Source organism: Apodemus sylvaticus, chromosome 3 (assembly GCF_947179515.1).
Source record: "Apodemus sylvaticus chromosome 3, mApoSyl1.1, whole genome shotgun sequence".
Taxonomy (NCBI): Eukaryota; Metazoa; Chordata; class Mammalia; order Rodentia; family Muridae; genus Apodemus; species Apodemus sylvaticus.
The window spans coordinates 136,729,926-136,800,864 of NC_067474.1; the positions used below are offsets into that span (position 1 = coordinate 136,729,926).

The 70,939-nt window shown below is 45.2% G+C and overlaps 2 protein-coding genes and 1 pseudogene across 6 annotated transcripts in view; 2 read left to right on the top strand and 1 right to left on the bottom strand.

Moving 5' to 3' along the window:
• Nucleotides 1-838, top strand: part of Mycl (MYCL proto-oncogene, bHLH transcription factor) — a 5,537-nt gene extending 4,699 nt beyond the window's left edge. For both annotated transcript variants that reach the window (XM_052177255.1, XM_052177256.1), the window contains exon 3: nt 1-838. This exon is cut by the window's left edge and continues 443 nt beyond it. In XM_052177255.1, coding sequence (XP_052033215.1) covers nt 1-171 — 171 coding nt within the window. In that variant the 3' untranslated portion in view covers nt 172-838.
• A 14,004-nt stretch (nt 839-14,842) lies between these two features.
• On the top strand, nt 14,843-59,496 carry Trit1 (tRNA isopentenyltransferase 1). Of its 4 annotated transcripts, XM_052177258.1 has the most exons (12): nt 14,843-15,040; nt 43,012-43,152; nt 47,848-47,946; nt 48,634-48,779; nt 51,144-51,286; nt 53,029-53,140; nt 53,456-53,568; nt 53,777-53,854; nt 56,347-56,456; nt 56,764-56,881; nt 58,673-58,759; nt 59,205-59,496. In XM_052177258.1, exons 1-12 carry the CDS (start codon nt 14,867-14,869, stop codon nt 59,222-59,224), a joined length of 1,341 nt encoding a protein of 446 aa, XP_052033218.1. In that variant the 5' UTR covers nt 14,843-14,866; the 3' UTR covers nt 59,225-59,496. The 4 variants fall into 4 exon arrangements, 3 of the variants coding, with proteins under 3 accessions (XP_052033218.1, XP_052033217.1, XP_052033220.1); XM_052177257.1 differs by having other exon boundaries at nt 58,673-59,496; XM_052177260.1 differs by lacking the exon at nt 14,843-15,040 and adding an exon at nt 27,919-28,103 and having other exon boundaries at nt 58,673-59,496.
• LOC127679732 (60S ribosomal protein L22-like 1) lies at nt 24,146-25,970 on the bottom strand (annotated as a pseudogene).
• Nucleotides 59,497-70,939: the final 11,443 nt, after the last annotated feature.

The following is a 70,939-nucleotide window of genomic DNA, read 5'->3' on the forward strand; positions in this document are numbered from 1 at the left end:
CCCACCCTGGCCAGCTGCTCTAAGGCCCCCAAAGTCGTGATCCTAAGCAAGGCGTTAGAATATTTGCAGGCTTTGGTGGGGGCCGAAAAGAAAATGGCTATGGAGAAAAGGCAGCTCCGGTGTCGGCAACAGCAACTGCAAAAAAGAATTGCGTACCTCAGTGGCTACTAACCGACCAAAAAGCCTGACTTCTCTGTCTTAACAGACGCAAGCTTAGTTTTTAACCTCTCTCTCCCTTTTAGTAATTTGCACATTTTGATTACAGCGGAGCAGTCTGGATAGTAGATCCCAGAATGCATTGCAGCCAGTGCGCACACAATAAGGGCTTGCATTCTTGGTAACCTCGAAACCCAATTCTCCCTCTTCCCTGACTCATGGGAATGCTGTCCTTCTCTGGCGCCTTTGGCTTCTCAGCAGGCAGCTACTGAGGAGATTTGGGGTCTGCTTAGCTCACTAGCTCCTGACGAAAGGCTGACAGATGCTATGCAACAGGTGGTGGACGATGTCGGGGCTGCAGCCTACGTGAAATCTCACACTGTGCTGGAGCTTTAGGCTAGGAAAGGATGCTGCTCTCACTGCTGTCTCTGGGGATGATCTGAGGACAGCTGGGCCTGGATACTGTCCCCTGGGGCTCTGTTTTCCAGGAGACAAGCGAGCTGTCCTGGGCGGAGACAAGCAAGCAGACTTGATCAGCGTAGAGCATTACCTCACTGTCAGACACTTTACAGTAGCTGAGGAGTGGAGACCTTTAAGATAGATTAGGATGGTAGGCCACACCCTTCCCTCCACTCTCAATGCTATGACTTTGAGAAAGGGCTTGGCCTGTAGAGTCTTTGTCTCAGAGAGGGACCTTTCTATCCTCACAAGGGACCTTTTTGTTTCTTCCTGCCTTTGTTATGCAATGGCCACCACAGCACCCTTTCACACAGACCAGAAATATTTCCCCAGGACATAGGGAAATGGGTCTCAGCCCAGGACCTGGGGAAGGCTTGGCATTCTGACTCATTAACAATGTTCCCTGCCCAGGTTTTTCTGCAGGGCTATTTGAAGCCCAGCTTGGAACCTTTTCTCAAGGCAGATATAAGGTGCCTCAGAAGGACGAGGCCTATCACCCTCTGTTTCCCACCTGCCTCTCTTTTGTCAGATCTTGACTCTGTCTACATTCTGCTGGACCAGTGCAAGCCTGTCCTTCTCAACTTCAGTGAGTGTGCTGGCCCTGCAGCCACCAGCCTGGTTCTCTGCCAGCCTGAGGCCCATCCTTTCCCTGGAATCTGGGCCTTATGGAGAGATTCAGAGGGGAGCCATGCGGATTCACCTGATGCCCCAGAAGGTGCACTTACTTCCTGGCGGGTTGTCGGGGTGCCTCTAGGAGCACTACTCAGCCATCTAGGAGCACTTGCTCCAGCTGTGTTCTGCAGCTCCAGGTGGAATGTAAGGACAGCCCTCAATCTAGGAAAGTCACCCAAGCTAGCAGCAATCGTGTGAGCATTCTCAGGAGACCCTAAGCTTTGCCTGAAAGAAGAATCAGCCTTTCCAGAACTCTACCAGGGAGGCAGATCTCTTCCTGTTGGCCCTGGGCTTGGAAGTAGGGGAACAGTGTGGGGGACAGTAAGTAACAACTTGTGACTCTCAAAAGAACAGATACCACTTCCAAATCTGCTCTGAACCATGATGGCCTCCAATTGCTTCCTGGCCTCAAGTCCTAGAGGAAGCTTTGGAAGAAGCTGTGGTCCCTGTTGGGGCAGGACTTCTAGGTACCAAGGGACTCCTGGAACTGTCTTGGGAGGACAAGTGGTGAACAGGCTAAAGTCTCATCTGAATGGCTTGTGTTTTATAAGCTGCTGCTGGGTTATATGCTGTGGGCATCTTTTGTTTGTTTTTTTTTTTAATACTGTATTTTTGTATGCTTTTTTGCAAAGTGGTGTTAACTGTTTTTGTATAAGAAAAAACAAAACAAAAAACCTCCTGTTGCAAGGGTCTGGTTTATTTTGAAAGGCAAGTTTACCTGAAATTTTGTATTTAGTTGTAATCATTAATTGCTTGATTTTAAACTGTTGCCTTCTGGGACATCTTCTAATAAAAGATTTCTCAAAAATGTCAGAGTTGGGGTAGCATGTGCCATCTGAGTCTTCCTGAACCAGAGAAAACTTATCTTGGAGTCACCACAAGCAATCTGGGTGGCTGCATTTTTCTACCACGCTGCTAACCTGGTCATTCCACTCCAGGTCCCTGAATGCCCTTTCAGACATGTCTAAACAATGTCCTGTCGGCTCAGGACTCTGTGAGAACAAAATTCTCTAGTGAATTGCAGAGTGCTGAATTGTAAGTTACAAGGCTTGAAACCCCAGCTCTACCACTTCTGTGACCTTTTATCTTTGCCTTTCTGAATCCTCGAAGCTTTATCTGTGAGATGAGGGTAGCTATTTCACTGGGGGAGGGGAGTATTGTTTGTTTGTATATTTGTTTTAGGTTTCAAGTAAAGTTGTAGACCTTGAATTACTTTCTAAAACATACAGCCCCTTAATATGGGGACTGTTCTTACAAAGTTCTTGTTTTGTTTGATTTTGGCCTTTTGTGTGTGTTGGTGGGGGGGGGGGTTGTTTTGAGACAGGATCTCCCTACATAGCCTGTACTGGAACTCATTGACCAAGGTAGCCTCGAACTCACAGAGATCTTGCTTCCCATGTGCTGGGATTAAAGGCATGATCCAGCTTGTTTTTGGACTTTTTGAGACCAAAAGTTTTATTAGATAGCCTTTGTTGGCCTGCAAGACCAGCCTGTTCTTGAACTCAGAAATAGTCTGGCTGCTTCTGCCTTTAGTATTAGTACCACATAACAGCCAGCTTCTTTTTTTTGTTTTGTGTTTGTTTGTTTGTTTGTTTGTTTTTCGAGACAGGGTTTCTCTGTGTAGCCCTGGCTATCCTGGAACTCACTCTGTAGACCAGGCTGGCCTCGAACTCAGAAATCCTCCTGCCTCTGCCTCTCAAGTGCTGGGATTACAGGCGTGTGCCACTACTGTCCGGCTGACAGACAGCCTCTTAAGACCATTTGTAGGATGATTTTTAAAACAATTCTCTGAGGATTTTCAGTGTAATGATTTTTGGGTTGTTTTGTTTTCCTCCCTCAATTAGTGGAAGGAAAAATCTGGCACTCTGTGGTTCTCTGATTAATTTGGTGTAAATGCAAGGTGAGAGTATGTGTCGGTGACTTCCTCACACAGAGCATTGCTCAATGCCTCACAGTGGATCAAGCCACATCCCCTTTGCCAGGGCTACAAATGAAGATGGTGAGGTTGTGACCCCTTTGGGGGTTGAAGGACCCTCTCACAGGGGTCACATGTCCAATATCTTGCATATTGGGCATTTACATGATCATTTATAACAGTAGCAAAGTTACTAAGTAGCCTGGGAAAAAAATGGAACAAATGTTTCATGATCAGGCTGCCACACTGCAACATATGTTCACCGGGTTGGATAGTTTCACTCCAAACATGCCCTCTGGGGAAAAGAAACAGTTGCTGTTCAAAAGGCCATGAACACCAGGGTTAGAGAAAGCTGCTTGGGTCTCCACTAATTCTGACACTTGGGATCTTACTGCCTGCCTGGTGTCTAGATGCCTGCCCAGCCTGAATAGGGTCAAGAAGTTTCTGGAAGCTTCTCTTGGGGCTTGGGTTATAGCCCAGTAGCGGAGTACTTGCCATAAATGTGCAAATCTCTGAGTTCAATCCCAAGCACCATCAAAAACAAATAAAAAAGCTCTTAACTCCTCAGCTTGCCAAGGTGATCTTTACCAAAGCCTGGTAAGTGTTTTCTTGCCCAAAGTCATATAGTAAAGTCACATCTACAAGCCTGATCTTTTATCAAGTAAACTTTCCCTCTGGCTGCCTCTCTCTGGACCAGCTGCCTCCATGCCACACACCCAAAAACCTAAGAAAGTATCTCAGAAAACTTTTCTTTCTTTTTAATGTTTAAGGATGTACTTATTGTTATTTTATATGTATGAATATTTGCCTGCATGTATAAGCTATACCACATGTGTGACTGGGCCCACAGAAGCCACAGAGAGCTTTAGACACCCAGGCACTGGAGTCACAGACAGTTGTGAGCAGCCAAGTGGTACTGGAAACTGATTGCAGGTCCTCTGGAAAGAGAGCAGCCACTGCTCTTAACCATTGAGCCATCTCTCCAGACCCAAGATGGGTTATGAGACAGACTAGGATTGCTGGAACATTTTCTTTCCTTTTTTTTTTCTTTCTTTCCTGGATTTTTTTGGGGGGGGGGTGGTTTGCTTTTGTTATTGTTATTGTTTTTGTTTTTCGAGACAGGATTTCTCTGTGTAGCCTGGCACTCACTCTGTAGACCAGGCTGGCCTCGAACTCAGAAATCCACCTGCTTCTGCCACCCAAGTGCTGGGATTAAAGGCGTGTGCCACCACTGCCCAGCCTTTCCTGCATTGTTTTTATTTTTTATTTTTTTTATTTTTTTGGGTTTTTGAGACAGGGTTTCTCTGAGTAGTCCTGGCTGTCCTGGAACTCACTCTGTAGACCAGGCTGGCCTCGAACTCAGAAATTCACCTGCCTCTATCTCCCAAGTGCTGGGATTAAAGGTATGCGCCACCACTGCCTGGCATATTGTTGTTTTGAAACAGGATCTCTATAGCCTATGCTGGCCTTAGGTTATTGTGTAGTTAAGTATGACCTTGAATTCCTGACACATACCCCCTCCACCTCTAGAGTGCTGGGGTTACAGGCATATGCCCTCACACCTGGCAAAGACTGCTTTTCTTAAAACTCTGGGACTGGAGAGATGACTCAAATGGTCCCAGCACCAGTGTGGCAACTCACAGCTGTCCAGTTCCTGGGGACCTGACATCCTCTCAAGATATACATGCAGGCAAAACAACCAGTGCACACAAGAAAAGATAAGACTCCCAATGACTTCTTTATTTATTTTGATGTATTTAATAGTGCTAGGAATAGAACCTAAGAGCTGATACCTTTGAGTTATATACTGTTTTAAAGCCATTTGTCAAGAGACTGGTTTGTAGGATGACACCACCACCGCCACACTGTGACATCCCTAGAGTGATAAGGACCCAAGGGAAAGTTGCTAGCTTCTTTGCAGATTGTCATCTTTACAGTAACCTGGAGAGCAGAGGGCAGTGGTGGCCTGGCCCCCTTTCCCAGATAAGTGGAGAGTTCTGAGGCAGCAAAGTCATTATCTAAACTCACACACAGTACCAGCTGCTAGCTCTGAGTCAAGTTGGCTGAGAAAGGAGTGGAAATAAAGCCTCCTCCTTGGGGGGAAGGGAGGGAGTTTCTGGAATGTGAAGTATTTTAAGCTCCTTCCTAGCTCATTTCTACAAACTCCTACCTCTGCCTTTGTCTGAAAATAAACAAGAGTTTATTCCTGGATTTCAGAGAGTGGTTCCTACAAATCAGGTTTGCCTCTGAACTGAATATCTACAGGGCTGCACACTCACCTTGGTGTGCGCCATCAAGGAGCGGTGGAAAAGCTATGCTCAACCCAGGAAGTGGGTCATCCTCTTTAGACAGCAATACCAGGTGAAGGGGAGTGTTTAACTCCTGCTCCAATTGGCAGTGATGGAGGTGGGGTGGGGACTGAGATGAGATAGACTATCTTATTTGATCCGAATTGGCCAGAGTTGTTCCTGAGATCCCTGTGTTCCAGAATGTTCGAGTTAGAAGAGGAAAGGGATCAAGAATGCAGGAGATGTTTCCTTCTAGGGATAAGATAACCAGAAAACACTGAGGTTTGGGTGACTAGGTAGGCTAGAGCAAAGTATCTAAATGTGTCAAAGTTCCCTTACCATGGACCTTGCTATTGCAAACCCAGTGGGCGGCCTTTTGTTAATGTCTGTTTATTTAGAACTACTCTGCCAAAGGGATCAACTATATTAATGTTACCATTCTCTTGGCAAGGAAATGTAAATATGTTCTTAAAGTCTTTAATCAGGTATGCTATTAGATGATTAGGCGCAGCGCCAGGTGTCTAGTAGGAGCCTGGCAAATACTGGCTTGTCTGCAAACTTGAGGAAAAGAAGTATAGCGAAGAGGCCACTCAGTTCCTATAGATCTCAATTCCAAACCTTGGCTCTGCATTTTTCTAGCTGTATGACTTTTGGCAAGTTACTAACGTTGCCTGGCTCCAATTCTAACTATTGAACTTTGAGAAAGGTAAAAATAATGGCATCTTTCTAATTAGGTTGTTGTGAACAAGGATAGCTATTCAGTAAATAGTTGGTATTGTGGAAGCCATATAAGTGAGCCTGCCTCATCAGGCCTGCCTCAAAAAAAAAAAAAAAGTTCTCAAACCTCTGTGTGTCTCCCCACCCCCAAGACTGTCTCAGAAGGTTGGTGTTGGATTCTGAGTTTGTACTGCAAACAGGCAAGCAAGCTGGTGGAGATGACACATAGAAGCGCATTGTGCAGGTGCTTAGACTCTCCTCTGCCATGTGGTAATAGCGATGTGTGCAGCAGGACCTGCAGCTCTGTTTTCTCCCTTCTGGAAGTTTGTCTCGGTTAGGGTTACTATTGCTGTGATGAAGCACCATGACCAAAAACAGCCTGGGGAGGAAAGGGTACATTTGGCTTATGTATCCAGAGTCACAATCCAGACAGGAACTCAAACCCAGCAGCAACCTGGAGGCAGAAGCTGTTGCAGAGACCACAGAGGAGCGCTGCTTACTGGCTTCCTCATCATGGCTTGCTCAGCCTGTTTTCTTATAGAGCCCAGGACTGCAAGCCCAGGGGTCCACCCACCGTGGGCTGGGCCCTTCCTCGATAATCACTTTTGTTTGTTTGTTTGTTTGTTTGTTTGTTTGTTTGAGACAGGGTTTCTCTGTGTAGCCCTGGCTGTCCTGGAACTCACTCTGTAGACCAGGCTGGCCTCGAACTCAGAAATCCATCTGCCTCTGCCTCCCAGAGTGCTGGGATTCCAGGCGTGCGCCACCATCGCCCAGCGCTAATCACTAAATAAGAAAATGCTCTACTTGCATGCCTACAGCCCAGACCTACTTATAGAAGCATTTTCTCAATTGAGGTTCCTTCCTCTCAGGCGTCAAGTTGACATAAAACTAGCCAGACACATTGTTCAAGAACCTATTTACAGGGTCACAGACAAGGCCTGCAGACTCAGAAGGAGAAAAGAATGCCAGTAGTTATCCCACCCATAAAGTCCTTGCACAGGTACTGTATTTAAATGTACTTGGAGAGGAGCACGTTCTGGGATAGGGGAGGATGAAGAAGCAGTGGGGAAGTTTGTACTAGATCTAGGTTGGGGAGAGCAATCTGGTACTATTTACCAGCTCAGCCCGCTCATTTTGACAAATTAGAGTCGCATTAGGTCTCTGAAGGGATCCTGTTGGAAGGAAACATCCACTTGAAAGTCTTTGAAAGGGAAGTCGAAGCTGGGGACAGAGCTCAATAGTAGGTTAGGACAGCTGAGAACATGATGCTCATTAGGCAAATGCTCAGCAGGAGGGGTAGGGTGGGGAAGGGAGAGGAAAGGAGAGGAGAGGAGAGGAGAGGAGAGGGGAGGGAAGGGGAGGGGAGAGGAGGGAAGAGGAGAGGAGAGAAACAGAGACAGAGAGAGAGAGACAGAGAGAGAGAGAGAGAAAAGAATGTATATACACACACTGAGCTCTGGCCTAAGCAACACACACACACACACACACACACACACACAGAGAGAGAGAGAGAGAGAGAGAGAGAGAGAGAGAGAGAGAGAGAGAGAAAGAGCAAAGTCAAGGGAAGAAAACTGATTGTGGTTTGGAGCACAGTAAGACTGAATTGATGGGTCACCTGAAATGAAGTTCCCAGCAGAAAGCTGAAAATACAATTTTTGGAAACATTTGGCCTAATATTTGGCAGGCTGAGTCAGTTAGGTTGTCATGAGTTTGAGACCAGCCAGGGCTACAGAGAAAGACCAAGTTTCAAAAGATATCGCCACCCCCCAAAAAAAGATTTTAATGGTGAAGTGGCTCAGCTGCTAAAGGCTGAGTTCAGTCCCTTGGGCCAACATGGTAGGAAATAACCAACTTTTCCTGAAAGCTGTCCTGAGCCTTTCTCACATACACCATAGCACATACCCACATGCATGCACACACAATGAAAAAAATAAGACATAATACAAAATTTTAAAGAATTTCAATAGAAGACACAAGCTTGAAACTCACAAGGATATAAAGATGTGTGTGGCTCAGGATGTCACCCAAGAGACAGAGAAAGGGTGACAGAAAGAGGAGTGACAGAGAGAGAAAGAGAGAAAGAGAGAGAAGAGTTTGTAACACCTATGAGCTTAGGAAGGGAAAGTCTTTCTGATGGTCTGTACTTTCTGACTCTCCACCACCCTGATTGTACAAATTTCCTATAGGGCTGAACAGGTTGTCTCTGAGAATATTCTAGTATGCTCTGGAACAAACTCTAAGACACCACTTGGTAGAACACAAACTCAAGAACAGAGGGAGTACTACTCTTTTCTTCCTTTTGCTTATTTTGAGCAATTATGATGTCCCAAATTTCAACAGGCCTGACTCAGAAGACAATGTAACAACTGTGATTACTCCACCCATCTGGACCAGACAGAACCTGTGAGTGTTACCTTCTTTAGAGATAGAGTCTTTGCAAACATGAATGGTTGCTGGCAGCTACCTAAAACAATAAAAGGCAAACTATATATTCTTCTCCATTGAGAACACAGGGGCAGAGCCTTCAGATAGCTTGACCATAAGAAAATGAAATTCTCTCATTTTAAGCCACCCAGTTTATGGTAATTTGTTACTTGGAGCTTTAGAAATTAAATGTAAATTTAGGCACTAAGTTTATTATGAAATATTTCCCACAGGAAATATTTTCCTTTGGGATATGAAAGACTGAATTAGGTTGAAGGCTATCTTAGATTGTACTAAAAAGCTAAAAGCTAATATTCCTGTTTCTCTCCACCTTTTTTATTTTTTTAAAGATTTATTTATTATTATATCTAAGTACACTGTAGCTGTCTTGAGACAAACCAGAAGAGGGCATCAAATCTCTTTACGGATGGTTGTAAGCCACCATGTGGTTGCTGGGATTTGAACTCAGGACCTTCAGAAGAGCAGACAGTGTTCTTAACCTCTGAGCCATCTCTCCAGCCCCCCCCCCCCTTTTTTTTTTTTGAGACAGAGTCTCTGTGGTGATTTGAATACATTTGGCCCAGGACATGGCACTGTTAAGAGGTGTAGCCTTGTGGGAGTAGGTGTGGCTTTGTTGGAGGAAGTGTGTCACTATGGGGCTGGACAATGAGACCCTCCTCCTAACAATAGGTGAACCAGTCTTATCCTAGTGGCCTTCAGATGAAGATGTAGAACTCTCAGCTCCTCCTGCACTATTCCTGCCTGGACGATGACAGGCTCCCACCTTGATAATAATGAACTGAGCCTCTGAACCTGTAAGCCAGCCCCAATTGAATATTGTCATTATAAGAGTTGTTTTGGTCATGGTGTCTGTTCACAGTAGTAAAACCTTAACTAAGATAGTCTTCTATCTATTCCTGGCTAGCCTGAAGTCACCCTGTAGACCAGACTGGCATTGAATTCACAGAGATATGCCTGCCTCTGCCTCTGTCTTTGCATTCCAAATGCCACCATGCCCAGTGTGTTTGCTTTTGAGCCTAATTTCTCACCTTGAAGACCATCAATTCAGGCTTCCCATGCCTGTTTATTTTTCTATTCTGAACACCATGGTGTCTTCCAGAATTCATCTTAAATGTTTGTCATCTACATGATCTGCTTTAGACAAACCGTCTATTCTAATGGCTTCATCTTTTGCCTTCTTATATCTCCCTCCACACACACACACACACACACAAAAAAAAGTAAAAAATAGATTATTTGGGGGCTGGGGAGATGGCTCAGTAGGAAGGTATTTGAATTCAGGTTCCCAACATCCACATAAAAAGTTGGGCATGGTGGCATGCACCTGTAATCTCAACAGAAACACGAGGATTCCTGGGGTTTGTGGCCAGCTAGTCTAGCCAAACTGGTGAGCCTCAGGTTCAGTGAGAGACTATGTCTCAAAAAAACAAAAAAACGTTTGAGGGTAACTGAGGAAGACACCTTATATCAATCTCTAGCCTTCACACATATTCATGTATACCTGCACACACATGTGTGTGCATGCAACACACACACACACACACACACACACACACATCTAATTTATAAGAGAACTGGAGATAATGAGCACGCATGGATCATCATTTTCTTTCTAAACCTCATTTTTCTTCTATGCCATTTCTGCATTCCCGCTCTATCCCGGGTACTATTCTTTGCTTTTTGTTGTTGTTGTTGTTGTTGTTAGATTTTTTTTGTTTTTTTTGTTTTGTTTTGTTTTTGAGACAGGGTTTCTCTGTATAGCCCTAGCCATCCTGGAACTTACTCTGTAGACCAGGCTGGCCTCGAACTCAGAAATCCTTTTGCCTCTGCCTCCCAAGTGCTGGGATTAAAGGTGTACGCCACCATTGCCTGGCTATTCTTTGCTTTTTAAAGATGTGAGAAAGGTACACAGAGAGCCAGATTTAATATGCTTTCTCCCAGGGAAACAAACACATGTGAAAATTAGGTGGCTATCCTTGGGATTTTGGAAGGATATGAGGGAATCAATACCTTCTAAGTAACCTGGGTGTTCCTAGGACCTAATTCATATATGGTTAATGTACTCTCCTGAATTCAACCTATCTTGGCATTTTTGCCTTGGAAACTAAGATTTCTTTTTTAGGGGAAGATAGGGATCGGTGCTCAGACCAAGTCTTTCTATGCAGACCTGACTAGCTTGGTATCTGCTATGTAGTCCAGACTGGCCTCAAAGTAGTGATTATCCTCCTGTCTCAGACTACTGAATGCTGGGGACTATAGGCATTTGCCTATTTAAAACTAAAATGCCTGAAAGCCTATCTGGGTGCTCATGCTTCTAATGCCAGCGTTTGGGAGGCAGAGCTACGAGTTCAGGACCATCCTGGGCCAAATAGGGAGACTCTGCTTCAGAAATAAACAAAAATAGGAGTTCCCGGCAGAGGGTTTAGTTTGTCAGTAGAGTACCTTCCTAGAAAACATGGGTCCCTCCTGTGTTTTCTTCTCCAGCACCACACAAACAAACCAGCAAACAAAACCCTCCGGGATTTCTTTGTTTGCAATAGTCTGGGAATGATACATGAAGTATGTTAGAGGTATGCTTCTGCGACAGCCTTCTTCCTGGGGCATGCGCATACACTTTAAGTGACATACACAGTCTTTTCTCTTGAACATCTTTTCAGAATAGAGTGAGTTTCTTCCCACCCGGTCTCAAGAAAGAGAGGGGTCACGCTCGATACCTGGGAGTGAGTACAAGGGGCTCTCCTGACTCGCCTGTGCTTTCTTTTCATTTCCTCAGTACCCTGCAGTGCTCCTGTCAGAAGGCTTTCTGCTGTTGTTGTTTCGGAAGTACTTATCTCCTGGTCATACGCTTCCATTCCCTAGTTTTCCCTCCAACACATTGCCTCTGATTAGAATTTCAAAATTACAGGATATCTTTAGGGAACTGTTTTTAGTATCATTCAGAGTTTAGAAGACCACTGTAGTAGAACTACAGATGAAGTAGGGGGCGGTTGGTTTAAGATGCCCTTATCTTCCTTCGGTAGGACCAGTAGGAATGCGATGAATGGAACCGGCGGGATGTTTTTTCTTCCTTCTCCTCATTTGTTTTGGACCACAGGCTCCATTCTGATTTAGGAGTCTTTGCTGCTCAGCATTTCAGTGATAATTCTCCCCTTGGTCTACAGGATCCCTGTTCTCCTTGTTACTATAGCAACAGACCTGTGTTGCTTGGCTAGAAGCAATTTTCTGCTGCTGTGGTGAAGCCCTATTTTTTTCATTCCTTTCTCTCCAGTTGCCTTGGTAACGAGCCTCTTCCTCTTCTGGTCTCTTGGCGGTAAATTCCTCCCTCCTGTTTCTCTCTTTCTCTAGTAACAGTCACCTGGTCATGACTTGGACAGTGCAAGCCTATCTGTGAGTGAACATAGTCTGTCATCGTCAGACTGTCATCATGAAATCAGCCTCCCCTTTCTCTTTATACACATCATTCCACCGGCCTGCCATCTTTCTGGTGGTTGTCATGGTAACCATACCCTCTGAAAGTCTCCAGGCAAAGGCTCTACAGTTAACAACCATCCTGTGAGAGTGTCTGCCGGATATGTGGCCACACATCTCCATTTTAAACTCAGCCCCAGGCGGGTACCACAAATTAGAGAGAACAAGGCTTTCCATCAAAACAGCCGGGATTGAGTAAAGGAGATCTTAGGGACCAAGGACTAGGAATGGGAGTTTTCCTCGCTACGTGGTTTAGGCTAGGACGGGAGAGTGGCCATTTTGCCTAAGGAGATTGAAGTGATGAAAAATATAATGGCGGTCATTCTAGGTAGGCCAGTGATATACTCTGTCTTTCTGGGTCTGTGGGGGACTATGTTAGCTTTTCTCCTGGGCTCTGCCCCAACAGTTACCTAGCAACAGCCAGGTACTAGTCTGGCTCACTTATAAAAAGACTGTTCTGTTCAGGCTTTCTCTCTCTCTCTCTCTCTCTCTCTCTCTCTCTCTCTCTCTCTCCCTCTCTTTCTCTCTCTCTCTCTGCCATCCCCCGCCCCGTTTTCCCAGCCAGCCTCTTCCCTCTCTTTCTCTGCCTCCACTCCCTTCTCATCCCCACTTTCCACGCCCCCAAATAAACTTCATTGTAGACTAGATCCATAGTATGACTGGTACCTGGGGGAAAGGGGTGCCTCAGCGGGCCCATGCCTCAGCGGGCACCCCCTCCCGTTGCATCATGCTACCACATTACAAAACATATCAGACTATGCCTGGCTTTACCTGGGAGCTAGACAGAAGCAGTCTCAGAGAAAAAAAAAAAAAAAAAAACCCGCTTATGCCCCACCCCCACCCCAAGTGCTGACTGAAGCCAGAGCCTCATGCTTACTAAGCAAACGCTCTACCACTAAACCTGCGTCCTCAGACCCGTTAAACTGCCCAACTAGATAGGGGTTAGCAGAAGGGGTATTTAAGTATCTTTATACGTTATTGAAAGATTCTCTGCCCTTAGGCTTTTGCTCCTACTTATTTAGGGAGGCAGATGGGACTGTACAATTATAATAACACAAACTGTTCAACAAATGGTGGTTGTTATGTGCCAGTGCATTTGAAGCAAGCACTTTCCAGACATTATTTCACCTTTTCCTTATGGCAATCCTCAGAAGAATTGAAAGATCAAATCGCTGAGGTTAAGAGGTGAAGTAAGGGTCTGAGGTATGCTCAGTGCTAGAGTGTATATTCAGCACCCAGGGGGCCCTGGGTTCAATCTTCAGACAAAGAGAAAAAAAATGATGTTAATGGAATTAATTCTGATGAGAATTAATCAGCTCTCAGTTGGTAAGTCTGAGAGCTGGAATTTGAATCTAGGTTCATCTGGTTCCATGACCGTTCTTCCTTAAACGTCAGTGTGTGTGTGTGTGTGTGTGTGTGTGTGTGTACAGAGGTCAGCATCAGCTCTCTCCTTCCACCGTGAGGATCCTAGGGCTTGAACTCAGGCCATCAGATAAGGCAGCTGACCTGCTGGGCCATCTCTCTGGACCCCTAAAGGCATTTCCTAAAGTGACGTGTGCAATCTTGACTTTTGGTCATCTTTGATTCTGACTTTTCTTTTCCTCACTTGTATCTGCTTTATCCTTTTTTGCTTTTCTTCTACTTCCTCTTCTAATTTTTGGATTTGTTGTCCACTTGCCTGTTCTTTTGCTTTGTCTTATTTCTTGATTGCTTTATGCCAAAGGAGAGCTTTATCCTACCTTCTGATTGTCTAAATTGATGTGTTTATAAACAGATAAAGGGAAATAAGATATATCCTATGGGAGTTTGGTGAGGTGTGGGGGAAGAGGGTGTCTCAGCAGGCCCATGCTGAGGCATCCTTTCCCCCTGAGGGACCAGCCACAGAACAGTATAGTATAGAATAGAGTTTATTCAGGGCATGGGGAGGGGAGTTAAATGGGTAGCAGAGGCAGAGAAAGGCAGAGAGAGGGAAAGAGTAGAGAAGTAGAGGCCATGACCACGTGGAGGGGGGGAGGGAAGGGGGAAGGGAAGAGCCCAAGGGGCAAGAGAGAAACAAACTGGAAGCAGGAGTAAGAGAGTAAGGGGGTGGGGTGGGGAAGAAACCCCTTTATTGTGGGCCAGGGCTATGTGGGGAGGGGCATATCTGGCTGTTGCCAGGTAAGTGTGGGGTGGAGCTTAGAATCGTAACATAAATGACTGTGGACTTAAAACATTAGAGCCATACCCTTGACTGAGAATTGGACAGATCTGGTTTTGAAGAATGCCACTCTCTGAGCTTATTAGATCCAACGCTAAGTTGGCAAGTTGTTTTTCTGTCCATTTAACCATTTTTTGGGTGCCTGTGCTAGGCACAGAAGATTCAGCAATGACCTAGCAAGAATGTGCCTCTTGTCTTTGTGAAACTAACAGCCTGTATAGAACTCAGACAATAAACCAGAGGCCAGTTATACAGATTTATCCTTGAATTAATGCTATGAGGAAAACGAACTGGGTGCCTGGATGCAATGTAGACAGAAATATTTTAGATGGGCTGCCATCTCTCCTTTGGGAAAGCAAGTCGTTGGGCTAATCTCAGCTAGTCGAAAGTAGTTACGTCATGGACCTTCCAAGCTTGGTACCTTTGTCCCGCAGTTTCCTCCTGCTTTGCACCCTCCCCCGCGTTTTGAGCTGAGCTGGAGATCGGCGCCGGCGCACTGACTGTTGCCATGGGGACAGCTGCTTCGGCGCATGCTCAGATGCCTTCAAGATGGCGGCTGCGGCTGCTGCACGAGCGGTTCCTGTGAGCTCTGGATTCCGAGGCCTGCAGCGAACACTGCCACTTGTAGTGATTCTCGGGGCTACTGGCACTGGCAAGTCTACCCTGGCTCTGCAGTTAGGCCAGCGGCTCGGCGGCGAGATCGTCAGCGCCGACTCCATGCAGGTATGGCAGTGCGCTTGGCCCCGGGGCCTGGGAACCCTGGAGGTCGCGTGCAGGCTTCTGGACTCGTGGACGCCCAGTCGCGTGGCTGTAGTGAGTGAACCCCGAGGCTTATGGTGATCCAGATGAAAGGAACCCACACCTGCTAGGTACCCATGCAATGGCAGACAGTGTCCATTGTGTCCTGTGATCGCCTTCTTCAGGCCATTACCTCGTAGATAGTACCAACGGTTTCATTTATGTATAAAAATGTTGGGGGTTGGGGAGGTGAAGCGACTTTGTGCGTGGCACCTTGCAAATAAATGGAGGAGAGATATTGTAACATAAGGTTGACATCCGGTGAGTTTCAATAAATGTAAATTATTCCGAAAATTTACCATAATTTGAATTCTAGCCCAGCGAGACCAAGGTAAGTCAGATGCCACCTGTGTCTTGGGTACTAGAACAGTCAGAGGCAGCCATTGCCGCGTGATTTCAGATCAACAGTGCCCTTTATTTGAACATTTTATTTGTAAAGTGGAGGAAATGTCATTTGTCCCACAATCACAAGGCTGAAGTGTTTAATGAGTGAGACATTGAAGTGTGAGAATGGAGGAGAGCAGGGAGGCCCGATCTGAAGGTCAGACATTGGGCTACATATTGGGGGGTTTTGTTGGTTTGTTGGTTTGAGTCCTTTTATCTTCTTTGAGATGGGACTCTCAGAAGGGATGTAGGAGCATTTGTGCTAGAGAGTAGGCGACATTTTGGGTGAATGCGAGGATTACAACAGCTGTTAGGCACATTCAAAGGTGTTGAGCATACACAACCAGTCACTGAACCTTAAACTCATGGGCAGTAACCTAAAAGAGTAATTAGTTCTTTACCCCACTTTACCTCATAAGGCTTCTGACTTGGTTTCTACCCTCGTAATTTATTTTTCCACGATAAGGCCATCAACATATACTAAAAGGTAAGATAATGCAACAGATAGTTGTTTGCAGCCTGCTTTGTGCCGCCTTAGGGGAGATAAAGAGTTTAGCTTGAATCTTAGCCGGAATTTTCTCCCCAACTTTATGCTACTTGAACAAAGGTACCTTTGTTTCTTTGGTAAAATAGGAATATAAAAAACAACCTTGTGATCGTTAAATGAAATATGATATGTGAAGCACTTAATACAACTTATAACAAGTGTTAAAAAAAAATCTGGTAACAATGAAAACTATGGTGACTCTGTGTGTGTGTGTGTAGTGTGGTGTGTGTGTGTGTGTGTGTATGTGTATAAAAGACCATACTCCTTATATTGGGAATGTTAGTCTGGCTAAATATAGTGTAAGGCAGAGCTATTAAGTGAACAGAGCTATTTATAGAGCATTTTCAGGTGGGCGGGTTCAGAAGAGACTACAAGTGCTGGATTTCCTTCCAGGACAGCCGGGGCTATACAGAAAAACCCTGTTTTGAAAAACCAAAAAAAAAAAAAGATAAACTATTAAATGCTGTAGGATTCTTAAGAAGGGAGAAATCAGTGAAGGTCACGGAAAGTCTCTAAAGAGGTGCCTGTGCCTAGGCTGGGGAAACCCTGACATTGACCTCTCTGGCCTCTAAATGTATGTCTGTACACACACACACACACACACATACATACAAACACAAATTGAAAAAAACAATTAGGTCAATATGAATTTTAAAAGAGAAGAGCTTGAAGTTGGGCAAAGTGGCACATGCTATGGTCTTTTCTCTCTTTGGAAACCCAGGCAAGAGCACTGCCATATCCTGGAGGACAGCCTGGGCTATATAGGAAGTTTCAGGCCAGCCTGGGCTACATAGCGAGACCTGGTCTCCGAAAACCAAAATAAAATAAAGTGAAGGTTTGAAAGACAAGAACAAAAAGGCGTGTCATAGGAAGACTTAGAATGGTGAAGAGTGTATGTAGGACAGTCAGGAGACTGCAGTAGGGAAGGCTCAAATTCGGGAGAAGAGCAGTGTGCTAGGAATGTTGATTTGTAAGCAGTGTGCATAGTGGATGGGAGGAGCAAATGATGCAATTCCAGTGTGGTGAGATTAGCCGCTTGCCCTGAGACTTTGGAGAGCGCTTGCCCAGGGCCTCCGTAAGGTGTTGCTGCACTAACAGTCTCCATTCCAGTCCTTGAGTGCTATAATTCTGGGCTGGTGAAGCATCAATGGAGATGTTGTGGTGGAGATGTTCTGAGTGTGATGCAGGGTTCAGAGTTGGGGGCCTGGGAGGACGACCAAGCTCCAAATCAGGAGGATCTCGCAGGGCCTCCAGGAGACGGCTGTAGATATCCTGGGAGTGCTGTAGATGTGATCATATTCCAGAACTCTTGGATTGATCCTCCAGCCCTTACTTAAACTCAACTTGCTTCGTGTCTCAGATATCATTCCTCATGTATCAAACCTAGACCCTGTCAGACACACGTTTGAAGTAATCTTTCTTGTTTGTTTTGTTTTGTTATTTTCTTGAGATAGAATCCTACTGTATAGCCCAGACAGGCTTCAGACGTGTAGCAGTCTACCTGCCTCAGCCTCTGGAGTGCTGTAATTATAGGCACGAGTCACTATGCTTGGCAAATCATTTTAACCTACATGATTTTTTAAGTAATTGAATGGGTTCTGGTAACTAGGGTTGTCTGTTGTCTGTAGTGGGTACTGTATTCCCAGGAAAGGTTATTTCCTCATAGCTATGTCTATAAGGTAAGTTAGTATTCTTTGTCACTCTGACTTGTATAGTGCTGAAGCTCTCATATTTTACAAAATAGTTCATTAAAATGATACTCTTTGTTTTGTTTTTTCTCTTGGTGCTAAGAATCAAACCTAGGGCATGCTAGGGCAGTTGTGCAACTCCAGCCACACTGGGGGGGGGGAGGGGGCAAGTAGCACATCTTGCCTTTGTGTGCTTGTGTATGCGCAGGTGCCTATGAACTTGTGCACATTTGGGTAGAGGCCAGAGGATAACCTTGGGTGTCATTACTTAGGTACTGCTCATCATTTTGCCTGTTTTGGAGAATCAGAATCTGTTTTGAGAAGGACAGAACCTGGTCCTTCCAGCACTGACCTCCCACATCCACATCCACTGAGTCCAGTTAGCACTGCCTGTGTCAGGGTGGGGAGCTTAGCAGTGGCCACAACCCAAGTCACTCCCCTCCCCCAGCAACCATTGCTGCTGATCTCACCTCAGCTAGGGTTGGAGCCTCAGGAATTTCTCCTCCATCCACAACAGAATTTTGACTGTACTGATCTTGTGCAGGTACTCTGAGTCCATGTCGTGTTCAGAAGACAGCATCAAAGCATTTGTCTCCATACTCCAGTTCCTTTGTCCCTCCTTCCCTCCCTCCCTCCCTCCCTCCCTCACTCACTCACTCACTCCCTCTCTTCCATCTTTTATGTGTGTGAGTGTTTTGCCTGCATGCATGTCTGCACACCACAAGCATGCAGTGACTGTGGAAGCTAGAAGAGGGAATCAGATGCCCTGGGACTGAAGTTACAGATAGCTGTGAGCCACCGCGTGGGTTCTGGGAATTGAACCTGGATCTTCTGAAAGAGCAGCCAGTGCTCTTAACCACTGGGCCATGTCATGTCTCTTCAGCCCCATCCTTCAGCTCTTAACTGTCTTTCTGCCCCACCCCCACCCCTATGTTCCCTGAGCCTTGTGGGGGTTGATACAGATGTCTTGTTTAGAGCCGAGCAGTTAACAGTCAGTTATTCTCAGCTCTTTGACCAGTTACTCATGAGTTCCTGCATTGACTGGTTCCCACTGCAAGAACAAGCGTCTCTGACCAAGCTTAAAGACTGCATTAGTTTGTGGAGTGAATTGGCTGGCACAGCTGCCAGCTGAAAAAGTTCTTAGAACCCTCTGGCCCTAGCAGGCTCTGTTTGGTACTTCGAAGAGGAGGGGCAAGTGGGAGCTGTTGGTTTCTGCAGCCCCAGTGTTTTCTGGGATTTCGCCTGTGGGGAAGGGGAGGTTCTAAGTCCTCTTCAGTGGTTCTCTCAGACCGTGCGCTCCACTAGGGTTTCTTCGGGTTCTTGGGTCTATGCAGGCACATTCAGAATTGTACATTTATGACTAGATTTAAGGATTAAATTTCTTTTGTCCTTGATGATTATTTTTTTTCTTTTTTTTTTTTTTTTCTTTCGAGACAGGATTTCTCTGTATAGCCCTGGCTGTCCTGGAACTCACTCTGTAGACCAGGCTGGTCTCGAACTCAGAAATCCGCCTGCCTCTGCCTCCCAAGTGCTGGGATTAAAGACGTGCGCCACCACCGCCCGGCGATGATTATTAATATATGAAAAACATAGAAGATTTTTGAGCTTTCTGAACTGTGTTTCGATTGTGTTTAATTTTGGATGTTTATAACATTTTCTCTTGCTCCCAATTAGAAATCTTTGATCTTTGATTTTTTTTTTAAACTTTTGAGTGCAAATATGCAATAAAATATCCATGTCCTGTTGCCTGAATACTCAGGTACACCCACTGTGCACTGTTACAACTAGAGCTCATTTTTTAACCAGTAGAAGGAGGAGAAGCTTTTGTTGTTATTACTTTATTTTTTGAAACAGAGTCTCCTCTGTAGCCCAGGCTGTTCCTGAACTCAAAGTCTTGCCTGCTTTAGCTTCTCAAGCGGAGATACTACTTTAAAAAAAAAAATTATTTATTTATTATATGTAAGTACACTGTAACTCTCCTCAGACACACCAGAAGAGGGCATCAGATTTCATTACAGATGGTTGCGAGCCACCATGTGGTTGCTGGGATTTGAACTCAGGACCTTCGGAAGAGCAGTCAGTGCTCTTAACTGCTGAGCTTTCTCTCCAGCTTGAGATACTACTTTTTGTTTTGTTTTGTTTTTTGAGACAGAGTTTCTCTGGCTGTCCTGGAACTCACTCTGTAGACCAGGCTGCCCTTGAACTCAGAAATCCGCTTGCCTCTGCCTCCCAAGTGCTGGGATTAAAGGCATACGCCGCCACCACCACCCAGCAGTTTTATACTCTTTTAAAAATTAAATTATTACAATTTTAGGTGTATGAGTGTTTTGGCTACCTGTATTTTATTTTTATTATTATTATTTTTTGATGGTTGTTGTGTTATTTTGTTTTTTGAGACAGGGTTTCCTTATATAGCCCTGGCTGTCTTAGAACTCACTTTATAGACCAGGCTGGCCTTGGACTTAGGTAAATCTGCCTGCCTCTCAGTCCTGAGTGCTGGGATTAGCCTGCATGTATGTTTATGCACCACTTGCAGTCTGCTGTTTGTGGAGAACAGAAGAGGACATTGGATCCCTTAGGACTGGAGTAACAGTTGTTTATGAGCCAACAGGTAGGTTCTGGGAATCGAGGTCAGGTCCTCTGGAACAGCAGCCACTGCACCTAACCACTGAGACACCGCTTCAGTTCCTAGGCTTTATTTAAATTAAAAACAATTTTGTTTAATTTATGTGTTATAATTGTGTGTATGCTTGTTTCATGTGTGGGATGCCCGCGGAAGGAAGAGAGGGCTTCAGACTCCCCAGAGCTGCAGTTGTAAGTGGTTGTGAGCTGCCACGTGGGTGCTGAGGACTGAATGCTCATCTTCTGCTAGAGCTCTTAAGTGATGCACCGTCTTGAGTCCCGTAATACTCCTTTCAAGGCTTCACACTAAGTTGCATAAAGTAGATATTACTTAACAGGTCAGGACCTATGCTGAAGATCTGTCCATCTGTTTTGAGCACTGAGCATACTTCTTTATTTTATTTGGATGAGGGAAGAGCCGTAGGATCCAGTAACAGAATGGCTCTTAACCTGAGGTCCACTCCTCCCTCGTGGGAATGCTCTGCATTTTGATCAGGATCAAAAATGTATCTTTAAAGATTCAAAAGATGAAACCTGGTTAAGCCGTATACAACTGTAACAACACTTGGGCAGTAGAGGCAGAAGGACCACAACTTCAAGCTGTTCCCAGCTGAATAGTGAGTTTGAGGCCAGGGCTACATGAGTTTCTGTCTCAGAGAACAAAATAACAGGGCCATTGAGATGGGTCAGTAGTAACAGTGTCTGACGCTGAGCCTGAGGGCCTGAGTTAGATCCCTGGCACCAGCATGGTGGTGGGAGCCACCTGCCTTCCGAAAGTTGTGCTGTGACCTATATACACATTCTGTGGCATATTTGAACATCCTTTCCTATAAATATGGTTTTTAAAAAGTCACCAAGAATGAGATGCATAGTGTCATGGTGTGTCAGATGGAGGTCTGAGCAGACTAGTGGCCACAGGATGTGGTATTAGAGGCTAAAACTCGATATAGCTAAGAAATAGAATTTAGCATCAAGTTGATGCTCAAGATGGATGTTTATTGAGACAAAAGAGGAACTCAGTCTTGTGGGGAGCCCAGACTGCTGGAAACTTCCTTGTTAACTGCCACAGATGAAAGGGAGATGAGTGGAGAGTGGTAATTAGAAGGGCTTTTCAAGTTTCCAAGATGAGTGTTAATTTATTTTTATTGGTTTATATTTTGAGATGGGGTCTGGTTGTATTATGAGGCTAATTTTAAATACATGGGCACAAGTGATCCTCCACCTCAGCCTCCCAAGTAGCTAGACTCTGTGACTATTATTTTACATTTTAATACTCCATTTAGAGGTGCTCCTTGGATGTTTATATTCAGAAATGTGCCAGTAACTCAACAAAATTATAAAATTGTCTTTCACAATTTTAAGCATAGATTAGATTGTGTGGGGTGGGGACTAGTTTGGCCTGAAAGTTGCAGAGATCCTCCTGTCTCTTGTCTCCTGAGTGCTGGAATTAATAGCATGTGCCTTCCACTTAATTATTAATTATTATAGTAAGGATTTGTTTGTTTTGAGACAAGGTTTCTTTATAACAGTCCTGGCTATCCTGGAACTTGCTCTGTAGACCAGGTTGGCTTGAAACTCAGAGATCCTTTTGCTTCTGCCTCCCTGGTGCTGGGACTAAAGGTGAGGGCTGCCACCCAGCTAGCTGCTTCCTTCCTTCCTTCCTTCCTTCCTTCCTTCCTTCCTTCCTTCCTTCCTTCCTTCCTTCCTTCCTTCCTTCCTTCCTTCCTTCTGTGTGCAAGCATTTTGTCTGCTTATATTTAAGTGCACCATGTGCATGCAGTGCCTGTAGAGGTCAGAAGAGGACACTGGATTCCCCTCTAGGGGATCCTAGAACTGGAGTTGCTGACTGTTGTGAACCACCTTGTGGGTGCTGGGAACCAAACTTAAGTTCTCTGTAAAAGCATCAAATGTTTGTTACCACCAAGCCAAATCTCTGGACCCCTTGATTTTTGACAGTTTTCACTGAACCTGCAGCTTGCTGATATTTGCTAGACTGACTAGCCCATGACCCCACCTGATCCAGCCCACACAGTATTGGGGTTATAGAAGTGTACTGTTCCGTTGGCCTTTACATGGGTGTCAGGGACCTGGACTCAGGTCCTCATGATTGCATAGCAAGCACTTGTACTCACTGAGCCATTTCCCCATCCCTTGTAAAATGCTGTCTTGGGCTGGAGAGATGGCTCAGTGCACTCTGAGAGCACTGACTGTACTTCCAGAGGTCCTGAGTTCAATTCTCAGCAGCTGCATGGTGCCTCACAACCATCTGTAATGACATCTGATGCACTCTTCTGGTGTGGGTCTGAAGACAGCTACAGTGTACTCATATTACATATAATATGTGTATATTGTGTATGTATATATTATACACACACACACACACACGTATGTTTGTGTGTGTGTGTGTGTGTGTGTGTGTGTGTGTGTGTGTGTGTGTGTGTATGTGTCTTAGGCCAACCTTCCTTCCATCCTCTTTCCTTCCACAGGGTCTCATAACCCCAACTGTCTTCATTCCCTTAATCTTTCTTCCTTGAACTGTGCTGCTAAATCTTGCTAGATGTTTCCTTTTTTCCTTTGTTCGTTCGTTCGTTTGTTTGTTCGTTCCTTTTCTTGATGGTGGTAAGGACTGAGCTCAGCCTGTACACACAAGGCAAGAGCTCTGTTCTGGGCTGGCCTCAGCCAGCCCTTTGTCTTCAGCTGTCTTGCCTGTTGTACTTCTGCTATTCTTTGTTGTAACTTAACCATAGGGTCTATCCTAGGTAATTTTTTGTCAGTTTGATATAAGCTAAAATCATTTGAGGTGAGTGAGCCTCTATTCACAAAAGTATTCCCACCAGATTAGCCTGAGGTGCATTTTCTTGATTGATGAGAGAGAGCCCAACTCACTGTGGGCAGTGCTGTCTTAGGGCTTAGGTGGTATAAGAGAGCAGGCTGAGCAAGCAACAGGGGGATGCTAATAAGCAGCATTCCTCCATGGCCTCTGCACCAGTCCCTGCCTCTAAGGTCCTGTTTTTACTTCCCTCAGTGGTGGAGTTGGACATGAAAGTTACAAGATGCAGTAAACCCTCTCCTCTCCAAGTTGCTTTTAGTCATGGTGCTTTATCACAGCAGTAGAAACCCTAACTAGGACAGAGTGATTCCATGGCAACCTTTACAAGGTACTAACTTTTCTAGGAAATACTTTTTTGATAAACATTGAATAACTATTTTAGTGGCACGGCTCATGCCTGTAATCCTTGCGCTTGAGCTGAGGTAGGAGGATTCCTATGAGTATGAGGCTACTCTGGCAGAAAAAGGAAGGGGATTTTGGGAAGAAGTGAGTGCTAAATATAAGCACTGAGGTAAAATGACATACACGAGTCTGGTGTGGTGATTTTTGTCTTGGGAGCCGAATAAACAATGGCTTGAGCATCTAGCATTTTAAGGTCCTGCTTTGCTTCTGGTGTGGGCATGTGATTTGTAAAGTGGAGCAGCAGAGCAACACTTTGAGGGCTTCCTGTCCTGGAGATTACTTCTGGGTTCTCTTATGCATTTCTGTGTGGCTCTGATAGAAGTGACCCCTTGTATTGATACTCTGGTTTTTCCAAACCCCAACTGTTTCTCAATGTATAGAGAGAGGCATAATATTCTCATTCAGCAGTGAGAGTCAGAATTGAAGGGGAGGCCAGCAGTAACACAATCCCTGCTTTCCAGGATGGAAAAACTGAGGTAGAGAAAGATTAAAGAGCTGCCTAGAGATCATACTGCAGGACACCTGCACACCTGGAAATCGGATCTGGATCTTCAAACTCATTTGCAGAGTCTGATCCAGTGCAGGAAGATGATACTGAAGGTCTTCCTTTCAGTCTGAGTCGTCATCCTGGCATGCAGATCCAAGGCAGAGTGCACCACCTTCAGTGCCTGTGAGGCATGAAGGCGCTTGCTGAACACGTAGACTGCCTGCCTGAGAATAGACTGCCAAGGGTAGGCTGAGAGGAGCTGAAACATTCTGTCAGGGTTTGTACAGAGAAATATCTCTGCTGTCTCGAGTCCTGAGGAGAAGCAATATCAGACAGAGAAGCATAGTTCCTGCTCTGTTTTCTCACTGCTATAGGAGAGGAGAAAATGGCTTTTGGCAGACTGACTAGTCAGCAGGCTCTGCGTCAGCTAACAGATGTGGAACTCCGTGTTCTTTTCGTCTGCTTTTGGGACATAATTTAGGAATGGTGTTTTGTACTAAAGGACTGTCTGTCTGATAGTGCTCAAGGGAGACCCAAGGCACAGGAAGGATGAAAGGAGAGCTGGGATGCTGCCTCATAGTGGCTTCATAGGGCTCAGATAAAGGGCACAAAGACGTGGTAACCAGGAGTGGGGCAGGGCTATCCCGGGGCTCTTTATCACAGCTGGCAGACAATCTTTAAAATGACTGAACATAACAAGAGGCCAAGAAGGAAAGTTCAGATGTTTTTGACTCATGGTGTGTGTGTGATGGTTTCTAGCTCACTTGGTTTCCTTCCATGTTAAATATAGTTTTACTTTGTGTAGGTTCTGCATACATGGTACCTTTTGGCTGCTGCAGGGGACCCCTCCATGTTGAAAAGCAGAAGTGACTACTAGCTAAATAGGAAGCCACTGTCAAGCACAGAGGGGGCTGGAAATTCAGGCTGGCGAGCTGAGGTGCTCCCTGATGGTCCAGTGACAGTTAAGGGTCAGAGATGGCTTACCACAGTCTCTAATTCCAGTTCCAGAGGCTTTGATGCCCTCTTCTGACCTCTTCATGCACCAGCACACACGTGCACATACATATATACACACATACATACATACATACATACATACATACATACATACATGCAAAACACTCATAACATAGAATTAAAAAAAAACAAGAAGTTATTTTTTGAGAGGAAAATACCATGATGAAGGCCTTTGCACTGTCTGCTCTTTCCTAAAGGCACATGTCCTTTTATACCTTCAGGAATGGCTGATGACCATCCGTCACAAAGGATTCTTGAGGGACAGTCGTAGGAGGTGAAACTAAAAACACATTGTGGAGGCCCTTAAAAGCCACACCATGAAGGCTTGGGCTTTCAGCAGGGAAGTGAGACTGACTTGCAGCTGCGTGGAGAGCGGGTCAGAGGGAGCCAGCCTGGGCTCTGCAGCACTGGCCTGCATGGCTGAGAGAATCGAGCATTTCTTTTTTCCTAGAACTTTTTTTAGAGTACAATGATATTTGATTCCCTGACAAACTGAAGTGTGTTTTTAGGTTTCTTTATGTAGCATATTTGCATTTTACTAAAGAACAAAGGCCAAATGGTCTCAGATTCTGACCAGCTTCATCTCCGCTGGTCTGGAAATAACAAAGGTCATGATCTTGTCAGATGCCAAGACTTTTCTTAAGCATTTCTCGGTAAGGTATTTCAGATGCCTTTTAGAACTGTTTCTCAGAAACAATTGTGATTTTATTCTTCAATTTTTCAATGAGAACAATATTCCTGAGATTTCAAGTTTTGCCATCAACTTTAACCTTTGCCCATAGGAACTGTTCAGCATTTCCATCTTCTATTGGACAAGCAGGGACCAAATCAAACCTCCGATTTGATCTCTTAGGCTTCTTGTCTTTCTGTGGCAACATTCAGACCAGAGCTGTAGAAAGAGCTTTCTTCCTAGAATTTTAATTTGTATTTATTTTGTGTATGTGTATCTGTATTTTGTGTACGTGTTTATGAGCATGCCTCAGCGCACATCTGGGGAGGTCTGTGGACAACTCGGAGTTGGTTTTCTGCAGGTTCTGGGATTTGAACTCAGACCATCATGCTCTGTGGTAACCACTTTTACCTGCTGTTTTGTTTTGTCTTTTTTTTTTTTTTTTTTAAGATAGAATTTAACTCTTATCACCCAGGATAGCTTCAAATGCTCTTGCTTTAGTCTCCAGAGTGCTGGGATTTCAGGCATGTGCTACCATTCCCAATACCACTGTCCTGTTGTTAGCATCTTTCTGCAAGCCACCCTGCCAACATCCGTCCACGCAGGACGTAAGGCTGTAATTCCTCTCCCATTTAGTGAGGGACAGTTTTGGCAACTCATTTTTAAGGAGTTTGAACAAGATGTTGTCATTACTGGAATGGAAGGACAAAGCACTGTGGAAAGAGAATAACAAAACAAATACAGCCTTAACTGAGCAGAGTCACACCATCAGTCATAACTGTGTGGATTAATCCTGACGAAATGCAGTGAGGACAGTATCACAAGTTTAATTCTGAGAAACCAAAACTCAGATTGAGGGATGGTCAAGAAAAGAATTGACCAGTGCCCTTCAGAAGAGTCAAGGATGTGAAGATAAAGAAAATCTGAAAACTGTCCCATCTGGAGACCAAGGACACATGATCATTAAATACAATATGGTATCCTAAACTGGATCCTGAACTGAAAAGTGACATTAGTGGGTGAAATCACATCCACGGGTCAGGACCCAGGCTCCCACCTGTGATACTTTTCCTAGTTCTCAACTTATCATGGTAATGTAAGATATTAGGGCAACCCAGATGAAACAAGACACTCTCTGTAATCTCCTTTGACCACACACAGATGCACACACTTCTGCACACACATCACACACACTCATATAATAATAATAAAAAATTTAAAAAGAACCAAAACCAAACCAACCACCAACCATGCAATAACAACAACAACAACAACAAACCAAACAAGCAAAAAGCCAAAACCAACCTTTTGGCTAAGGATGTAAAATGAGCAGAATGCTTGCCTAGGATGAGCACGAAGCTCTGGGTTTCATCCCCAGGACCACAGTAAACCAGATGTTATAAGCACATGCCTGTAACCACAGCCCTCTAGAGGAGGAGATAAAAGAATAGGAGTTCTAGGTCAGTCTTGAGTATATAGTGAGTTTGAAGCTAGTAGGGGTATGAGAGACCTTATTTTAGAGAGGGAGGGGGGAAATGGTAAACAGAAATCACCTTCTCGTTGTTTATAATATATTTTTTGGTGTAACTTATTACATGAAAAATCGACTCAGTAATTACTCCTTTGAGATCCAAGATTGCCAGCTGCAGTGCTGTGTGCAGCTGTGTTCCTGGTCCCAGAAGTTAGTAATGAGCCCTTTGCTCAGATCTGAGAGTGTGTGAGAGAGAATGCAAGCATGCTTGCAAGTGCACGTGCTGGTCTTGAACTGTCGTGCCCCCTCAGCTTCCCCAAATACTGGCGTTACAGGTGTGCGCCGCCACATTCAGTCCCAAGTCCCCATCCTGTTATAGTTATGACCAACATAATTGATGGATCTACTGTGTCAGTGTACAGTTCCTGGGTTTGCTACTTAGTTGTATTTATGTGTGTGTTGGGGGTGGGAGGTGGGGGAGTGCGTGTGTCATGGCAGGGAAGTTAGAGACCAGCTCTAGAGTCACTGCTCATCCTTTACCGTCCTTGTTGAGATGCTTCGTTTCTGCCCCTGCAGTGTCCTCTGGGAAAGCTGACCTGTGAGCTTCTCCTGGCTGCTCACATCTCACAACAGGAGTGCATCCAGCTTCTCGGTGGGCTCTGAGAGGATGGAAGCAAGGGGGTCAGGCTTGTGGGGCAAACCCTGCCCTAAGGAGCCATCTGCCCGGCCCTGGCTTTGCACTTTCGAGACAGATTGACCTGGAACTCACCATATAATACTCAACCACACCTATCCTATTTGACTCCTAGGGAGTCAAATGCAGCCTGTGCATGACGGGGACACTCTAACTGAGCTACGTCTCCAGTCTAGGTAATGTTTAAGTGTGCATATAATAAAGTACTTAAACAGTGTGTGTGTGTGTGTGTGTGTGTGTGTGTGTGTGTTCTGAGGACAGCCTGTGGAAGTTGTCAGATTTGGCTACAAGCACCTTTACCACCGAGCCATCTTCCTGATCCAGGTGTATTTTTTTGTTGTGTACAGTTCTATATTTGTTGTGTTCTCTTTTTGTTGTTTTGTTTGAGACTCCGGGGATTCACCCCTGGGTTCATATGCCTGGAATGTGTTTTTCTACTGAACTGCATCTCCAGACCTAAGGGGAATGCTATTGGCTTTTTTAAAAAATTGACATTATTTAAATTCCACATAAAATTAATCCTTTTAAACTGAGTAAGTCTGTGGTATAATTCACAGTGTTATGTGAACTAATACTTTTATCTAGTTATAAAACATCCTCACCCTAGAAAAATCCCACCCCTATGGAGCAGCTTCCCAGCAGCCAGGGGCTCCCAGGCAGGGTTTCCCGGCAGCTGTCTCTTCCCTTGGTTATGTTAGCCTTGAACAAGTGTGCACATGAGTTAGAGTACCTTTTAAATTACACCCCACTCCAGTTATTTGGGTATATACCTAGCATTGCTCGGTCATGTGATAATTAACTTTGAGGAACTTCCTCACATTTCCACATGACCACACCATTTCACATCCCCAACACTAGTATATAGAGATACCAATTTCTTCATATCATCTCTAATACTTGTTATTTTTCTTTTAAATTTATTTTAAAGCTGGGTATATTGGTACATACCTTTAATTCCAGCACTTGGGAGGCAGAGGTAGAGACAGGCACAGGCAGATCTCTGCGTTTGATGCCAGCTTGATCTATATAGTGAGTTATAGGACAGTCAGAGCTATAGAGTTGAGACCCTATCTCTTAAAAAAAAAAAAAAAAAGAAAAAAGATTCTAAACCACCCTAGGTCCAAACAGATGGCTCAGCGAGTGAGATTTTGATCCCAAGGGACCCACGTGATGGAAGGGGATCCTAATTTAGGAAATTGTTTTCCAGGCAAAGTTTAAGTTTTAAAAGACAATCCTAGTGTTTTTAAAAGTGGTATCTAACATCAGTTCTGATTTATAGTTCTCTAATGACTGTCGATGGTTTTCTCGACGGGGAGGAACCTGTGCTAGCCCAGTGCGCAGAACACAAACCCCAGCGTGGGGAAACTCATGGTCTTGTGCATGCGTGCGTGCATGGGTGCGTGCATGGGTGCGTGCATGTGTGTGTGCGCGTGCGTGCGTGCGTGCCAGCCAAGTGCTGTACACCACGGAGCTGTGGCCCCCATTTTATTTCTTTGGTCTTCATATGTAGCCTAGGCTAATTTTGAACTGTGTATCCCAGACTGGTCTCTAAGTTGTAGGTATCCTCCTCTTTCATTCTTGCTGTTGTTAAACTGAGGAGCCTGAGCCTCCCCAGGCAGCTTTGGCTGCTTATTTTTTACAATGGGTTGTTTGTCTTTTTGTTGCTGAGTTGCATGTATTACATTTTGATACATCACTGCCATGTTTCTTAGTGTTCTATTGGCATGAAGAGACACCATACAGGAGAGCACTTGGTTGGGGCTGGCTTACAGCAAGGCGGGAAACATGATCGCATGCAGGCAGCCATGGTGCTGGAGAAGGAGCTGAGCGTTCTACATCTTGATCCATAGGCAGCAAGAGAAAGGGACAGAGACAGGCAGGCACCGAAGGCCTAGCTTCAGCATCTGAAGCCTCAAGCCCATCCCTAGTGATACACTTTCTTTAAACAAGACCACATCTTCTAATCTGTTGGATATCCACACTCCCTAATGACCGAGCATTCAAATATATTAGCCTATGGCGCCATTCCTATTTAAACTTCCACAGCGTTCTCTGTACATTCTTGTAGGCAGTTGCAGGTGACCATGAGCTCTCTTCCCTTTCTCCTATTCTTACCCCTCTCTTTTCTTCACCTCTTCTCCCCCTTTTTCTTTGCATGTGTATGTATTTGTAGTGTGTATAGTGTTAATGTGTGTGGTGTGTTTGGAGGCCAGAGTCGATGTTGGGTCTCCTCACTCCTTTTTCCTTAGGTGGCAGGTCCTCCCTGAGCCTGCAGCTTGCCCATGCTGCTTTCTCTAACTAGGCAGCTTGCTGAGACCCCACCTTTGCTGCGGACCTCTGTACTGCCTTATGTGAGTTCTGCAAGGCCAAACTCTGTTCCTCTTGTTTGTGTGCTTTATTCATAGAGCCATTTCCCCAGGCCTCCTCCTCTCTCCTTGTTAAATCTTACAGTCCAGCACAGCCCTTGACTGTGGTTCTCAACTCTGCCATATATTAGGGTCATAAAGGTCATTGAAGAGCGTCAAAAGCACTGCTTCTGGGTTACAGCAATTAGCAAGTATCCTAGTAACTGTTGACAGCAAACTTCAAAAGCCAGTATCTTTAATTTACAATTTGTTGTTACTCTAAGGTCTTCCTTTTACCTGGTAGACATGTTTGCCTGGAAAGCTGGGTTTTGCTTTCAGCCCTGCTACTATGTAGGTATAACTGGACAAGTCATTACGCTTTTTGGGTCTCAGCTTCCCCTTTGGATGTGTTAGAATAGGAAAATGTACTAGGTTAGAGCAGCAGCTGTCAATATTTTGTTAAGAGGCATTAGAAATTATTTTAGGCTTTAAGGGTCATACATTGTGTCAGTGTTTAAAGCCCCTTTTGTTGTTGGAGCAGTTAGGGTCAGATAGAGCCTGGGCCATGGCAGCCCTAACTGTTGGGTTTAGCCACCTGGCATTTATTTATTTATTTATTTATTTATTTATTTATTTATAGTCTTACTCTGTAGCCTGGAACACTCTATGTAGACCAGGCTGGCCTTGACCTTGGAGATCTGCCTGCCTCTAGCTCCATGCTCTGTGTAAGGTGTGTGCGGCGCACCACCCATCTTTAATAAGCCAGCTGAGCAGACAAGCCCAGAGAAGCTGGAGAGCAGCTGGACTCGCTGTCGCCTCCTTGGTGAGAAGAACAGATGCAGAAAGGGGTTCGGTAACACCGCCCTGCCCCTCTTCATCCTCGTGTCTACATGAGGTTTAGGTTTACGTAGTGTATAAGAGGTCACATCCTGATCATGGTGTGGAATCATGTGTACTTATACAGCACTGTCTCCGCTCCAGCCTCTCCTGCTGGGTGGTCTGACGAGTTGTCAGGCCTCTGTGAAATGTCTTCCTTAGTTCCTCATCTGGTGGCACCAGGGCTCAACATTTCCCTTTCCCAGCATGAGATTCCTGGGGAAATTCCAGATCCTTGGGATCAGTATTTCAGTAGTCTCTTGGACAGTAGGAAGGGCACAGAGTCTTTGGAATAGCCTCATTTATGAGGCAGCGGAACTGCTACCAAGCCTGAGGACCTGCGTTTGAGTCCTAGAAAACCACGTGGTGGCAGGAGGGAACCAGCTTCTGAAGTCGCCCTCTGACCCCACTTTGAGGCCTGTTATACTTTCTGCTCTGGTACATTGTGGTTCTTTTCTTTCAAACACTTGCCAAGGGGGTCACTTCCAAGAGCCAAGGAAAATCATGTTTAATCACCAGTAATTAAATATATTAAATATAATGTCTTGCAATTAATGTTGTACTTACCGTCTGCTGGCACTGTTCTAAACACTTTACATATATTAACTCATTATCAGGATACTCAATGAAGAATGTGGATGCATTCATTATCCTCACTTTACAGATGAGGAAACTTAAGGTAGAAATAAGAATTAGCTCTTTAACCTGCCAAGTGAAGGCTCCAGCTGGGTAAGGAGGCCAAAGCTTAGAGCTGACAGTCTGCTCCTGTTTACTGTATACAAAACTGCCTTCCCAGATGCAGACACACACTTCCACGCCATGCAGCTGCTCAGATACCACTTAAAACATCAGCTAGGACATTGGGCCTGGCCTCAGCATCTTCATCTGCACACTCAAAGATTTATTTTTAATTATGTATCCTTATGTACACATGAATGCACACACCAGCATGTGAGCATAGGGACCTTTGGAGGCCAGAAAGAGAGAGGGTAGTGGCTCCTCCGGAGCTGCACTTAAGAGGGTGTTGTGAGCCACTTCCTATAGATGCTGGGAACTGAATTCAGGGCTTCTGCTAAAGCAGTGCTTGCTGTTACCTGCTGTGTAGACCCTTCAGCTGAATTTTTGCTAAATAAAGCTAAGAGACCTGAATTGCCATGATTCTGTAGCACACTCATGCTTCCTAACCAAGAACAGCTGTTAATTTTAAAAATTAACCTTTTAAGAAAGTGAGATTAGCTGGGGGATCCGTGCTTTCTCTGTTGAGCATCTGTGTAGTTGAATTTGATAAAAGGAAGTCAGTTTTCTGGGTGAAGTATAATCCCAGGATTGGTGATCTCATGCAAGAGAGGGTCCTGCATATCCAGAGGGGGTCTTGCATATCCAGGGGGGGTCTTGCATATCCAGAGGGGGTCTTGCATACCCTCAAGTTGGAAGGAGATATGGTTCACAGCGGGAACACATGGGCAGTCGAGGCTGCCCCTGTCTTGTAAAAACCAAACAAGCTGGACAGTGATGCCCCACTCTTTTTAGTCCTAGCACTCAGGAGACAAGGTGGATGGATCTCTGTAGGTTGAGGGCCAGCCTGATCTACACAGAGAGTTCTACGGCAGCCAAGGCTACAGGCAGAAACTGTCTTGAAAAACCTAAATAAATAAATAAATGAATAAATGAATACATAAAAACAAAACAATTTTTTTCTGGTATCAATTATTCATTAAAAGAATTTTTCCTTTCTTTCTTTCCTTTTTTTTTTTGATTTGGTTTTTTTTTCCGAGACAGGGTTTCTCTGTATAGCCCTGTCTGTCCTGGAACTCACTCTGTATACCAGGCTGGCTTTGAATTCAGGAATCTGCCTGCCTCTGCCTCTCAGAGTGCTGGGATTACAGGCGTGCGCCACCACCGCCCAGCTAATTTTTTCCTTTCATCTAAGTATGTCTGACCCCCTGCCATCCCATCCCCCAAAGCTTGGACTGTTAGCAGGCTTGGTGGCAAACATCTTTTCCCTCTGAGCCATCTCACTGACCTGTTGAGATATTTAAAATTTGCATGAGTTGGGTATGGCAGTAATTTACACAACTTGACTCTCAGAATTTATGAGGCAGAGACAAATGGATCGCAAATGGAACATTTGAGACTATCCTGGTCTGCGCAAACTATTCCAGGCCAGCCAGGGCTACATAGTAAGACCATGACTCAAAAAATAAATAAGTAAATAAAAACTGTCATGGATGAAAGTTGAGGTAGATAGGAAATATGAAGGGGAACTAGAGGTACTAGGAATCCTTTAAAGTTTTTGGTTTATTACCTAGGTGGTCCACTCAAATACAGGAGAAGATAATGAGTTCAGTTTGTGGCATGTCAGGTTTCAGGAGCCTGTTCGGGGTAATGATGGTGATAGAAGATGAAGGCAGTAATACTAGCTAGCTAACCTTGATTGGCATTCTAAAGGAAGGCCCTAGTCTGTGTGCTTTTGTTTATATGGGTCATTTCACTGTGACAAGAACTCTGAGGGTAGGTTTAAGATCACCCTAACTTTGTAAGTGGAGAGTCTGAGGCACAGTGGGGTTAACTAACTTGTCTGAGCTCATGTCTAGTGAATGGCAAAGCCTTGGTCAGTTGGTCAGGCGGTCAGAGCCCTGTGCTGTTGATCCTTCGTTGTACTCTGGACAGCATTTGTTGAGAGGGAAACCTGCAGACCCATGTACAGGTCTGGTGCCATAGGAAGATAGAGACTGCGGATATGGGCCTCGGAATTGTTAGCACAAAATAAATGTAGAGACCATGGTATGCACAGAGGTTTGTGAAATGGCAGCCACATGCCTTAAAGCCTGACATTTGTCAATAGTGTTCATGCACCAGGCATTGCTGAGAGCCGAGTGGCTGGCCTGAGACCGAGGAAGGGCCAGTGAGGCGAGAAGAAACAGTGCTGTTGGCGCGTCAGAGGAGAGCAGGCTCTGAGTCGAGTGCCCAGCGCTAGCCTAGTGCTGCTTTCCGGAACTTGTTTTCAAAGTTGCGTGAGCAGTGTTGTATTTGGCAGGTAGGCAACTCAGTGAGTGACATCCACAGAGTACTTGACCATGGGGCAGCAGTCAGAAAAGGGAGGCGGTGGCTGTATTGGTCTGTAAAACTGAGGCTGTGGTCTCTTAGCTAAGTCCAATCTGAGGAGGAAAGAGTGTAGTTGGAAGACTTCAGGATCTGACTTGGAGTGGGATGGAAATGAAGTCTAAAGGGTCAGTAACTTGGAGGATTAAAAACCCAATTAAGGAGCCAGGCACTGTGTGCTTCTGCACTGTGTGCTTCTGTACTGTGTGCTTCTGCACTGTGTGCTTCTGCACCGTGCAGCTCATCCTCATGGCCACAGAGCAGGTGCTCTTCACTGCAAACCATCTCTTCTGCCCTAAATGTTTTATTTTTAAAACGTCTTACTCTCTAGTCCAAGACTACTTCTTCTTCTTCTTCTTCTTCTTATTATTATTATTATTATTATATGTAAGTATACAGTAGCTGTCTTCAGATACTCCAGCCACCATGTGGTCTCTGGAATTTGAACTCAGGACCTTCAGAAGAGCAGCCGATGCTCTTGACCACTGAGCCATCTCTCCAGCCCATAGCTGTCCTAGACATCACTGAGTAGTTCAGGCTAGTTTTGAACTCACAGCATTCTTCCTTTCTTAGCCTCCACCTTGCCTTTTTTTTTTCTTTTCTTTTTTTTTTTAATTAAGACTTGGCCTCCAGGATGGAGAGATGGCTCAGCGGTAAAGAGCACTGACTGCTCTTCCAGAGGTCCTGAGTTCAATTCCCAGCAACCACATGGTGGTTCACAACCATCTGTAATGGGATCTGATGCCCTCTTTTGGTGTGTGTATGAAGAAAGCTATGGTGTACTCATATAAATAATAAATAATATTTATTTATTTTTTATTAAAAAAAAAGACTTGGCCTCAATGGGAATAGAAACTCTCTTTTTGTAGGGAGCATTAGGCAAGAGTTGGGTAAGCACTGGACCACTGGTCACATCGTCAATCTTGCTTTTCTTTTTCTTCTTTTCCTCCCTCTTAAGTTGTCCAGGCCGGTCTTGAACATGTAGTCATTCTGCTCAGCTTCCCAGATGTCACTGAGATCACAGCAGGAACTTTTCTTAATCTTCTTTGCATCTTTCACAGCAGACATGTAATGGGCCTTAGTTGAATATATGTTTCAACAAGTCAGTTATGTTAGCTAATTTACTGATTTAAACCTCTCATTTCTAAGTGTTAAAAAAAAGTTCTTCAGAACCTTGATTTAGTGTGCACCATGCGTGTTTGCATGTCCCATAGCATGTGAAAGTCAGGGTGACCTTCACCACGTGAGTCCTAGTGACTGAACTCAGGCCATGAGGCGGCAAGCGCCTTTACCTGCTCAGCCATCTTTCTTCCGTAAACTCTAAATTTTGAGAGCATTCCAGACATCACAAAGAAACTGAGTTCTCTCTTTCTCATTTTTTTAAAGATTTATTTATTTCATGTATATGTATACACTGTAGCTGTCTTCAGACACACCAGAAGAGGGCATCAGATCCCATTACAGATGGTTGTGAGCCACCATGTGTTTGCTGGGAATTGAACTCAGGACCTCTGGAAGAGCAGTCAGTGCTCTTCACCACTGAGCCATCTCTCCAGCCCCCTGAGTTCTCTTATTATTGTCAAAATATGATTTTTTTTCAGAGTAAAACTTGTTATCCCATTCTTTTTTAGATAGGGTCTCAAACCCAGGGAAGCTTTGAATTCCTTAAGTGGTCTAGGATGACCTTGAACTTGTATTCTCCTGTCTTAGAGTGCTGTGATAACAAACATGCACCACCACACTCGATTTATGCAGGGCTGGGGAGTCGCCTCATGACTCATTCACAATAGGCCCGTGCTCTATCAACTCTTCTCCCTCACAGTCCCAACTGTGCTCCCGTCACAGGCTCCCACAGGAGCAGAGGAATGGAGCAGGAGGCTTACTGAGAGATTTCTTTAGCTCTTCCAGCTTCCAGACCGACTGTTCTGTTAAGTAGAAGCACATCGACATTAGCTGAAGCTGTGTACGAGGGGCAGAGCATTCAACCACAAGCCTAAGTTGACCTGTGAAAAAAAGGTCCTAGACAGACAGGCAGGCAGACAGACAGACAGACGGACGGACAGACAGACACACACAATTCTAATCATGACTGAAGTATCAGAGATATGGATGTCACCTAAACCCGGGGCCCAGAATAGCATTTTACAAGATGGTTTGTTTCTGGGTTTTGATATTATTTTGATTTTGTTTCTGTCTTTCTCTCTGTGGTACTAAGGATGGACCCAGGCTGTGCTAGACAAGTGCTTGCTCAATGAGCTCTGCCTTCAGCTCCCCGTAGGTCTGCTTGAGTGGTTACCCGTAATGCAAATCAGTAGCAGCTTATTGAGATTTAATGGTCATTTATTTATTTTTACATGTATGACTTCCTGCAAGTATGTGTATAACGCATATTATGAGTACATATATATGAGTACATATGAGTACAATGCCCAGAGGCCAGAAGAGGACATCAGGTTCCCCTAGAGCTAGAATTACAGGCACTGGTGAGCCAGCTGTGACTTGAACTCGGGTCTTTTGTAAAAGCATTGTGTGTTCTTAACCACTGAGCCATCTCTCCAGCCTCCTGTTTTTACTTTTTAGCTCTGCAGCTGATTTTACGGGGCAAAAATAATACCCAGAAAATGTATCATTTGTGTCCATATAGCTCAGTAAATTGTCAAAGGGGAAAAAAAATCAATACCTATGTAACCACACTAAGTTTAAGAGATGGAATGCTATCAGTTCTGTGAGTAATTCTGAACATTTTATCTCATGGCTAATATTTTCTGGTTTTACATTGCCTAAAACTGTCTTCAGTGCTTTTCTTTTTAAAGCTGGTGTGCAGCACACACCCATAAACCCAGCACTTTGGAGGTAGAGGCTGGAGGATTAGAAGTTCAAGGTTAGTCTCATTTACAAAGTGAGTTTGAATCTAGCCTGAGCTACATGGGACCATATCTCAAACAATAAACATAAAAAGTAATAAATTCAGATAAAATATACATGGCTCTGTTGGAGAATATATTTTTCATGTGTGCAAGACTCTAGGTTTAATTCCAGAAACACAACCACATACAAAATGGCAATATATAAACTAAATTTACCATAGTTTTTTAGGGATTTTATTTTATTTTGTTTTGTTTTTTTTTTGGGGGGGGGGGTTGGTTTTTTTCGAGACAGGGTTTCTCTGTTTAGCACTGGCTGTCCTGGAACTCACTCTGTAGACCAGGCTGGCCTCGAACTCAGAAATCCGCCTGCCTCTGCCTCCCAGAGAGCTGGGATTACAGGCGTGCACCACCACCGCCCAGTTTATTTTATTTTAAGATGAGTCTCATTTATGTATTCCTGACAGTGTTGAACTCACAGCGCTTTACCTCCCCCGCTCCCCTTTGCCTCAGCCTCTGGAATGCTAGGATTAAAGGTGCATTCCACCACATCTAGCTTAAGGGCCATTAAATTTTTTTTACATTTATTTTGTGGATGCATGGTTACACATGCCAGGGCATGAATATAGAGGGAGGGCAACTTGCATGTTCAGTTTTCTCCTTTCACCATGTGGATTCTGGGGTCAAACTCAGGTGTCAAGCATGGTGGCGAGTGAGTGCCTTTACCTGCTAAGCCATTTCACTGTCTCTCAGTGGTTACTTCACCGGCTGAGCAGCGTTACTTATGTTCACCTCTTCCCATGACCACCACCACCTTTCCTTTCTAGTACATTCCTGCCTTTCAAAACTGAAGGCCTGCTTTCTGTCCCCATGGCCGTGTCTGCTGCAGGCGCCTTGTGTATGTGCAGTCATGTTCCTGGGGCCTCAGACATCTGTGCCATTTCAGGGCAGGTGGGTCTCACTCCTTGGTCAGGTCTTCACAGCTCATCTTTGTTTTAACGTGACTCATGGTGTCTTCTCTCTTCTTGAGGTTATGCACTATCCCATCACGGAGATGTATAGTCATTTACGTCTTACACCCATATGTTTAATACTCTGTTTTTATTATTTTAGGTATTTACCAAAAGGAAATTTGCTGTGTTTGAAAAAACTTCCACATTATTTATATAGCTCTACCATTATAAATTTTTCTGAGTTTGTTTTAAAGTGTCTGTTTTGTCTGAAAGTATGTATGTGTATCGTGTGTGTGTGTGTGTGTGTGTGTGTGTGTGTGTGTGTGCGCGCGCGCGCGCGCGCGCGCGCGCTTAGTGCCCAAGGAGGTCAGAAGAATGCATTGGATCCTCTGGAACTAGAACCCAGTTGGTTGTGAGCTGCCCCACGGCTCATGAGAACCAAACCCAGGTCCTCTGCAAGAGCAGCAAGTGCTCTTAAGTGCTGAGCCACCTCTCCAGCCCCTGGCTCCAACATTTTTATTTTATTTTTCATGGTTTTATTTGTCTGTCAGGTTTTATTTGTAGAGGCCAATGATCAAAGCTACAAAACATGGTTTTGCAAGTATAACAGGCCCATAGAGAAGGGCTCATAGGAACAAGTCCTTTTTTAGACTCCCAAAAGGAGCCCTTTTAGTAGGGGACAGATGAGGAGGGAGTTGGCTGGACATACATCTAAAAAGAGCAGGCAGCAGAGTTGTAACTGAAAGAGCTGAGGCTTGGGCAAGTAGAGTTTGCCCTTACCTCACTCTCAGTAGGTCTCAGGCCCGGATTGAACTCTAGCCCCATGAACTATCCCAGAAACTTGTGTTTCTAGTCCCCAGAGCAGGGAGAAGAAGGACTGTGATACCTCAGAGATCAGCCATTGGCAGGTCACTAGTGTCAGACCACAGCTGCCCCTGCACCTGTCTTGGTCAGCTCCTGCATGGTCTAGTGTTGCCTGTAGGTTGTCTGTCAGCCTACACAGGGTGAGGTCATAAATGAAGTCAGAGAACTCTGACCTCTCAGGGAATCAGTGTGTCCTGCACGTTCTTCACTTTGATACAGGGATACCAAGGAAAGTAGGCTAGAACATGAACCACCCAGCTTCACGGTCTTGGAAGCAGTGGCTAAGAGCCTGTTGCATGTCTCTGGTGGGGACCGAGCTTCTCTGGGGGGGTCCTAAAGCTCAGGCATAGGAGAGCTGCTGCTGCTGCAGCAGCCTGGTCTCAGGGTCAGGGCAGAGGCCATGCGTGCGTGGGACCTTTTATTGTTGTTTGCTGTTTCTTTCCTTGCTCCCTTTCTCCTTATTTCATTTAATTTTTGAGACAGGGTCTCATGATATAATTTTTGCTGGCCTGGAACATGCACAGACCAGGCTAGCCTTGAATTCAGAGAGGTCTGCTACTACTACTACATATGCTACCACATCTGTCTCAGTTTTGTGTTTTGAGGCAGGGTCTTTCTATGTGGCCAAGGCTGACCTAAACTTGTGATCTTTATTCTTCTACTTCCTAAGTGCGAGGATGACAGATGTGCACTAAATGCCTGGCCTCAGATAGTTCTCACTATTGTTACAAGAACTTTTCCCGTGGAGATTTTATGTGAAAGACTCCAGCTTTTGTTATCAGTATTTTCTTCCACTTGGCACATAGACAATACCAAGAAGGACAAGGCAGGTGTCCGAGACAAACTGTCCAGCAGCTGTCTGGTGTGTTTGGTGCTGACAAGCTCCTGGTTGCCATCACTGTCATCGCCTAGGAATTTGGGGCTGCTGCTGTCCAGGCTGAGGGACACTCACAGAAATGTTCTTTGTGGCCAGGTCTGGACTGTGGAAGAGTTGAGGGACTGGCAATGCCTTTGGATGTGAAAGCCTTTGGGGCCTGGTGGATACAGACACAGGCGAGTGCTTCAGTAAGGAGAGGATGCTCTCCAAGTTTCTCTTACTGATGTCTTCAGTCTGTAGGTATGGAGCTCCCAGTGCTGAGTGGAGAAAAGACCATTTGACCTCAGCCTTCCTTATTGCTTAGAAGGCCTCGCCTCCCCTGTGTCACTTCACTGAATGACTATCCAGAGTCTTGAGTGACAGGTACTGTGCAGAAGGACTTAGTTGAGAAGTGAGGAGGAGAGTCTGGAGAGGTGCATAGATGGGGAGATTTTGGGTGAAGGGTTGTTATCAGTAGCATAGCTGTTATTTTGCTGATAAGTTGGTTATCACATTTGTTGTTGTTCAGATGGAATATTGCATGATGTGGTCAAGGGATAGACTGCTGGAGTGTGTCTCTCCTTGTACACACACTGGATGATAGTAGACCTGAGTAGACTCTGTTTCCAACCAGCAGTAGCTGTAGTAGCAGCAGAGGGAGGATTGTAAGGTCAACTTAGAGGCCATGGTTATGCCAGTGATGTCTGCTGGGAGCTCTACACTGTGCTCTGGAGTGTAATCACTGTTTTAAATTTCTAAACACTATTGTCCCAAAAGTTTCACATTCTTTACATCCTTGTCAGCATTTGTTTTCTGTGCTCTTTTGTTTGCTTCTGGCAGTGCTAATAATCCAAACTAGGACACCTCTCACTCCCTAGGCAAATGACCTACCCCTCAGTCACAGTCCCAGCCTTGCTGAGACCTCAGAGGAAAAAATACTAAGCTGAGCATGGTGGCACAGATCAGGATCCAGAATCTGGAAGGCAGAGGCAGCTGCTCTCTGAGTTTAAGGTCAGCATGAGCTAGCTACATAGCAAGTTCCAGGCCAGCCAGGGCTACATAGTAAGACTCTTGCTCAGATTTTTAATTTATTATGAGATAAAGTTTAATGCAGCCTAAGCTGGCTGAGAACTCTCTATGTAGCCCAGATGCCTTGAATTTCTGATCTTCCTTCCTCTACCTCTATAGAGTGTTGAGATTACAACAATACCCGTGTGCTGTCGTGTTCAAACCAGGACTTTGTGTGTGTTAGGCAAATACTGCATTCCTAATCCTATTTAAGATTTTGTGTGTGTGTGTGTGTGTTTAGTATGGGGTTTGGTGCACAGGCCATGGCTTTCATGTGGAGGTCACAGGACAACTTGGAGATGGAAAATGGGTCCCAAGGATCAAATTCAGGTTATTACCAGGCTCGGTGGCAAAAATTCCATTACCCACTGAGCTTTCTGTTCTCCACCTCTACCCTCCTATCTCTAAACTGTTCCCCGACACAGACAGACAGACAGACAGACAGACAGATCTGTCCTCTGTCTAGCTTTAGTTTAGAAGTGGCAATATTGCAGGTCTTCATTATCATTCTTAGAGTTACACAATGGTGTTTTGGTCAACCCTGAGGGACTTGGCATAGAACACTGTATGATGTGATTGTATGACCCAGTGACACTGTAGCAAACCTAGTTTATAGAAGTATATTCTGTGGAAGCCACATTAAGAAGCCATGTGCCTTATTTCACACCTTTTTTGTTTGTGTTTCTTTGAGATAGGAGCTCTCCATACAGTGCAGGTTGGTCTTGAGCTTGTGACTCTCAGCCTTAGACTCTCCAGTGTTGGGATTACAAATGAGTGTACCATGTTAAACTCACCCATATCATTATGCCCTGTCCCAATTAATCTGATGCTACAGGAGGCAAAGGATAACCTTACTAATATAACTCATTAGTAATTGATTTTTAAATTTTTATGTGAATTATAGTCTTTAACTCCATGAATACAAGTTAAACTCAATATTTCATTTTTCCTGATATTCTTGGCATTTGTATGTAGTATAAACCACATGGTAAGCACTTCTGTGTGTAATAACTTGAGCCTACTTCTGTGGCTACCTTCTGTCAGAATTACATTTACATAGCATTAGGGAGAACCACTGCCCTAGAAGAGATTTCTAAAGGCAGATCCCAGGATGAAAGTTTACTTTTAGTGTCTGATAGAAAAGTAGTGTAATACAGAGCCAAAATGCTTAGCAAGTGCCAGGAAAAAGCAAAGTGCATTTTATATGGATTGAATCATTTAGCCCTCACAACCCTCTGAGTCAGGAGTTATTACCTCTGCTGTACTTGCGGGGGATTGGGTTCAGAGGAGTTGGTACCCTTGTACTCACCAGGAGTTAACTGAGGGAGCACAGTGCCGGGGCTCTTTGTGACCGAAGCACCGTCCTCTACTTACTTGACCCTAGTGTAAGTAGAGGGAACCATGAGATAGAACACGCCTTTAACATCCTTGGGGCTTGTGGAACTTGCTATTTGTTGGTTCAGTGTTCCTTACAAAATCAGTGATTACAGAGAGAACATTTCAATCCAAACATTTATCCCTGTTCCCAAACTAGTATTTTTCAAGTCTGGTCTCCATCTGAGTGAGACCTTCCGTTCAGACAAAGCTCTTGAACTTTTAGTGGAATTTGGCAGATCAAGAGCTTGCAGGCAGCATATCGCCTGTAAGTATCTAGACTTTAAGTGTTGACCTGAGCAGTCCCTGGGCAGATCCTGATGTCGCTAGTAGAGCAGGGCAGTAGTGAGGATCTGGGTGTTTTATGTGGCTTCATGGATTTGCCATTTCCTCATAAAATGGAACCAATCTGATACGAATCCTAAAACCTGTTAAAGCCCCTTAAGTGCACGAACTGCTGAGCCTCTCCAGCACAGTTATGAACATGCAGGAATGAGCTCCTTCTGGAGGCTGGGGAGCAGAGGACGAAGCTGTTTTTAAATGAGTTCCTTTACCTCCTTAATCTCTTAAGTCAGGCCAGCAGCTACAGTGTGGCAAGCAAGCCAGTGCTGGTCTCTTCTCTCTGTGACGACACATTTGTGCCTCTGGCTCTGCTTCTAGACAAAACTGGACCTGTTGCTTGGGGTCAACCAAGTTTGGCTGGAGGGAGAAATAAACTGTCACTTCTGCTCCTCACGTGTGTATTCTGTGGAGGCTGATGACTCTCATGTTCTTCCTCATAGGTCTATGAAGGACTAGACATCATCACCAATAAGGTCTCTGCCCAAGAACAGAAGATGTGCCGGCACCACATGATCAGCTTTGTGGATCCACTTGTGACCAGCTACACTGTGGTGGACTTTAGGAACAAAGCTACTGCCCTGATATCCTTAAGGAAACTTAGCGCCCAGACCTGAGGGTTTCTAGTGGTGGTTTGTGCTAAGCAGTAGGCGGCTTCCTTAGAATGCATTAGGAATGCTGGTTCTTGGGCTCTACTCCAGAACTGCTTCTACACTACAACAAGAGGTCTGCGTGGTTCTTTCTTTATAAAGTTTATATATTTTTATTGTATGTGTGTACATACGTATGTCATTGGAGGTCAGAATACAACTTTCTGGAGTCAGCTCTTTCTTCTTACTTTGTTGAGACAAGGTCTTTTTTGCTGTTTCTGCCATCCTGTGTATGGCAGGCATTGTGACACATGGCAAGGTGCCAAGTGATTCTCTAGTTTCTATTCCTGTTGGTATGAATGCTGGGATTATAGATGTGCACTGCATCCAACCATTAATTTATTTACTTTATTTTTTTTTAATGTGCATTGGTGTTTTGCCTACATGAATGTTTTATGAGAATCAGACAATTGTAAGCTGACACGGGTGCTGGGAATTAAACCTGGGTCCTCTGGAAAGTCCGTCCATCAGTCCATCTGTCCATCCGTCCATTCCCGCTCCTACCCCCTGTGCTCTTCCCCCTCCCTCCGCCCCCACTGACTCCAGCCTGAAGCCAGTGCTGAGCTATCTCTCTAGCCCTCCACATCTGGTTTTTTACGTGGTCCCCTGGGGTCTAAATTCAGGTCATCAGGCTTGCTAGGTAAGCTCCTTTTTTACCTATTGGGTCATTTCACCATCCTACGTATTAGGGACATTTGGGGAAAACATTTTATGGCAGGGGTACTGATTTATAAGTAGAAAATCTATGTTCTGGGCTGGAGAGATGGCTCAACGGTTAAGAGCACTGATGCTCTTCCGAAGATCCTGAGTTCAAATCCCAGCAACCACATAATGGGTCACAACCATCCATAATGAGATCTGACTCCGTCTTCTGGAGTGTCTGAAGACAGCTACAGTGTACTTACATATAATGAATGAATGAATGAATGAATGAATGAATGAATGAATGAATGAATCTTTAAAAGAAAAAAAGAAAAAATCTATATTCTAAGTTTGAAATTCCCTCTTTTGGTCATGTTGTTTTTTACCAGGTAAAACACTGCTCACAGCACGGAGCTTCAGTCCTCTGATCTGTAGTGTGGGGATATGAATTTATACATTTAATGAAGCCACTGAAATCCTCAAAGGAATTGTTGAGTAGGGAAGGATTGGGGAAAATAGTTCTGATAAAATTTAGACATTTTTGAGAACAAAGGAACTTGGTGAGGGGGTTTACACCTATAATTTTAGCTCTAGGGGAAGCAGAGGCCAGAGGATTATCTTGCATTGCCAGTCTGAGATATATGGTGAGATTATACCAAAACCATAACTACTGGAGGATGTAGTCCAGTGTCAGAGCACTTGATCAGTATAGTGAATGAGGTCCTAGGTTTAATCCCTAGTAATGGAAAAAATATCCTGAACCATTAATTAGAGGGTGCATTGGCAGTAACACTTGTAACAGGTGAATTTGTAACACAGGCCAGTGAGAAGACTCAGCAGGTAAAAACAGCTGCCATGGATGCCTGAGGGCCCAAGTCTGAGCACCAGAGCCCAGAGTGGAAAAGGAGAAAACTGATTCCCAGAAGTGTGTGTGCTCGCACATAATAGGAAACTCAGAGTGTGCTGAAATGGATGTATATATTTATCTTATGTATTTCAGAATGGTAAAGACTGAATGGAAGCCTGGATGGTGGTGCATACCTTTTATATTAGCACCTGAGGAGGCAGAGACAGGCAGCGTGCTCTGAATTAAAGGCCAGCCATAGCAAGCTCTAGGATAGCCAAGCCTACACAAAGAAGCCTTGATTCTGAGCCAAAAAAAGAAAAGGAAGAAAGATAAGTTGATTTTGCATTGGTAAGGGTGCATGTCAGGACTGCAGATCCAGGTGGAGGGCTTGCCCGGCCTGGCAGAGCCCAGAGTGTGATTCCCCAGCACTGTGTAAACCAGGCATGGTGGTGTGCTCCTGTGATCCCAGCACTTGGGAGGCAGAGGCCAGAGACCAGAAGTTCAAGGTCACAGCATCTTAAGAAGTTCTAGGCCGGGTCGTGGTGGCGCAACGCCTGTAATCCCAGCACTCTGTGAGGCAGAGGCAGGCGGATCTCTGAGTTCGAGGACAGCCAGGGCTACACGGAGAAACCCTGTCTCGAAAAAAAAACAAATCCAAAAAACCAAAAAAAATAAAATAAAATAAATAAGTTCTAGACACACCTATGAGAGAAAACTTGCCTCAAAAAGTCAAACCAGAGCACCTCGGCATGTCCCTAGGACACTTTCATTCAGGCAGTTCTGCCTAGGTATGCATCAAAGTTTTGCCCTTAACAGTCATAAACACCAAATTCGTACTCTCAAAGAATGTACAAAGTTTGCTTTACTCATAGAGGTTCTTTTTTTTTTTTTTTTTTTGGTTGTTTTTTTGTTTGTTTGTTTTGGTTTTTGGTTTTTGGTTTTTTTGAGACAGGGTTTCTCTGTATATCCCTGGCTGTCCTGGAACTCACTCTGTAGACCAGGCTGACCTCAAACTCAGAAACCCACCTGCCTCTGCCTCCCAAATGCTGGGATTAAAGGCTTGCGGCTGAGGTTCTTTCTAACAGTAAAAATGGATAAATTGTAGCCACATTCATCAATCAGCATGGAAGGATTTTATAAACAATATAAATGTTGAGAATTACAAGATACATGTGGGGGGTTGCCACAGTTGTAACTACAAGCAAACCTATGCTTGGTGTGGTGGCATACCTGCAGTCCCAGCCCCTGGGAGTGGATCATCAGGACATTGGCTACATTGCAATTCAAACCTGGCTTTGAACAAACAGGACATATGTAAGCTTGGGGGAAAATGTTTATAATATAGGGAACAAGTGACTAATGTTCTTAATAAATGAAGGACTCTCCTCTGAATACAAAGATACTTACAGGACCTGGTATGTAATTCACATAGAAGCAAGCACAGATGATAAGCATGGAAAAGGTTTGCCCTCCTTACTAATCATGGGCATGCACATCCAGACAGTGAGATAGTGGTTTTGCCTATCAAATAGGTAGATTAAAAAGGAGATAATAATTTCAAGTCTGCCTACTTCGCAGGGCTGTTGTGTCAGATGAGATGGTATGTATATGAAATCCCTTTCAGATTGACGGCTAAAAGATGAGGTCTTACTCTGAGACAGTTGGATTGTTCATAAAGAATGACACAGTGTGGAGAGGGCTGGATGTTTTCCAAGCACAGAAGCAGCAGAGGACAACTTCACCAGGCTAGCTCTAGGCTAGATTTGAAGTTTGGTTAAGAGCATAGAGGTCACAGTGTCAAATTGAAAGTGTCCCGGTGAGCTCCTGGATCCCAGTGCATGAAGATGGGGAGTTCAAGGCTAACGCATTCTTGGCGGCAGGCTGAGTGGAGCACCTTGACCTACAGAGCCATTTTGCTAGCCTGTCTGCTTCTTTTGGATAAGGTCTGTGTTGTCCTGGCTGGTCGTATATTTGCTCTGTAGCCCAGGCTGGCCATGAACTGATAGAATAGAATTCTTCTGCCTCAGCATCTTGAGTGCTAAGATTATAGGCTGTTATGCCTGGTGCCAGCCCTCTGTGACCCTTTGTTGGTCGTATCGTCCTTCCTATTCAGTTAGAAGGACTCTGGGAAACCCTCATCCACGTCTACACTGCAGGTCAGCTGGCAGGAAGAAGGAGCAAGTAAATGATTAACTGCATATTGAAAGTCAACTTTTCTTTTTAAGCAAGTAGAGCCCTAGTTAAAGCAAGTAATTATCTGCTCAATAGAAATTCTAAAGAGAATCAATCACAAGAAGCAGAAATACGTGACTGCAGTAAATTGAGTACTTCCTGGTTTTCAGGCATTACTGTAGAGGCCTTATACACAGTTACAGTTAATGTTCTAAACACCCTGGAGTTTTATAAATGGGAAAACTGAAGCTCACATAGCTTGAGTAACTTGCCATTAGAAGTGAAGTCTGGTGAGGTCTCGAGTGGCTGCACTGAGCACAACAACCCAGGAGTGACAGACAGACTGACTCACAGCTGTGGCGTGGGAGAACTAGCCGGTGTCTTATCTCAGAAAGCCAGGTCACACTGTGCCACCTTGGTGAGCATCCTCGGGAACAGCAAGACCTGGATGTTTCTAGAACCAGGTGCCATCTGCTTTATATCTGCTTTTCTTTTTCTTTTCCTTCTGTTTTTAAATTAAAAAAAAATTTACGTGTGTAAATATTTTGCCTACATGTATGTCTGTGTGCCGTATGCATGCCTGGTGCTATTACAGGTCTGATGAGGGCATTGGATCCCTTAGAGCTGGAGTTACAGGTGGTTCAAACGGCCATTTAGGTGTTAAGAATTGAACCTGGGTCCTTTGCAAGAACAGCAAGCACTCTCAACCATTGAGCCATCTCTCCAGCCCCTGTCAGCCTGCCTACCTGCCTTCCTTCCTGCCTTCCTTCCTTGTTTTCCATTTTTGATGTGTGTGTGGTGTGTATGCTTGTTAGTCTGTGCGTGTATGTGCATGTGCATAGGCGTAAGTGGGCGGAAGCCTGAGGTACGCACACACATGCCAGCCTTTGTGATTTCTTGTTAATACCCTTCTTCCCACATGAGTCAGTATTCAGTTACTGATATTAAATAACTTTCTTAATGTTTACATTGAAGATATTTTTGCTCGAGACAAAATTCCCATTGTGGTGGGAGGAACCAATTATTACATTGAGTCTCTCCTCTGGAAAGTTCTTATTACTACCAAGGTAAGTTTAGTTCACTTGTAACTCGCTAAAGAAATGGCTTCCCATTTTTTTCCCTGCGGAATAATTTTAGTGGGAGGAAGGTTGACTCTTAACTGTTTCTTACAGTCAGCAGCTGTAATTTTCCTACTTAATATTCTGAACAAATGCCACCTCCATATGTGAAGTGTACTCCTTCAAGCTGGCCTAAGGGTAGGGGTTGTGTGTGGGAAAGAGGCTCTGTGGATTAATTAGCATCCCTGCAAATTAGCAGTACATCTGTCTGACTCAGCATTTCCTGGCTGCCAGCGTAGTGTGTATGTCAGAGGTGTCCAGCACTGACCTTTCCCGTGGAGGTGCTGCTGTGTAGGGCTAGACTTTGCAGATGGCAGAATGCTGGAGTTCTAGTCCACTCTTTGTTATCCTTAGGAAGTGTGCACTCTAGTGCTGAATATGTAAAAAAGGTGTGGTAGCCCAGTTAAACAAGCAGAGTAGCCAAATACTTCCCCAAGAGGCAAGTGCTCGGTGTTGACTGTGGCCTTACAGTTCTTACCACAGCATATTGGGAATTTTGGTTTATGATCTGTTTCTCACTGTATGGTACAATCTTCAGCTCCATCTCTGTTCTTCTTAAAGCTTAGCAAGATCCGTTTATAGTATCAGTGTTTATTGAACATTGGATTAAATTTATTCTAAACCTTCATGTACTAGCCCCCAGAGACGGGCACCGGGAAAGCGGTTGATCGGAAAGTAGAGCTTGAAAAGGAAGATGGCCATGAACTCCATAAACGGCTAAGCCAGGTGGACCCAGAAATGGCCGCCAAGCTACACCCACATGACAAACGCAAAGTGGCCAGGTAAGAAAGCCTGGGTCCATTGCCCCAGAGGGCTTGGAGATGATGGAAACTGATTTGTTGTAGTTCAGTGGACGCGGAGACCCTGAGTTCCTGCCTCAGTCCAGCTCCCTCAATAAACAGTTGCCCTCTGCTTTGTAGTTACGTTTTAAAGGCATAGTACTGTATTGTTTTCCCCCGGGGCCTATGTAATCTTGCTTCATTTTCTATTTGATCTTTGCTTGTATAACAGTTTTCATATAAAATTTTTCTGGCATGTAATCCTTTTACATTTTGACTCGAGTTTCATAATTTGATTGTGCAATGTTGGGTTGTGCCCCAGTAACTTTCCCAGTGGGAGGTGGTATTTATAAGCTGTCTTATAAGTCAGCTCACCTTTGCACAGAGAACCTTTGAGTAGGGAGGAGAAATGGAGAATAAACTCCTCTCAGAGTATTTCGGATTGAAGCATCCGATGTGGGAGAGGCTCTGGTGTCTGGCACAGGAGACCATCTCAGGAAGGATTTAGTGGTGCTAGCTACACACACCACTTGCTGTGGTAACCTTGGTGTTGGGGGCTTACAAATAGTCTACTCAGAAGATGTTTTAATATGAGCATTTCTTAATACTTTTCCATTATTCTGCTTTAGAAGAGCCATTTAAGAATGCCCCCACCCGATTGTGCCCTCTTCCAGTAAAATTTTACATTAAAGGAGAAAGTTGTCCACACAGAGGTTTCCTTGAAGGACCACATTCTACCTGATTTTCTCCTTGTGAAGGCATTGTCACCCTGGTGAGAAGGATGTTCTAGGGAAATGCTATTTGTGCTTAGTAGGCATACTTTTTTTCCCTGTTGTTGAGTCAAGATCTCATGTAGTCCTGACTGCCTTAACTGAGGGTGTTCTTGAATTCCTAGTCTTCTCTTTCCTGTATCAACAGTGCTTGGAATCTGGTATTTGTCTTCGTGCCTAACTCCACACATTTTATTTTAATCCAAACCTTTTCTTTTCCTTTTTTTTTTTTTTTTAAGAAAAGCTCAGGAACGCTGGGTGGTGGTGGCGCACTCTTGTAATCCCAGCACTTGGGAGGCAGAGGCAGGTGGATTTCTGAATTCGAGGCCAGCCTGGTCTACAGAGTGAGTTCCAGGACAGCCAGGGCTACACAGAGAAACTCTGTCTCGAAAAATAACAAAAATAATAAACAAACAAACAAATAAATAAAATTTTTTAGAGCTCAGGAACATTGTAGTGAACATTCCATTTACAGTTCTGCATGCTGTGATTTTTTTTTTTAAGAGTCTGTCTTTAGTTTTCTCTCCTTTCCTGATAAGATCTTTCTTTCTTTCTCTTTGGTTTTTTGAGACAGGATATCTCTGGCTGTCCCGGAACTTATTCTGTAAACCAGGCCTTGTACTCAGATCCACCTGCCTCTGCCTCTCGAGTGCTGGGATTAAAGGTGGTGGCGATTAAAGGTGGCGTGTGCCGCCACCACCACCTGGTTCAGATTTTTATTTTTTATGCTGCCTGAGAACTGTGCCTCAAAAAGAATCACTAAGTTCCAAGCAAGAACTCCAGTGTCTCTCCTGTAGGAAAGATGGGGAACTTCTATCATGGCTCCTTTGAGTAGAGTTTATATTCTTCTTCCCCGCAAGTAGGTGAGGTACTGTTAGGTTTTTTCTTGTAGATGTTCTCTGAGTGCCCATGGTTATTGAAGAACAAGGGGTTTCCTTCTGGTGTTGGGGTTTCAGGAAACAAAAGTAGGTCAGGAAGGGAAGATTGCTCTCCAGCTTATGAGCTGCAGCCGTCCAAGTGGGTCCGTGTGGCTTTGGGAGCGCAGTTACCTGGTGCTGTAATACAGCAGCGTGCACACAGACTCGGGTGGCTGCGTAACAAGGAGTGGGTGGGCTCACTCTTGATAGTCTTTGTTCCAGGAGAGTGTAGTGGATTAGCCAAGAGTGATCTTGATTAATTTTAGACATATTTAAAAAGAAAGTGGCAGAGCTGGATGTGCAGCGTGCTTTGGCACTGTGGGAAAGGTACTCCAACGAGACCAGACTTGTTGGCTTGTACAGAGTGTCCCAAGCAAGCTCGGACTGCTCACTTGAAAGTGAGTCTCCTTCTGTTTGTACAGAAGAAACCTGTTATTTCTGAACCCGTTTAACTAATTCTAGAATGTGTTTTTGAAGGAACAGTGTTATTTCTCGCCCAGAGTTTAGGTGCCTTTCTGAATAGCTCTGGGATTAGAGTAAAGCCGGAGCTTCGTGGTTTGGGAATTTATGCATGAAGTTGAGACACGAAGCTTTCTGTGAGACAGCCTTTCTCTTTACTCCAGTTGAGAGTGAATGTCCCTAATGGGCTCCCCACCCCACCCCCTTTTTAAACAACTTAGGAGCTTGCAAGTGTTTGAAGAAACAGGAATCTCTCACAGTGAATTCCTTCATCGGCAGCACGCAGAGGAAGGCGGTGGTCCTCTCGGAGGCCCTCTCAAGTTCCCTAACCCGTGCATCCTCTGGCTTCACGCTGACCAGGCAGGTAAATGCTTCGGTCTAGAGTCCGTCTGATTGTATGTGTCAAGTGCTTCGAGCCACTGGTACCTGACAGTGAGCACCAGTGTGAGCCACTGAGTGTATTGTGTCAGCCACCACGCCCTGCCTGCCCCAGACTGTTCTTCCCTTAGGCAGTTCAGGAAAGCGGGGAAGGAGAATACTGGGTTTCAGATCCCGGGATCGATGAGATGTACAGAATGAAGCAGTTGAGAAGGTTGAAAGGTCAGAGTGACGACAGGAGGTTTCCTGTGGGTCTGACCTCATGGTTAGCTGCCTGTTGGGTCACTCATGAGGCCTAAGAAATGGGTATGACAATTGGCTGGCTAACCTGATAGCATTGGTTGCTAAAGTGTCCTGATGCCCTGTACTGGGAGCTCTTCCACCCAGCAAGCATCCAGTGAGCCCTCAGTGGTGAATGGCGCAGACGTGGAGACATTGTTTCACCTTCCACACGCCTCCACTGGCTCCTGGCTCTGTGAGATTTTTTTTTTTTTAAAGATTTATTCGTTTTATTTATATGAGTACACTGTAGCTGTCTTCAGACACACCAGAAGAGGGCATCAGATCCCATTACAGATCGTTATGAGCCACCATGTGTTTGCTGGGAATTGAACTCAGGACCTCTAGAAAAGCAGTCAGTGCTCTTAACCACTGAGCCATCTTTCCAGCCCCCTCTGAGTACTTAAGGCCAATTTGTTTACCATTATGCATTCCAACTCTTGAGTAAAATAGAAATGGTAATAATAGTATGTATCTCATAGTGCTGATTAAAAATTCAATAAACTAATATTGAACAAAGTTGTAGGAGGACTGGGAGTATGGCCCAGTAGTAAAACAGTTGTTTGATATTCATAAGACCATGTGTTCAGTTCTCAGCAGAGTCCTCACAGCAAGCTTCATGCAAACAGTAAAACATTGGTTTACTGACCAGTCCTCAGTAAACAAATCTTAGCAAGGTAAGAGAAAGAGCTGTGGTCCTAGAGGCCGAGAGGAAGCAGCAGTGAACAGATAGGGCAGACAGCCCCAATTGTGAGGAGAGTCCATCCTAAGTCATTCTCAGTTATAAGCTTATGGAAGAATGTAACTTTTCCATAATGAAATGTTTTTACAGTCCAACCTTACACCACAGTTCAGTATAAACACTGGTGTAGCCCCATGGCAGTGCTGTCTGGTTGCTCCGCCTACGCGATGACGCTCCCCTACTCACCTGCATAGTTACAGCTGCACCAGGAGGTCACCTGGCGATTCTGATGAAAATAACACAGAGTTAGAGAAAAAAAAAATGGCAGAAGTTAGCAAAAGTCAACCACTGGACATGGTGATGTGCCCTTTAGTCCAGCACTCGGGAGGCAGAGGAAGGTGAGTCTCTGAGTTCCAGGCCAGCCTGGTCTACAGAGTAAAACTGTCTCAGAAAACCAAAGAGGAAAGAAAAGTCAACCAGGGGACCCTCCGCTACTTGTAAAAGCAGTAGGTGTGTAGCCCATGGCAAAGCGCCTGCTGGGTTCCCACTGTCATTATGTGCTATTGAGATAACTGGAAGGCGTGGGCTCTGTTCTGGTTTGCTGTCCACTTACACAGTCCAAAGGTCAGGTAAATACAATCTGAATTTTATATCTAAAGAATCCTTTCATTCGGATAGGGACCCTTTGTGGCAGCCTGGTCATTCATCGTGTGAGTGTGTAGTAGGCACCGCACGTGTTTCTCATTCATGGCCTGTTGTGACTCAAGTTCTAGATGAGCGCTTGGATAAGAGAGTGGATGACATGCTTGCTGCCGGCCTCTTGGAAGAGCTGAGAGACTTTCACAGACGCTATAATCTTAAGAACATTTCAGAAAATAGGTGAGGATTTGCCTGCTGTTGTCTTTTACACTCCTGTGCTTGCCCATGGGTGCCAGACTCACCACAAGACCAGTACTGGCTCTGCTTCCTTGGCCTCGGCCTCGGCCTTGGCAAGACCTGTTGGAGTGGAAGCTGGCTTTTCTTTCAGACATTCCAGGAGTTACTTTTTAAGGAAGTAACCTGGGGGCTAGTGGGGTGGGACGGGGAACATTTCAGTGACTGCCCAGGACCTCACTGTTCTCATCAGTGACACCCTCAGAGGCCCCGCTGGCTTCCAGAGGCTGCGGCTCACTGCTGACACTCTCCTGTTCCCAGCCAGGACTATCAACATGGTATCTTCCAGTCAATTGGCTTCAAGGAATTTCACGAGTACCTGACAACTGAGGGGAAATGCACACCAGAGACTAGTAACCAGCTTCTAAAGAAAGGTGTGAATTCCTCCATGTAACCTAGCCTTGGACGTCCCTGGGCGATAGTCTGAGCTGAGGCTAGAAGAGTCTCTCTGCTAAAAATGGAGACCATTATCTGTGAAGTCTTATAGTGCACTTACTGTGTTTGTCCTTGGGCTGGGAGGGTGCTGACTCCTGACAGAAAGAAGTGCTTACCCAGATGCCATGTGTCTGCTGTATCTTCCAGGTGTTGAGGCTCTGAAACAAGTCACTAAGAGATATGCCCGCAAACAGAACCGATGGGTTAAAAACCGCTTTTTGAGCAGTAAGTCCCACTTTTCTTCTCATCTTCTGGATCTTTTTTGACAGAATGTGGTTCTGCCCTAAGATTTTGGCCCCAAGATCTTTTGCATAGATGATTATTTGGGGGTGTTTTCTAGTGATGTCTCAGGGAGGAAAAAGAGAAACAATTTAAGTTTCCATTGCAGTTTTTCTTCTTCCTTGAACAGATGGTGGTGGCTACAAACAGGATGTAAGAACAGCATAGCAGCATGTGAGCAGACTAGGGTTCCAACCTGATTCTGACTTCAGTTTTGTACCTGAAGAGCAGGCAGAAATCTGTAGGGTCTGGTGGGTCTGGTGATCTTTACTGAAAAGAGCAAAAGGAAATGTTTCCCCTTGCTTTAGTTTTGTGATCATATACATGGCACTTGAATTGATTCAAAGGAAACTTTAATTGGACAGAACTTTTTTAGGGAAGGGGAGTTCAAGACAGTGTTTCTCTGTATAACAGCTCTGGCTGTCCTGGAACTTGATATGTAGACCAGGCTGGCCTTGAACTCACAGGGATCCACCTGCCTCAGCCTCCCAAGACCTGGGATTAAAGGTATGTATGACCACTTCCAGACTTGGACAGAACTTTGAAACAAGAGGGAAGGACAGTCTCATACTGTGTCTTTGGCACTAAATTTAGTGCTATATATAGTTGAATTAAAGCTTCAAGATGAAGGTAATTGTTTTTACAGATAAGAACGTGAAGACCTAGTGAAAAACGAGTAACTCCCCTTCCCTTCACCCCTGGGTACTAGGCAAGAGAGCCCAAATACAGCCTGACTCTTAAGTGTAGGCTAATGTTTCATTTAGCTCTGCCTTCAGGTCCCCAGTTGTATGCTTATGAGCTAAAAGGAGATTAATTTAAGTGTAGTGAAACTCCGCTTTTATCTTGTGGACAATTTTAAAATACACGTCTGAATCATCTCCGGATTACTTTTTGCAAGTAGAGTTCTGCTTTCAGTTACAGGTGAGGCGGCTGAAGCCTCTGCCGGTCTTAGGGGCCTTTGACCATGTACACCTTGCTATATGGTGTCACTTCCTTCAGTTTACCCTTTTCCTCCGGGCTTAATAAATAGATGGGTCCTGTCTTAGTCTCAGCAGAACTTGGTGTTCAGAACCACAGATCTCAAGAACAACTTCCCTTCCCATGTCTTGACAGTAAGTCTGAAACAAAAGCTTTTTGTAATGATTTAGAACTTCCTCTTGTGGTAAGGCCATAGTAACTCTTGTCTCTGAGGCCGGAGGGGTTAATGGCACCTCATTCTGTGCAGGCTCAATCCTGGTGCCAGAGTGAAAGGCACAGCTGCCCTGTAAGTCAGGAGCCACATTTGATTGGCCAGGACTAGTCTGCTGGGATATGGCCTGGCAGAGAGCCAGAGGGACTTCCCCACCCCAGCTTGGCCTTGGACCTAAGCCAGAAATAGCAGCTGGGAGCCGAGAACTTGTTGAAAGGTGCTTAGACAGGGCACAGAAGCCCAACAAAGGACTTAGCAGAGAAAGGGAAATGTAGAGTGGCCTAGAAACAGGTGCAGAGCTTGACTAAGGCCAGGTGTGCCGTGGGTGCTGCCTGTGCCCTCCTGGTCTCACCTTTCCATGTGGCGGCAGGTGGAGGCCAGTCCAGTCTGTGGAGAATCTTATTTGTGGTTGGCACACTCAAAAGGCCAGCACCTGCCAGCCGTTGGCATCCCATTGCCTTTGATATTTTTTTGTCTATGGGACAATGCTTCTTGCCTTCAGGTAACTGACTTCACCTAGCTGTAGAAGGCAGTCTAGTATGTCTGTGGAATGCAGAGGCTAACTGCAGCTAAAGTATTACAGCACAGTTGGCTCAGATGCGAGAGGTCTTTTCCTCCTCTGTCCAGTCTCACGTCCTTTTGGAAGAACTTACCGGAGAGTGGGGTTTGAATCATCCTTTACATATGACTCTTAGAAGGTATTCAGGAGCCTGACGTTGTGCTACATGGCTGTAATCCTATCACTTGGAAGGTAGAGAGACAGGAGGATCAAGAGTCTAAGACCAAACTCAGTTGCATAGTGAGTTTGAGGATAGCCTGGGCTAGGCCACATGAGTCTCAGACACTCCTCCCCAAGAGCATGGAAGGCAGGAATTCACCTAGATCTGCCCCAAGGCTAGTAGGGTAGCCATTTATTCAAAGCTCTTAGCTGAGTTCCTCCTATAAAGTACTGTCTTTGTATCAGAGTAGCCCACATAGTGGTCACCAGAGCTGCTACTCCATTTTGATTTCCTTATGGATCAGAGATCTGCACCTAAGTCCCTGTTTACACGGTCATGCATGTTTACTTCCTGCAAGTCAGGCTCCAGACTTGAGATCGTGGCGCATATTTACAGTAGAATGAATAGCGTGCTCAGAGTGCTGCTGCTTTGCCCCTGTGCGTTCTGCTTGACAGTTTTAAGAGTCTTGGAAACAGAATAGACTGGTGCTTAGAGGCCAGGCTCTCACAACTGTTCTTTGTCATTATTAGGACCTGGTCCCAGTGTCCCCCCGATATATGGCTTAGAAGTATCTGATGTTTCCAAGTGGGAGGAGTCTGTTCTCGAACCTGCTCTCGATATAGTACAAAGTTTCATCCAGGTGACTACTAAGGAGGCACAGTCTATGATCGGGTTTGAGAGCATTTTCTTTTACTGGCACTTTTGCTGCTATTTTGGTGAGCCAAATGTCTTTTCAGTGGGATGAAGCAGCAGGGGTGGCTGCTGTTACGTCTCTGGAGCTTGTTTTTGCTTTCTCGTTTAGAAAGGTTGTTGCTAAAATCTGTTAACAGCCCACCTGCTCTCTGGGGGATGAAAAAGGAATCTTGGGAAAATCCCATTCTCTTTAACGTCAGAGGCTTGTCCCCAAATCTCTCTGTATTGAATGCCCCTGCCTGTTGCTCTCTTAGGGTCACAAACCCACAGCCACTCCAGTGAAGATGCCATACAATGAAACTGAGAACAAGAGAAGTTACCACATGTGTGACCTTTGTGACCGGATCATCATTGGGGACCGGGAATGGGCAGGTAGAGTGCAGATGAGAGCTGTGTGGAGGGTCATGGGAAATATATTTGGGGGGGAGGGGTCACACTTTCTAAAACTTAGTCTTTGATAGTTGAATGCTGGAATCAGATTTGTAACAAGACAGACAGATTCCTGAGAACATTTCCCAGACTGAGGAGTTACCTCTGTAGCCTGACATGCAGAAAGAAGGCCATTACCTTCCAGATGCATCCTACCGAGAGAAGTTTGTTGCCCTCTCCTATGTACAACTTAGTTGTGGGACAGATAGAAATAAAGTTATTTTAGGCAACTCCTGCAGGCTAAATGGGTACAGAAGCACAGCTGGAGGGAGCAGGCATCACAGAGTCCTCAGGCCCAAAGGTCTTCAGCCCTCTCAAGATAGCGTGTTGAACTGCTGAATGGCTCAGACTGTGATGGGAGATAGGAAGAAGTGCTGTGAGAGCTAGCCTGAGCTAGCCTGTCCCAGCCGCAGGAAGCCCGCTCAGAATGTGCTTCACTGGACTCTTAGAGTGGATGTTTCTCTCCATAGCACCCCATACAATGATTAGGTCTATTAACTGGCATCTCTGGCAAAATGCACCCCATTGTCAGAGACTGGGACGGCTGTGTGCCCAAGCAGCAGAAGAAGCCCTGATTGTTGTTGGTGTATAATGATGAAAGGGGAAGAGAGAGAGGGTGTCTGATTGCTTTGTAAAGGAAACTTAGATTTGTCGAATGTCCTTTGGGCGAGCCTTTGTGAGCGTGGCTGTGTGAGCCTTCTGTAGAGCCATCTGTCGAGCCCGTGCTCCCGTCCCCTGCTGCCATGGAGAGCAGCCCAGAGCCCAGGTTTGCCTTAAGCTCTGGTTAGAGAATAAAGCTGACTCTTCTTCCCACACAAAGTCTCTCAGCTTCTAAATGCTGCCATGCTCACACTTCCAAACCTTTGTTTTTTAATATGTGTAAAAGAATTTAGCCTAGGCTCAGTGGTTAAAGGAGCTTGTCGCCAAGCCTGGAGACTTGAGTTCAATGCCTGGAACCAACATGGGAATGGGAGAACCACCTTCCACTCCCACAAGTCTCCCACCCATGTATATACACAAATAAGTAAATAAACATGTTTAAAAATTAGCCTGGTCATCCCTTACTTTAGGTGTTCCCAAAGGAGGTTTCTTTGCAGAACAGGATAGTAAAAATGAGCCTCTATGAAAGAGTCATCGGGTAAAAGTGAGAGGGCCGGTGGGTTCATATAACAAACCTACCCAGCAGAGCCTTACCCAGTGTTAGCATGGGCCAAGAATTGTGCACTTGGGAGCTGTGATGGTTTGGATATGCTTGGCCCAGGGAGAGGCCCAATTATGAGGTGTGGCCTTGTTGGAGTAGATGTGTCACTGTGGGCGTGAGCTTAAAAGACCCTTACCCTAGCTGCCTGGAAGTCAGTCCTCCACTAGCAGCCTTCAGGTGAAGATCCAGAACTCTCAGCTTCTCCTGCACCAAGTCTACCTGGATGCCTCCATGGTCCCACCTGGATGGCAGTGGGCTGAGCCTCTGAACCTGACTTGCAGGTGGTGTCTGTTTACAGCAGTAAAACCCTAACTTAGACAGGAGGTGAAGGCAGGAAAAGCCTAAGTTTGAGGCCAGTCTGGGCTACCTAGTAAGACCTTGTCTTAAATACAGATAAACATTTGTCTACTCTGTTATTTACTAAGTTTAAAAGATTGTATAGTTATATTTAAATGTTTTTGTTTGTTTGTTTTGTTTAATTAATTCTAGAAAACCCTGATGAATTTTTATTTATTTGGTCTTTATTTTCTCAGCACATATAAAATCCAAATCTCACTTGCATCAATTGAAGAAAAGAAGAAAGTTGGACTTAGACGGTGTCAGTGCCATAGGAAGCCAAAGTAATTCCCCAGCCTATGACCCGGAGTGCAGAGAGGGGGAGTCCTCGGGGCCGCAAGATGGAGAGCTGAAGGCCAGTGTTTGAGAGGCATGCTAGTGGCCTCTGCAGAGATGTGGGGGTCAAGTCCAGGAGGGAGGGGCGCTCTCCATGCCTGGACTGAGGAATGCTGGGCAGAAGGCCCCACCATCTTCTTTCATTCTGTGGTGTGGTCTGCAGTGGAAACAGCAAGCCATTCAGCTCCTTGTGTGCCTGTTGTGTCTGGTAATGATGGAGTTCAGAGTGGGATTTTTTTTTTCTTTGAACCTTAAAGGTTTTATTTTAGAAAGAGGCACAGATTGCACATTTTCTACTTGAGAATCTTTTTTAGTGGTGAATACCAAGATTCAGTACATCCTTTAAAAGAGAGTTCTTGTCCCTGGTGCTGGCTAAAAATATCTCATTTCCAGATGCTTTTGTAGATGACTGAAGTATTGTAAGGCACAGTCAGGAGTTCTGGACTTGAGAACGGCAGGAAGGAGCAGCCCAGAGAGATGATTAAGCGAGCTGTCCCAGCTCTGTGAAGCTACAGAAGATGGGGTCAGGCTGAGGTGGTTGTGACCTGGATCTTGAAGACTAAAGAAAGAATCCGAGCCTGTTGAGCTGCTCCTGTGTGTGGTGGCTGTCGCTGCTGTCATCTAGGACAGAAACTATAGGTTCTTTTGAAATGTAAATAAAGATTTGTAAAAGCCCTATAATGTATATACAGCATGCTGCATTATCAATTTGAAAACCTCTCCAACTCCACATTCATCATAGATGTAGCTGTATACCGAGCACTTATATTTCTCAAAGATCCCCAGATTTCCATTAGAGAACTCTGGCAGGTTGGGAGGACCATCTCTGATAATCAGCCAGTGTAGACGGGAGCACCAAGGGACATGGAAGCTGAAGATTTCAGCGTAGAAGGGAGGAGAAGGAGCCTTTTGAGTCAGGCTTGTTGCCGTCCCAGGTCTCGGGAGGCAGAGGTAGATGGGTCTCTAAATTCAGGGCCAGAAGAGCAAATTCCAGGACAGCCAGGGCTATACAGAGAAGCCCTGTCTCAAAAACCAACAACAAAAAGAGCATCTCTGCTAGACTTAATTTTTAGAATTCCAGTCCTTGGAAGGCCATATAAGAAGAATCATGTGTTCAAGGCCAGCCTTCACTATATATTCAAACCAAAACAACCCCACACAATACAAGTTGGATTTGTAAATTACATATCACACAGGCATGAGACCCAAGTTAGATCCCCAGAATCCACAGAAAAGCCCTGGCATGGTGGCAACCTGCTGCCGTTCCTACTGAGGGTGATGTTACTGCATACCACAAGCATGCCTGTCATCTGATATCTGGATTTGATTTACAGATGATTGTGAAGTGCTGTGTGGTGCTGGGAATCAAACCCAGACCCTTGAGAAGAGCATCAAGTGCTCCTAACCACTGAGCCATCTCCAGCAGACAACTGAGAGACACTGTCAGTAAAGGTGAGGGTGTGGTGGTCAGAGATTCAGTGGTAAAGTACTTGCTTTGGAAGGACAAGGACCTGATTTCTGATCCCCAGCACTTGAAGGCAGAGAAGGAAGAACAGCAAAAGGCAGATCTCTAGAGCTCTTTGGCTGCCAGCTAGCCAGTCTATAAGATCAGGGTCATTGAGAGATCCTATCTTTAAAAAAACCAAGGTAGAGGTCTGGTGAGGTGGCTCATCAGGTAAAAGTACCTATATAAAAAAGTGGGTGTGGTGTGAGCATCTGTAATCCACAACTCCCGAGAAATGGGAGCAGCGGACAGGAGAATCATCTGGAAGCCCTCTGGCCAACTAACCTGGAGTGCGTAGCATGCACAAACAAGATATGCTCCTGCTCCCACACGCACACACTCCTGCCATACTTACACCATACACACCTACACAATAGTAATTGTACACACACACATACACACGCACGCACACACACACACACACACACACAGAGCAAGATGAATGGTACCCTCGGAGGAGTGAAATCTAGGGTCATTTCTCTGGTCTGCCCCAACTCTCCCAGCCCAGGAGGAGCTGTGCCAAGGGGGCAGGGCTAGGCTGGTCATGAGGCCAGCAGACTTGAGCTATTAAGTGCTGTGTAGAACTGGCTGTGTTTAGAGGAAGCTTAGTTTTCTGAAATGCTTCATTTAGGTTGCTAAATATATTTTAAAGCTTTAAAAATGTCAGCAATCAAGAAAAACAAGTTTTACTAATTCTGTCTCGAAAAGCTTTTAATCCTTCCATCTGAAGTACCGACTCAGAGCAGTAACTTCTCTGAACTCATTTCTATGTTTGTTGGAATGTGAGAATGCTTTTACCTGCATTACCCAACAATCAGTGTCTTTGAGTGTGGTTGAGCCTACTGCTCGTGTTAGAAATGATAGGATCAGAGATGGGATTCCTACACCATCAACAAAATACCTGGGACTGGCTAAACTCTAGGTAGGCGCTGCCTTCTGAGGAGCCTTCTACTGAAGGCAGACAGAGGAAGGACAGTCTTCGTACAGGTGGGAGATGAAACCAGAACATGGGTGGACCAGAGTCACAGAGCAAGTTATGGCAAAGCCAGGACACCTGGTGTAGAAGTTAGGTCCTGGTTCTTCCTCCCAGCCCCATGCTCCCAGCAATAAAGACTCAGACTCAAAATATATTTACAGATATCTTGGCCATATAGCAAGGCTCTTCTCTGAGTAAAAAAATAGCACCATTTATTCCAGCCCACATTCTGTCACGTGACTGCTGCTCAGGTACCATGAGTCTGTGTCTTCACATCTTCCCAGAGAACCTCCCGATGTAACATCCTTTGTCCAGCAGTTTGAAGTCATTAAAAGTATTGATTCATTTAATCTAGCAGCCTCTTTTTTTTTTTTTTTATCTAGGTCAGTTCTATTTTGACCTCTTTCAAAGAAGATGTATCATATCACCATAACTATTGAACTTATAACCATCTTTATTTGATAATTTAAAACTATTATTATCATTTATTGAGACAGGGTTTCTCTGTGTAGCCCATGCTGATTTGGATTTGCTCTGTAGATTAGGCTGGCCTTGAACTCAAACCTTTTTTGTTTCCCAAGTATTGAGATCAAAGGCCTGAATTGATTTGTTATCTATGTACCCTTGAAAATATCATTTTCCCATTTATTTCTCCCTTCTTTGGAGATACATATCTATGTGAATAAACATACCTACAACCTGGGGTATCTTCCCCAGGTTCCAGATCTCTGGCTAGCTGGGAAGGACCGTGGAGGCTTGCTTGAGCAGTTTGCTCAGACCACACCATCTGGCCTTAGCTAATCCCTAGATAAGCAGAGTGCTTTCGGTGAGGCCGCCTCAGTTTGCCACCAGCGGTATCGTCTGAGAGCCTTTGGTGATGAATTCCTGCACACAGTGAAACTTAGATTCCTCCTCCTCATAGCAGAAGAGGGAGAGATTAAGGTTTACTTTTCAGTTATGAGTGTCCATGCACACTTTGATGCAGATGCCCCGGGAGACCAGAGTTGTCAGAGCCTCTGGAGTTGGAGTTAGAGGTAGTTGGTCAGGAGCCACCTTATGGGGGTGCTGGGAGCCAAACTCGGGTCCTCTGTAAGAACAACACATTGACTGAGCCAGCTCCCCAGCAGGCCCCTCCAGACTCTTGTTTTATTTTATTTAATGTATTTTTGTTTTTTGTTTTTTCTTTTTTTGGGGGGAGGGGGAGGGGTTAGAGACAGGGTTTCTCTGTATAGTCCTGGCTATCCTGGAACTCACTGTGTAGACCAGGCTGGCCTCAAACTCAGAAATCTGCCTGCCTCTGCCTCCCAAGTACTGGGATTACAGGTGTGCGCCACCACACCTGGCTTATTTATGTTTTTTCAAGACAGGGTTTCCCTGTGTAGCCCTGGCTATCCTGGAATTTACTTTGTAGACCAGGCTGCCCTCTCTCTGCCTCCCACATACTGGGATTAAAGGCATGCACCACCACTGCCTGGCTTAATAAAATGTAAGTTTAAAAAAAAAATGTATTTTCTTTCTTTTGAGGCCTAAATAGGAAGAGTTCATCTTTGGTCTATACACATGGTTTGCACCTTTGTAATGCTTGGTAATTATTTGTACACAGTCTTCTTCTATAGACAACAAAGAAGAATTTTCCATTTAAAACACAGCACATACAAACTACATAAGGGTGGGGTATGGTGTGCTACTGGAATTACTTGTCCATTATTTGTAAGCTCAGATTTGATCCACAGCATAACCAAAAAGTCCGCGACACATTAAAAGCCAACAACACAACAGGCACACACAAACACACACACAAATAACCTTTTGTGAATTCAGTGACTATGACCCCAGCATGGAGAAATAGTCAAATGCTTATTGGTTAGTTGCATAGAACCTAAATGAGCCTTAGCATAAGTGGTCTGTTCCCACCATTAAGTGGTCTTTCCACAAGCTGAGGAGATCCTGGGGTGGTGGCTACAGGCAGGAATTTCATTGTTTGGTTAGTACCTACTTGGATGTCGTGGCAGCTTTCTACAACGTTGGCTGGTCGTTTGTAAAGCCATTCTAAATACTCAGAAAGGAAGGAGCATGTTGTATTAGTTAAGGTAAAAGGCTAAACTGCTGTAACAGACTGGGCAATGCAACGGCGTGAAGAACAGCGTGCTCATTCTCATGTAACAGCTCTGGGTTCCGAGTTAGCCTTTCTGAAGAGTGCAGACCAGGTCAGTGGAGCAGCTCTGCTCCCAGTGGTCACTCAGGGACACGGCTTCCTTGTATCATGTTGCTTCAGCGTCCTCTGGAACACTGTCCTCATCTGTGTGCTTGAAGCTAGTCATCGCAGGCCCCAGACTGGAGGAAAAGAAGGGGAGGGGAGGGGAGGCAGGAGATGGGTCCCCGGCCAGTCTGCTCCCTGCTATCTATCCACAGGCAAGAACTTACTCATGGCCACATTTATCCACCAAAGAAATGAGCCAAGTCCAAAGCCAAGAACCGAGGAGTGCAGGTTTGGGTGGTCGGTGTAGAGCCTTCACTAAATCCGTATCACAGAATGCTAAACTCAAAACTTGTTTAGTGCGCTGCCTCTGTTAACTTGCCAAGGATCCCCCCTCTCTCCTCTCTCTCCTCCCTCCTTCCTTTCCCACTTGTCAAATTACAGGTTTCATGAAATATCTCAAAAAGTTGAGCATGATAAATTTCTGGCCAGTAGAAGAATAAAGACATTCGGGGATGTGAAGGTCTTGGTCCACACCAAGGTGCTGAAGGGAATGTGAGGTGGGGGTGGGGCATGGACACTGAGCTGTTGTTTGACCACCCTGGGTTTCTTTTATGGAGGGGGGAACCCCACTGTCTGTAATTGTAACTGCACACACTCATATCTAATCTGTTCTCTGTATAACTGTAAAGTAGCCTCTTCATATAAACAATGGAATTATCACCATTCCAAGGGGCACTGTAAGGACTGAGTGAGGCCCCGTTGTGAGTCACTCATCCCTGGAGTGTCCAGAAGGAAGTAGGTATGAATGACATCTATCTACTTTGTGGAGAAAACCTATGAATGCTGCTAACATGTTGCCTTATGGAAGGGCATCAGTTCTCAGTACCAATCAGGGCAGATTCTCACGAAGCCAACTGAACAGCTTAAGGCCAAAATGGTCCGTCCATCTTACCTCCCGTGTCTGGTTGTCCGTGTCTAAGGCTGCTCGCTCACACAGCTCTGCTCTCCTCCCTGTCTTAGCTTGTGGCTCTGGCTGTGTTTCACGTGAAGTGCCGTGTCCCCTACTCTTCCTAGTAAGCGCCTGCGCACACTTCAAGGCTGAGATCTCATCCTCTACTTAGAGAAAAAGCTTCCGCGGGATGTGGAGATGGCTCAGCTGTTAAGAGCTGTCTTGCAGACGACCCAGGTTCAGTTCCCAGCACCCACACACCAGGCAGCTCAGAACTGCCTATAACTCCATATATCCTATACAGAGGGATCCCACACCTCTGGTTTCTGAGGGCACATGTGCTCATGTGTACACACACACACACACATACATACACACACATTGAAAAGTAAAATGGTTTCAGAATGAAGCTCCCATGGCTCTTGGCATGATCTTCCCTCGCCGTGAGTAGCTAGCAGCATACTGGGGTGACTGGCATAGCTGCCAGGCACCACCCTAAGTATCTTTACACAAACTAACTCAACAACGGGCCTAAGGAGCCGAGGAGCTGCTGCTATTATTAGCTCTGCTGTATAATTGAGGGAAGCAGCTAAGGACAGGCTGGGGTCTGAAGTGAGGTGAGTGGCTCCAGTCTGTTCAGTGTCCCTGTTCTACTGCGACACATTCTACTGGTAGCTGTCTTGCTTCCACTGGACTGGAAATTCTAACAGGATGTGAATCCTTAAGACCAACCTGGAACAGTAAGTAGAGGGCAGTCAGTAGATAGCGAGGCTGGACCCTCAAGGCATGCCTCACTAGTCACGGTTACCCTTCAGTGAGCACTCCCTGTGCCAGGCGTTGTAGGCTAAACACATGTGCACTTCATAATGGTCCCTTAGACAGACCAGCCATTGTGTTGTCCCACTATACAAAGGAACGAGCGTGCAGAGAATGCCAGCTGGGTACCAGAAAGAACCCTAGGGGGCGAGGCACCTCCAACAGCCTGCTGCTGGAAGATCTCTGCAGTTGTGACTCCAGGCTGGACCCCACCAAGCATCTGAGCATGTCTGCCTTCAGCTCACGGTAACCATCCTGCCTCGGCTTCCCAAGGACTAGGATTAGTGGTGTCTTCCCACACAGCTAGGGGTACTTTTGTTTTTGTTTTTTTTTTTTTAAATCCTTTTTGCTTTAAGCCAGTCTTTATATTTTTCTAACTTCATTGAGTATTATTGACCAAACTATATATTTAAAGTATATAACAATGATTTGAGCAAGGTGGTGTGTGGTGGACACCTTTAATCCCAGCACTTGGGAGGCAGAGGCAGGCAGACTTCTGAGTTTGAGGCCAACCTGGTCTACAGAGTGAGTTCCAGGACAGCTAGGGCTACACAGAGAAACCCTGTCTCGAAAAACAAAACCATATATATATGGCCCTAACTACTTCAGGTCCTAACTACTTCACTTTACTTTAAGCCTGCTCCTGTAGGGTTTTTGTTTTTTTAATGTACAGATCATCTGCACTGCCTTTACTAAGAAGGAACCAAGAAAAGAAAAGACAATTTCTAGAGCACTAACTATATTATAGACTCTTGATTGCAAATTAAATAAGTCCCAATTCAAGTTCAGGTTCAGAAGTGAATTTATCACTGAGCCACTGTATTGTCTTGAGCGGTGCATCCTTTAATCCTGGAGATCAAGGTCCTCAGGCAGGAGGAATGCCACAGTTGGAGGCCAGCTTGGGTCCCAGTGAGTGAGACCTGTGCCAAGACCCTCCCTGCTACAATAAATTCAAGGCTAGGAAAGCACAACTTTCCATAGACACAACTCTCCTCAGACACAACTTGTGTCTACTCGGCCCATGGCTGCGGAGATGCCCTCACCCAGCAGCTCACCCCTTTTCTGAGAACAGGTTTCTACTGTGTGGAAGCAAGTTTCCTAGTAGCAAACCTATGCCTCACCTCTTAGCAGTTCTGGGTACCAAGAGAGTCCTCACACCTGTTTGTTAGGGTTCCTGGTGTCCGGACAATAAGGAGTGTTGGCAAGGATGTGGAGAAATGGAACCGTGTACGCTGTTGGTGGGAATGTGGAATGGCATAGTTGCTGTGCAAGAAATCAAAACCAGAGGGCTAGAAAGACGCTTGCTGTTCCCACAGAGGCCCCTGGCCCCTTTCCCAGGACCCACATCTCGCAACTGTCCATAATTTCAACTCCAGGAGACCCACTCTTCTGGCTTCTATGGTCTCATACGTACAGGTAGACATCCACATGAACACAAATAAATCTCCTTGTAGAAATTAAAAACAATTGTGGACTGGGGAGATGGCTCACTGGATAAAGGCTTAATATACAAGCATAAGGACCTGAGTTCAAACCCCCCAGTATCCATGTAAAAATGGCATAGCTCCACGTGCTTGTGACTCAATGTTGGGGGCAGAGACAAATGGGTTTAGGAGCCAGTCTAACAAAAACAACCAACTGTTGGCTGAGCGAGAGTGCTTGTCTCAATAAGGTGGAGAGCAACAGAGGAAGACACTCTACCCCAGCTTTGGTAGATGGGCACGTACACGCTCATGCATATACACTGCATGTAAATATCACACATATTATTTAAAAATTGCCCTATGATCAGGCACTTCCACTGCCAAATACATATTTCAGGACCCCAAAATAGGATCTCAAAGATATCTGTATGTCAGTTTTCGTAGAACAGCAGCAGCATTCACAATAGCCAAGGAGAGGCAGCAACCCAAGTGTCCCTTGGGCTGGGAGATGGATAAACAAAAACATGGAGTATATATGTATGGTGGAATAGTTAGCCTACAGAGGAAGTATTGACGTATGCTACATAGTAAATGAACTTTGATCACATGCTGCTAATGGAAAAAAAGACAACCACTAAAAGACAAATGGAGACAGTTCCACTTTAGGTATCTGGAGCAGAGAAACAGGAAGCACCCCGATGGCTGCCAGGGCCCAAGGGGAGGGGAAAATAGGAATTGTTTAATTGCATAGGATTCAGGCTTTGCAGGACCAAAAAGTGCTAGATGTTGGTTGCACAAAAATCAACCTGCTTAATGGTTTGAATCATCCTTGCAAATAGTTGAGATGATAACCGTTAAGACTCCTCCCCATCCCAGACTTTTTAAAGATTTTCATTTTGTGTATATGAATGTTTCCATGAATGCATGCACATGAGCATTGAGAAAGCCAGGAAAAGGAATAGGATCCCCTGGGACTGTAGTTACAGACCGCTCTGAGCCACCGTGGGCTGCTGAGAATCAAACCCCGGTGGGTCCTCTGGAGGAGTAGTCAGGCCTCTGAGCCGTCTCTCCAGCCCCCCACACACACAAATAAATCTTAGGAGCCAAGCGTGATGGTATGCATTTATAATTCTACCACTCAGAAACCTGACGTTCCAGGAAAGCCTGGGCTACCTAAGAAATATCTGGAGGGAAAGGGGGAAGGGGGGAAGGGAGAGAGTCCAGGCTGGGATGGATTTGTAAAAAGATGAGACAGTTCCTGTGGAAAGCAGATGAATATAATGGATTTGCAGTCGCTCCTAGAAGATGTATAGGGTTGGAAGAATGGGGCGAGTGCTAGATACAATGGTGTGCCTCCGGAGTTCTTGCCTGCAATGAGCGTGTTATCTGGGAGTATATGACCTGGGAGTATATGGCCTGGGAGTATATGACCTGGGAGTATATGGCCTGGGAGCATATGGCCTGGGAGTATATGGCCTGGGAGCATATGGCCTGGGAGCATATGACCTGTTGTCTAGCAGCAATGCTGGGCCTAAGCTGATTCAAACTCCATGTAGGCGACTCTGCCATGTCTCCATCAGATATCTGTAATAATCACTCTCTATAAATGTATAGCTTAGCAGTGTTTCCACAGAGCAACTTACCTCGCACGCCCTTTCCCAAAAACCCTTTGTATAAATGAAGAAGCAGAGTCAGCGTTTAAGTGACCTAACAGGGCCGGCGTTATTTCATTTGTGAAGAACTAAAGGCCACTTTGAACAAATTTATGTATAAAGGAGGATTTATTGACTCGTGGAATCCAAGGCCGAGTTGGGCATCTAAGTCCCCCACCTCCCTAAGGGCGGCCGATGCAGCTGGGCTTTGGAACAACTGCCACCAAGGACTCAGACACTGCCAGTCTGTCTCTGCTCTGTCTGTTTGCCTGCGGCACGTTCCCTCCCTGCAAACCAGTGTTGCCCAAATGGTCACGAAGCTCCTACTCTGTGCATCCACTGCAGAGACGTGTTTCTGAGTCCCAAGTCCATCCCTGGTAAAACTGAGAGGTGTGTGTTGTTATTCCCACCTTCCCACCGGGATCAAGTGGGATAGCCTGTCAACGGAGAATAAATTACCTCCCCCTGAAGGTATTTGATGAGAATGGGGCTGAGGAACGTTTTCTGAATGTGGTAGAGACAGGATGTGTTGGCACAGCAGTGACACAGTACCGGGTATCCTGGACGCTGGGTTTGGTGACATACGTTACCTCTGACTTGTCTGCTGTGTCTTGCTCCATCTCTCCAAGGCCCCTGGGATGGTGCATCGTCGGGTATGAAGCTGGGGGTCAGACTTTGTGTCACCGAAAAATGGGATAATGAAGACTTCTGAAGGCCATGCCTTCTGCCTGACCATCAGTGTTTGTTCCAAGGGAGTTGGGAGACATAGGACAGAAATGTCTGTTCTAGTTTGGCCTGGTGGTGACAAAGCCATGATCCCAGCTACTTGGGAGATTGAGGCAGGAGAAGATCAAGGCCAACCATGACTACAGAATGAGTTCAAGGCCAGCCTGGGTAACTTAGAACCTACTTCAAAGTTTAAAAACAGACAGACAGACACTGAGTGGCTCAGTGGTAGAGAACTTGCCTGATGAGGCCCTGTGTTGGTTCAGTCACCAGTCCCAGTGAAAACTAAAATGTCTGCTCTGCTTGACCTGTATGAGGTGAAGGCGGATGGAAACTGGTGGGTTCCCTTTGGTTCACAGGCACCAGCCTACTCTCTAAGCTTTTATAACCAGACTTATTCTCTTCCCTGCCTTCTCCTCCCACTCCTTCCCTTTCTTTTCCTTTCTTGTCGGTACTCCCCCCACTCCCACCCCCACCCCACCCCCACCATCCCCACCTCCATTGTCAGCTGATCTCCTGATCTGGAGGTATTCTCTTGCTTCCGAGACCAACCATTCCTGGTTGCAAGCAAACTTTCTAAGTGTACTTCAGAGACGGCATCCTTTGAGGAGCAGGCTGCTGTATGGCTTTCACCCCAGCACAGAAGAGGCTGCATAGTGAGACCCTGTCTCAAAAACAAAAACCCCAAAAAACAAAAAACCGAAAACAAAAACAAAGCAGAAATGTTCTCCTTCAAAGTGCTCACAGCTTGCAGTGTTTCACGTCAGTGTGTAAAGGAGCCCGAGAATGCACTTCAGTTATTTTCAGACATGTTGTTGTTGTTCCAACACAACATTTTCAAATTTAAAAAGTTTAACATTTATTTTTTGGTTTTGGTTGTTGTTATTTCACGAAATGCTGGGTGGTCCTGGCTGTCTTGTAACTCACTATGTAAACCAGGCCGCTTGCTCTTCAACTCACAGAGATTCCCCTGCCTCTGCTTCCCACGTGTTGGGATTAAAGTCATACAGAGTCATGCCCAGCACATTTATTTATTTGTTTGATTGGGCAGGGAGAGAGGGTACTGTCGCTGGTGTGAAGGCCAGAGGACAGCTTTCTGGAGTAGGTGCTCTCCTACCATGCAGGTTCTGGGAATTGAACTCAGGTCATCAGGGTTGGTGGCAAGCTCCTCTACCCACTGAATCATCTTGCTGGCCCCAAATATCGACTTCTCTTATCTAAAGATCCCCCTCCTTCTTGTCCTTTAATAAAACTACGGATGAATCCCACTGTTGTATGTAGAACTTGGGTCTTGGTACCCGGGTCCCTCTGCCTCAGTCACCTTCCCTGTGGGACACATTTTGAGATTCATTGATAGATAAGCTGCTTCACCCACAGCGAAACCAAGTGAGTGCAGAGTGATATCTGGAGGCCTAGCCTGCTGGTTCAGGTGTGTGTGTGTGTGTGTGTGTGTGTGTGTGTGTGTGTGTGTGATGTGTGTGTGTGTGTGATGTGTGTGTGTGTGTGATGTGTGTGTGTGTGCGTGTGCGTGTGCGTGTGCGTGTGTGTGTGTGTGTGTGTGTGTGTGTGTGTGTGTGTGTCTTTGTACTGCATGGTGCCACTTCGTTGGATCTTTTGAATAAACCTCCAACAAAGGTGGTTGTATTTTTCTTCTATAGCATCTTAATTTGTACTGAACTAGCATGAAGGTGAGTAGAGGATTCTGGGAGTCTAAGCTAATAAAGAGATAAAAGCTTTCTAATTAGGAATGTGTTATGTATTCAGCAGACTTAATGAGTGCTTGCTCTTCGCCATTCTAGGTGCTAGACATCCAAAAACAAGACCGTTCCTGTCTTCAAAGAGCTTCAGCCTTCTGTGCTATTTGAGGGGGGGGGGGGTTCG

Coding starts and splice junctions, on each gene's coding strand:
- Trit1 (XM_052177257.1), top strand. CDS start 14,867: ATGGCGGCTGCGGCTGCTGCACGAGCGGTTCCTGTGAGCTCTGGATTC. Junction 48,780..51,143: donor GACAAACGCAAAGTGGCCAG/GTAAGAAAGCCT, acceptor TAAACAACTTAG/GAGCTTGCAAGTGTTTGAAG. Junction 56,882..58,672: donor TGGGGACCGGGAATGGGCAG/GTAGAGTGCAGA, acceptor TTATTTTCTCAG/CACATATAAAATCCAAATCT.